The sequence below is a fragment of the Haliotis rufescens genome, unplaced genomic scaffold (genome assembly GCF_023055435.1).
Source record: "Haliotis rufescens isolate VD_foot unplaced genomic scaffold, xgHalRufe1.0.p SCAF_5, whole genome shotgun sequence".
NCBI lineage: Eukaryota > Metazoa > Mollusca > Gastropoda > Lepetellida > Haliotidae > Haliotis > Haliotis rufescens.
The window spans coordinates 40,779,186-40,851,274 of NW_025964223.1; the positions used below are offsets into that span (position 1 = coordinate 40,779,186).

The 72,089-nt window shown below is 40.2% G+C and overlaps 4 protein-coding genes across 4 annotated transcripts; all 4 read right to left on the reverse strand.

Moving 5' to 3' along the window:
* Positions 1 to 5,667: 5,667 nt before the first annotated feature.
* Positions 5,668 to 18,257, reverse strand: LOC124153110 (organic cation transporter protein-like). Its single transcript, XM_048384290.1, has 6 exons — positions 18,133 to 18,257; positions 17,522 to 17,734; positions 16,613 to 16,839; positions 11,926 to 12,107; positions 6,668 to 6,819; positions 5,668 to 6,331 (listed from the first exon to the last, which is right to left on the reverse strand). Exons 1-6 carry the CDS (start codon positions 18,255 to 18,257, stop codon positions 6,211 to 6,213), a joined length of 1,020 nt encoding a protein of 339 aa, XP_048240247.1. The 3' UTR covers positions 5,668 to 6,210.
* Positions 18,258 to 25,753: 7,496 nt separating this feature from the next.
* On the reverse strand, positions 25,754 to 29,114 carry LOC125373291 (organic cation transporter protein-like). The gene is made up of 3 exons (XM_048384291.1): positions 28,967 to 29,114; positions 26,469 to 26,706; positions 25,754 to 25,861 (listed from the first exon to the last, which is right to left on the reverse strand). Exons 1-3 carry the CDS (start codon positions 29,107 to 29,109, stop codon positions 25,754 to 25,756), a joined length of 489 nt encoding a protein of 162 aa, XP_048240248.1. The 5' UTR covers positions 29,110 to 29,114.
* A 25,401-nt stretch (positions 29,115 to 54,515) lies between these two features.
* On the reverse strand, positions 54,516 to 55,922 carry LOC125373292 (extensin-1-like). The gene has a single exon (XM_048384292.1). It carries the CDS (start codon positions 55,920 to 55,922, stop codon positions 54,516 to 54,518), a length of 1,407 nt encoding a protein of 468 aa, XP_048240249.1.
* A 2,897-nt stretch (positions 55,923 to 58,819) lies between these two features.
* On the reverse strand, positions 58,820 to 70,861 carry LOC125373293 (organic cation transporter protein-like). Its single transcript, XM_048384293.1, has 7 exons — positions 70,765 to 70,861; positions 68,757 to 68,907; positions 63,805 to 64,017; positions 62,261 to 62,487; positions 60,380 to 60,561; positions 59,542 to 59,693; positions 58,820 to 58,964 (listed from the first exon to the last, which is right to left on the reverse strand). Exons 1-7 carry the CDS (start codon positions 70,859 to 70,861, stop codon positions 58,820 to 58,822), a joined length of 1,167 nt encoding a protein of 388 aa, XP_048240250.1.
* Positions 70,862 to 72,089: the final 1,228 nt, after the last annotated feature.

The window sequence follows — 72,089 nt, forward strand, 5'->3', positions numbered from 1 at the left end:
GATTTAAAGACTAATAAAATCAATTGTAAGACCGCATAGACCATAAAACCGAATAAAATATGTCTTGGTATCATCTCTTGTGTATTAGATGCTGGCAATGACCGGAAATGTTATAACGTTAGATTAAGAAGGAGAAACATTAAAGTGTTTTACAATACTTGGAAACGTGAGCAATACGATGTAGCAACATAAACATGCATGGAATAGGGAAAAAGGATGAAAACAAATTGAAAAGGATTTTAATACGAAATTATCGAACTAAATAACTTGCCTGAACAGAAGGGGTACCCAAACTTGTTTGACAGTTATTCGTGTGTTGTAGACTGTCGAATGGGACTCATGTGTGTACGTAGGGTACGCATGTCTATTGCAAGTTTTAGTACTCATACACTTTCTCTTTTTGTGTTTTGTTTGTTTGTTAGTTGTATAACGCCACACTTAGCAATATTTCAGCTGTACGACGGCGGTCTGTAAATAATCGAGTCTGGACCAGACAATCCAGTGATTGACATCATGTGCATCGATCCACGCAATTGGGATACGATGACATGCATCAACCAAGTCAGCGAGCCTGACCACCCGATCCCGGTAGTCGCTTCTTACGACAAGCGCTGTCGCCCTTTTACGCCAAGAATGGTTTGTTCAAGATCTTCACGGGTCTATTGAATGCAGGGATTTGTGTAAAGTCATCAGACAGCATACAATGCCAACTAAAAAATTTTACTCAGTGTCTCCGCAAAGTAATATAGTACGGTACTCAGAGTACATGTGAGATTATACTCAGATTAGGGAGATGTTTAATCCATATAACGTGTTATTATTCTACCTAACAATGTATTTAATGAAATGAATGCAAAACAAACTCAACGGCTAAAAGGTTTCATTGAAAAAACTACCCCTAGTCTTGACTACGAAAACAACTGCAAACCGACACAGATTAAACGCAACTTACAAACACAATCATAATCTGGTTAGTCTGTATCACTCAACGAGGCCGCTTACTCTGCCCACAGTATGAAAGTATTGGGCAGTTCAGTAATTAGGAGCCAAAACCAGGCAGGTACGCTGGTCACACTTGACTGGTCTGACCGATGATTAGGTCGTCTGACAATTGGGAGTGAACCATAGCAAGAAGTATCTGCGAAACTATTTGCTCCTTTTATGGGACCAGTTAGTTTTATGACCATGGGCCTCGGCACAGCGTGGTTTTGGAAGACAAGTTATACATGTACATCCGATATGGTGACTGTTTTTCGCTATTCATATTCTAAATACATTCATAATACCACAACATTTTAGTACTCCTTGAAACTTTACAATCACTTCAATATGTACAATAGATTGAACGAGAACACTTGATATATTGCAGATTATTAAATCATTGTCTCTATTATCAGCCGCTACATTTGTATCGTTTGCATTGTACAAAGAAATATTTTATCTGTCCTTTTGCAGATTTAGCCTCAGAATGTGCTCATTCGAATTAGGAACGAAAATAATTGCTTATCATGAGTATATATGATACAGTTAAAAGTTACTTGTACACTGTAGACGTATTCACTTTAAAGTCGCATACGACCTTCGCGAGCGAGTTGAATGATCCAGGTTAATTGGAACGAAGTCTAGAAAGGGTTATAAAGTTTTGTATTTGGTAATTTGTAGGTTTGTTAAATTTAATTTTTTAAATTCCTTTTATTTCAATATGTAAAAACATAACTATGCGCTTAAAAACAGAGCTGACTTGATGGGAGATAGCCACCTCAGATTGTCTGTTGGACACGGTTTAACCTTACTGTGTCCTCACCCTGGTTGTTGTTACAGTTGTTATAAGGGATTAAGAGCTACGGCTCATTGCATTTTTGGTTACAGTCTGTATCACTAAAGTGGACATGTGCAGGGGAACTCTGTTCAATTAGTATATGAAATGCCCCAAAATGTGAACTCCAGACAATAATAACCTGAGGGTAAATCCACGTGCGTCTGCCTTTCCCCTCGTTCACCTTCGAAATCCTTGATTATTATATCATGCCAGAGTTCTGAAATTCAGTGACAATGTTGCTGAACAGTAGAATCTGATGGACGTATTGTGCAGAACCTGTTTGACACTATGGGTTCCAGGACCACTAACACTCTGAGCTGAAAAAGTTTGGTCCTAACCGCACCCAACATCTACAAGTTTGTAAGCTTGTAGACATCATTAAGAAGTAATTAACAGTCCCATGCTGAGACCTTTCTCAAAATTCAGACCGGTGGCAGGCTGCCAACAAAGTGAAGAAAATATCGCAACCCCGACACGAGTGTGCTCAGTCAAACAATGAACTTACGACCGGCAGAAAACAACTCCAGTTGAGTATGCCGATGCTGTATCTCAGCCGTGTTGGCTGTTCTAATTTGTTCTTGCACTGCATCATATCGTGTATTTCATCTGTATATGTGTAATGTGTATATGTATCAATGACTACACTTATACCGCATATTCTGCAACAGACTATAATTAATCACCTTATTATTGTCTATCCATTTACCATGGCTGACTGCACTAATACCCTTTTAACAGTGGACACCGATATCAGTATACATGTAGGCTTTTTGTTCAAAAAGGAATATGCAGGAAATTATATGTAACAATTAACTGTGTACTAATTACATGTTTGAATGTTATCAGTTTTACGTTCTGTGTAAGCATCTTCTAAAATCTTCTAAAAATATAATAAAATACAAAACTCTCTGCCGTAATTTTTTGTGGAAATCATTCGATCAAGTAAAAATGACTGCGTGACAAGACGAATCAACTATTTATACCCGATAAAAGAAACTGCCGTATTTTAGGAACAGTGCTATAACAAGACATTTGAAATTTCTAACAAGCAGATACATTAGAGACAGTGACTAGACTACAGGTACGTAATCCGTATCAATCAAAGGTGTAAAAAAACTGAAAATCATATCTGTCGGAGACCTACCAAATTACCAAGTTTTATCATTACTATATTTATTACAATGTTAATACTTTAGTGATACATTTTTTAGAGGAGAGGGCATACACACAAGTATATTGCTTCCGTGTGTGAATGCAGGTTGTACTTGGTATCTCAGTTCTCAGTTTCATACCGGTTGTATAACTGAATTTGTATATGGAACCATGCGTACAGCGCTAGCATGACAATTACTTGCTATTCGTCAGTTTACAACACACATAACACGGTCAAACAATTTTAGGCACCGCTTTTGCGAGTTATTTAGTACAATAATGTTTTATTAAAATCTATTTCAATTTGTTTTCACCATTTTCCCTATTTACAGTCGGTTGAGACTGACGCCGCATCAAATATGTTTGTGTACCGATTACATAACTCTAATGGACAGGGTGGGGTGGTAGTTCACCGGACGACACTGTGTATATTGGGCGGCTCCTTTGATATCTCCTCCAAACATACGTTTATTGAATGACCCCATTAAACGATGATACACATTTCGATGGTTATATCAAGGCACTAATTCATCTTTCATAAACATTTTTTTGTCTTTGTGCTTAATATATCCACATATCAACGAACATTTGTAAAACATGTATCCTGAAAAAAATAAACATTTTCAGGCTAGGTATTTGCCCACAGCAACACCTGCATAACTGTTTATTCACGCGTGGTGTGGTAGATCGTAATTGACCGAGAGCAGGTATTGTAGAATCACCTGTAAATAAGGCCGACACTGTAATTAGATACAACGTACTAATGAGAATTATCATAAGAAGGCTGTTGTTTTTTCTGAACTGTTACCATTTTCATACCAAAAGTGACAATGCAGTTAAAAGTTGCTTTAGTGTCACAATATTCACTCACGTTTTCCTCAATCGCATTGAAACATAATTCCCACTGGTCAGTTCGAAGCGTGGACAATTTTACTGTATCTTTGTGGAATTCAAAAAAGCATTTGAAACTGTGGATCGAAATAACTTCTTTAAATGTTGCTCGGTAAAGGTATACATCTTAAGATAAGTACACTACTGAGGAGTATATATGGAAACGTGAAGGCAGCTGTGAGATGCAGTAAAAATAACATGACTGACATATTCAATGTGTAAGATTCAATGATGTACACTATCACTGCTCCTTTTAGGTTGTCCATTGATAAACTTGTCGTGAACACCGATTGTGGTGTTATTTTTTAGGCGACGTTGAAAGGCTTTATCGATTTTACTGCTTGCGGATGTTGTTGCAGATAGTGTTCTAAATTTACAGAAAAAGATTGATGTTATATATAAATATTTTGCTAAGTGGGGAGTTTCTGTAAATACTAACAAAACTAAAGTTGTTATTTTCAAGAAAGGTGGAAAGATATCTAAACATGAGAAATGGTTCTTTGGCCCAAGAAAGACTTGAAGTAGTATCATACTACAAATAACTTGGCTTAAGAATTTCATGTCGAAGGGTATTTACAAAAGTATTGGAAGTACTTTCAAGGCATCCAGATAAAGAAATGTATTCAGCTTAGTAACGTATACATTAAATCTCTGTTTAAGATATGTCAGCCAATATGTTAATGCTGATGTTGAAAGAAGTTCAGATACCCTTAATACACAATTATACAGACATTTCAAAGATAATGATTTTTTTACATCGATGTACATGTACCTTTACTGCAAATAAAGCCAAGAAGAAGAATACCATGTTTTATTAATATACTTAAACGCAAGTTGTACATAAAATATATATACTAGCCACATAAAGAAACAGTGCACGGAGAAAATATAGATATAAGGGCACACCGTTCATATATGAAAGATAGGTTTATTATTGGAGACATTCAAACGCTCATGCACGTGCCATGCGATATGACGTCATTGATGTTACTGCACGTGCATCATGTGCAGCTGTACACAGCATGTGCAACTCAAAATTCGCTGTCACTTTGGAAAGCATGATCTGTGGTCATTCAAAAATTCAAAACTTCTCAGGCGCAGACACAAGCATATCACAAGCGAATCATGCCAAGATTGACAGCTGCACAGCGTCATGAAGCCATTGGAATGATCCGAGCGGGAATGAGGCAAAAACAGGTGGCAACACATTTCCAATGCCATCGTAACACGATATCGGCATTGGTGAGGCGTTATCAGAACACAAATGACGTTGCCGACCACCCACGTTCAGGACGTCCCTGAGTAACGACGCCAAGACAGGACAGATGGATTCGAGTTACACATCTCCGACACAGGTTTCAAACGGCAGTAACGACGTCCCAGACAAATCCTGGACTGCGCCGCATCCCAACACTGTCAGGAATCGTTTACGTCAGTACGGGATTCGACCACGACGCCCTGCCATACGTCCCATCCTGACACACCGTCATCGAGTCAACCGTCTAAGATGGTGTCGAAATCATGTTCGCCAACCTCGAATATGGTGGAGAAATGTTGTCTTTACAGATGAATCGAGGTTCAACATTTCCCACAGTGACGGGCGCCAACGTGTCTACCGGCGTTTGGGAGAACGTTATGCACGCAACTGTATTGTGGTGAGGAATCGTTTTGGATGTGGCTCTGTGATGATTTGGGGTGGGATAACAGCACAGCACCGAACCCCTTTGGTGGTTGTTCACGGCAATCTCACCGGTGTTGGCTACAGAGATCAGATTCTGAGGCCTGTGGTCATTCCTTTCCTGCAACGTCATGGCCCGGGATTGACATTTCAACAGGACAACGCTCGTCCTCAGTTCAGTTAATCGAACCATGGTACCTGTCAATATGGTGGCATATAAATTATTGACACGCATTTTAGCATGTGATTTGTTTGCACTGCGCCTAGACGAAACGACTTGTTCCTGGGACGTGCTCAAAAAGAATGATGGAAATAGTGAACAGTGTTTCCTCAGAGCGTCTCTTTACGTGTGTATACATTTCTTTTCACAAACTACCATTTTGTGTATTTCACAAACAAAAACATTCTTTTGCAGTTGAGTATATGTCCAGTATATGTAGATATAAGAATTAAATCCCTGCCTGACTAGTATTATGCGTATCCAACACTAAGAAAATGTGTACAGTTAATGAAAAGACATTTGAAAGAAAGATGATAAATTGATAAATTAATTAAACAAAACGTGTACATCTATTCAGGTCCGATATACAAATGGTGCTCCGCGACGAATTTTTCTACAACAAAATACCATTGTGCCCTTGACCCACATATGAGAGCTGAATCTGTCTGTCTAAATGTTGTCCATGATGATTTGCATTCTTCCTCTCTGTTTGCCATTCAAATGTATTCCTTCCTCGTAATGTCCATGGTTGTTAACATCAACATGGGATGCATCAAACTTGTGGTTGACCCTAAAAGAAAGCTTGTAATGTCATGATCAGTATCTTCAATTACTCAACAAATTCCTTCTCTCAACTCTCAGGCACATTCAAATGATCTGCGGATACATTGGTTTCAACTTCCCTCCTAGACCGTCGTCATACAGCTCGAATATTGCTGAGTGCGGCGTTTGACAACAAACATACAAACAAAAACTAGTTAATTCAAACAATGACATTTTTATATTGTGCAAAGTGAAAAGTATTGTGCACTGCCGTGGGTCATGATCATTTGTATAAGTAATATGATGTGACAGGCCATGATAATTAAAACAAAATAAAACATCAAAATGTATGAGAGAGAGATACCTCCCCATCTTCTTGGCGTCATCTATGGACTCTGGGAGATTTTTGTTGAGTGTCTCCGGTAGAAGTAAGGCCAACACACCAGCCCCAACCATCGAAACCCCGAATATAATCAGTGGAACAGCCCGTCCAAAGTCGCCAGGAATCACGAGTGCCTTGGTTGGAAATGTCAATGCATTAGCAGTTCGTCATATATGTACATTGGGTTTTTCAAATTTTGGGCAATTCTCAGTGAGAATTTTAAATCGTTTAGTTGACGCTGTAGTCAACAATATTAATGCTATATTATTACCTGAGCGACCACTAAGCATATCATTCATATATTACCAGCCGTACTCCACGGAAATGGAAACGCATAATGAATGAAATCAGTTATATATTAAGACACACAGTGATTCAGGAATCACAAATATATATTTTGGTCGTCCAAACATATGACCATTGTTACAGTCGCCAAATCGCAAAATCAGTTGTCGCTAAAGTGCATCTACTAGCTAACCACGTCACCTTTGCATCTTCGCAATCTGCATGTGCAACATGAACGCTTATCTCCAAAAGCCCCTACATGCCAAAAAACCTACAGCCCAATACCCCTAAACCAACAAAGGGATTTCACCTACTTATAATGGAACAGTCCCAAAGACTAATTATTCATGAGTGTAAAGGATGAACCAAGAACAGATAAGCTAGCTGGATTAACATTTGGAAAGATTGACTGAAATTGAGTAAAAGATTATATCAATTAACTTAAGACTGGTTTGTTTAAACATATTATATTTCCAAAGAGACCTAAATTGGTGAACAAGCCAGTTTGCTTATTTAAACACTGTTCCGGGAATTGGTTTAATACCGAGTAAAGGTTGTACATGAATGTACCTAAAGTATTCAAATAAACCAATTTCAACCAATTGTATTAAGCGTACGTTAGCTGTGGAATGTAAGCGTTGTGAAAAAATGACTGCATATCATTAGGCCGGTCTCCAGAATGTTGAGTTTATTGTTTTACAGAAAGGAAGCACACACGTTTTGTTTAATGGATATCATCACACCAAGAATGTAGAGAGACAAACTTGTATTCACTGGAAGCGTGTGAAGACCACCTGTAAAGGGGAAGTGACCACAGTTGGTAATACCCTTAGGAATTCTACAGAACACAACCATAGAACTTTCACCGCCTGCCCTGGTTTGTGGACGGCTCTACAGCATACTCTCTTGTCTATACCTTAGTGCCGGATCGTCAGATAGGTACCTACTCCAGACTTTTCCGATTGCTAAGGAATGAAGTTCAACAGAGACTCAACATGAACGCGTTGCACACGGGTATCACAAGCGTGGCGGACGGGTTTCACACGGGTGACCAACGGGGTGCACACGGGTTGCGTAACGCGTTGCCCATGCGTGTAAGGGGAATGAACTTCTATGCAGTAGTGTAACACTGTCCTCGTTGACACACGATGGCGAGTGGGGAATAGGGGTGCTGAATCATTTTCTTTCATTATGGCTCAACAAAAATCTGGTTTATCTCAAAATGAAAAAGGAGACGTCTGGAGGAAATTGATATTTCAAATGGAAATCTTTCTCAAAATATTGATTCCTGGGCTAAATTCCTGGTGATTGAGGCTGCTGATAATTTACCCATCAAATTAAATCCTTTTGCTATTTCAAAGGCTGTTTCCGGGATTTGCGGTGAGGTCAAGAACGTCACCCGTCTCCGTAGTGGTTCGCTTCTGGTGGAGTGTGCACGGAGACAGCAATCTCTCAATCTTTTATCTATCCCTACATTTGCCAATAATGAGGTTGCTGTGTCTGTGCACAGAAATTAAATTCTTGTCGAGGCATAGCCTATAAACGAACAGGGTTTTGTTATATATGTGGCAGTGTATGTTATTGTTGAACAGTGAATGTAGCTGTGTTGCATTGTTCCTGTTGAGATTCAGTAGACGCACGTTTCATTGTACTTAGACAGTGATTAGTTACTATAATTTAGATGCTAGTGTCACGTGTAAACGTCCGGAACACTGTGGACTGTGATAGTGTGTTATAGAAACATGTGGAACATTCTACCTTGTGAGGGCACTGTGTAGAAAAAATCAGTATCTAGTTAGACTGTATGTAAGGGGATAAGGGCGTGCCTCTCGTATCTCTCACACATTTATTACATCAAGACCAGCTTTCGTGTGAGGATCACTCATCACCCCGGATTCCCAGCTAAGGCCACCTCGGAAACTTGACCACTGTCGCCGCTGCGTTAATATATTACGATCACTCATTTTTGCTATCACCACAGTATTTTAGTATTTGATAATGACCACTGTCATCATATTCAACACTGTCATTGAATATTGTACTACCACTCTTTTGTTTACTGTCATTGTAATTGATGTGCAGTAATTTGTATTGAATTGTAAATTTCGTGAAATTTGCAATATACTTAACAACAAAAGTTCCTGTGACACCAATATTTTAGTGTATTTTTCAAACAAGTAAAGTTTGGTTTTCAATATAGTAGTACACGAATGGAATCAAGTCACAAAAACGCAACTGCTACAGAAAGCATGCATTCCATGCAAAAGTTGACTTTTATGCAAGCCCCATGCATTTCACTACCCAAGAATGGGTATAAAAACATATGCGTTAACGGGATTCCATATGCATTGTTTAGCTTGGTGCTGACAACAACAACTCAGAAAAACAACAAAATTACGCAATTATTCAACATTACGAAATGCCACGCCTGTCCGAAAATGAACGTCTGCGAGCCATTGGTATGCTTGAAGCAGGATCGAGTCAACGTGATGTAACAGTTGCAACACAATTTAACGTCCAAAGAAACACCATTTGGTGTTTATTGCAACGTTGGCAACAGACGAATGCAGTCAGACATAATCCTCGGAGTGGCAGGCCACGCGTAACCAATAATCGACATGACAAGTGGATTCGAACAACACACCTACGTAATCGATTCCAGCCAGCAACAGTGACTGCAAGAAGCATCCCTGGCCTTCGACGAATGTCTTCCCAAACCGTCGCCTCAGATGTGCACGGATTGTCGCCAGAAGACCCACCAGACGTAACATTTTGACAGGAAACCACCGTCAAGCACGTCTGTAGTGGTGCAGACAGCGTCTACGTTGGACGGCCACGCAGTGGGGACAAGTTCTATTCACTGACGAGTCTCGTTTTCACCTCAGCCACAGCGATGGACGGATTCGAGTGTACCGACGTCGAGGTGAACGTTACGTCAATCATTGTGTCATGGAAGATCGGTTCGGGGGCGGCAGCGTTATGGTATGGGGTGGGCTTACAGCAAGACAAAGGACCCGTTTGGTAGTGGTAGAGGGAAATCTCAATGGGCAGCGCTACCGCGACGAGACCATCGGCCGTCTTGTTCTACCGTTTTTGCGTCGTCATTGCCCAGGCATTACCTTTCAACATGACAACGCCCGGCCTCATATTGCTCGACTTGTTCAGGACACTCTTCAACAAAACAACGTGAATGTCATCCCCTGGCCGGCTCGCTCCCCTGATCTCTCACCAATCGAGCACATGTGGGATGAGATGGATCGGCGCCTTCGACATCAACCACGTGTTCCACAGACACTCCTGGAACTTCGAAACATGCTCCAGCAGATATGGACAGATATCCCACACTTTGTGCGACGCCTGGTCAATTCCATGAGACGAAGATGTGTTGCGTCCATCGCAACCAGAGGTGGACACACACGCTATTGATTTGTAAATTGACATTTTGGCATGTTTCTGTTTTTTTATGAAATCACGCATTTTCTGAAGTCAGTATGGCAAATTAAACCATTTGAACACTTACAGGAGTCTTTTATCTGTTGCAAACCGAAATTGTTTCAGATTTTGTAAAAAACTTTGCATTAAATCTTATTCAATGTCACAGGAACTTTTGTTGTTCAGTATACATTGCTTGCTTGTATTCCATTTGTTGGTTGTTTTGTTAATTTCACACGAAGTTATTCTACGTTCAGATTTCTGGGTTAACAGACTGTTTCAGGTCTTTTACCTGACCTCTTCATCCGGAGGGCTGCACAACAGCAAACACACGATGCAGAAACAGAAACTAACAACTCTATTGGTCGCTTGGAAACGTGTGAATCATGGTCGGCCGTAGCCGGGGCGTTTCATGTTTCCACAACTACATGACCAGACAATGGAATCGTTACCAACACCAAGGGACAACACGTGATTTTCCCAGATCTGGCAGATCACCTGTGACCGCCACAGCCGATGGCCGCTATTCGAGGGTTCATCACCTTCGGCAAAAGACCACCAAGACATATCTTCAGCATCCCCAATACCAGGTTTGCCAAGGATATTGGTCAAGACGTGGGGAATGTCTTCAAGAAAGACGGCTTCGAAGTGTTGTTTTGACGGGCCAACATCGTCGACTACACTTAATATGGCTTCACATGCAATTGGGAACTGTGTGGTTCAGTGACGCGTTACGCTTTTTTGTCGTCATGAAGATGGAATATTTCGTGTGTATTGACATCGGCGAGAAGGTTTTGCGCATACAGGAACTCGACACATTCAGTAGAGTTACTGTCATGGTGGACAAATATCTCGCAAAATCGCAGGACTAACTTGGTTCACGTTCATGGCAACTGACTTGACATCGGTACCGAGTGAAATAAGGCATCCATAGGTCACTCTAATTATGCAAAACGCCAACGCCAGATTACATAATGCACAATTCATAACTGCCATACCCAGAAAAGAACAACATTCAGGTCCTAACCTGACACTCTTGATAATCAAGAATGACCCTATTGAACATTCATGTGTTGAGTTTGATAGACGGAGTCAACCACAGTCGCAGTCTCTGGAACAGCTTGCACTGCAACAACACGCCGAGTGGACTACCAATCCCATTGCGTCCACGAAGAGTTCTTAAGTCCCGGGTTGAGCACTCTCGACAACGACTGCTGATGGCCTATACATTTTACTTTAGACATATCATGATCATGTCAACATCCGCGACTGTGGTGGCGTGTGTCATATGTTAACATTCCGCTGCTTTCCGTTGACCCAATAAACAAATTCTTTACATTTCACCCAAAATGTTCTGGAATTTGAAAGGTGATATTGTTCTAATATGCATTCACACACTCATGTTATATTAACAGCATAACAAAATAGTTTAAATTTCTGGGAATAGATACAACCTCTGAGAAATGACAAAAGAGGCTAGGCAGTCAATTATTACTGTAAAATGAAAACCAAAGTTTAGTTACCAAGTTGGCGATATAGGGTGATATGACTCCTCCTATTCTCGAACATATAGATGCAACGGCCATCACTGAGTTCCTGACGACCGTTGGAAACAACTCAGAAGTGTACAGCGTGACAACTGCGAAGCTTGCAGATACGAAAGCTCGACCCACAAGTGCCAGCATTATGGTTATCCAGTTGAGATCTGACGACAAAAATAAGTTTAGAAGTATAAAATGTTTCTTGTTCAGTCACGACTCACTTCCTTTAGCCCTTCACAATCAACCGGTATTCAGCTAACATGTGTATTTGGATATAAAGATTTCTTATGAGTATGGAAACAGTTTTCGACACTTTTGTTTAAGATAAAAAAGTTTGAATAGAGTGAACACCCTTAAAATGGACCACTTCACAGATACAGTTTACATAACACACTCTAAGACGAACACCTGTATAATTAGCACAGCTGCGTTTGTGTACTTATCCAATCAACTTACTCTAGAAAGAACATCGGCAATCATATGTCTTTCTATCCTTGATATGCTTAATTTAAAGATTAAACTTTTGTAAAGACACACTTCACGTCATCAATCTCATTATTTTTCTTCATGTGATTTGTGGACACCTCCCAAATACACCTCAAAATGGTGCAATGATAAAAGCAAAGTTGTGATTTCTTTCTCAATTGTAGAATATATTTTCTGGAGCCTTCAAATTTCTTTCAAAAGTAACAATCAGGGTGATCAATGCTGTTTCTTTCTGTGACACTGCCAGTAGGCATTTCACTTTCAACAAATTCTCAAAAGGAGGTGTTTCAAGACTGGAGAATTCATACGTATGGCTTTTTCTCTTGCATAGTCTTCCCGGCAATGCTATTTTTTCTGTAGTAACCTGCAATACCTAAGTTCCTTTATATTTGTTGGAACTGGGGAATTTGCAATAGCTTCTACTTGTGCTTTAATTGGTTGTACATGACCTAAGACACATGTGCCTGAGCAAATTCACAGTCAATTATGTCTGTGAAAGTCAAATGTTCGCCCCAATCCATTGAACATCAAGTCGTCAATGTAAGACACTGCATCGTGTAGACCTTGAGTGATGTCATTGACGAGGCACTGAAAGGTAGACGGCATACCTTTGTACTGAAAAGTTTATCAATATTCTTTGCACGCTCAGTTAGTGGGATCTTGACCTATTCTGTCAAAACAGTCATCAATTCTTGGTATGGAACGATTCAGTTTCAAGTTGGTAAAACACTGGAAGGTGTTGTCGGGCTTGGGTACCAGGATGCATGATGAACTCCACTTGCTCTCACTGGGTTTTATGTCATTCACTATCATAAACTTGACTTCCTTTTGGTCAAGCTCATGCTTGTGAGGATTCATGCTCTTAGGATGATTTATTCATAGGCAGTGCATAATCTATATATCTGTCATGCCTAACTAAGTTGGTACGACCACATACTTCTAGAAACAAATGGACACACGTGATTTAAATCTGGCATCTGTCACTTTTGTTCTGGAGTAAGAAGAGCTTACTTCAAATCAAGATTGTTTGATACCTCAGAATTTTAAGACTAGCTAGCCTTCTCTTCAACATCATCAAACTGCACATGCTAACTGGTAAACTCCAAAGTTGATCAGGTACCACACTATTGCCAGGACTGGAATTGTTTTCATAACAGACTTTAATTTCGTCCTGCTATTACTTAAAATTGTCCCTGGAATCTTCAGTAGCTGTCAGAAGTCTACTTTGGAAAGAACATCAAGTAAAATCAAATCTAATTGATCATGAGGCCATTGTTCTTTCAAATTGTTAAGTCGTCTTCTGACCATGTGACCAAAGGCTAAACTCTAAGGGACTCCTGAACTGACCCCATAACTGGAAAGGAATGCTTGTATCCAAGGCCTTCCCAGCTTCAAATCAGTTATTCCTAATCATATTTCAAAAAGCCTGAAGTGAATGAAATAAACTAAAATGGTAAAAGACCCAAATGACAAGCCATAGTAGTTTCGCGGACCGAACTCATCACTTGTTCACAATTTGGTAAAAACCTTTACACTCATCTTCAGCAGAAGCTTATGGAGGTTTCCATGTTCTCATCAAAACATCATCTGGGTAGTAGAAACAAACAGGTGCCTTGGAAGTCTCATTGGTAGAAAATGCTCATCTAGTACTTCAGTTTTAGGATCATCACACTGCGCACTGAAATTGATCTGTACTAGTTTGATTTCTAGAAGAGGTATCCTGAAGAGAATGATCTTTGAAAGTACCAGCAAGGTTGCCTGCACCAGCAAGGGGTCTCCATTCTCATTTGAAATCTCCTGGGAGATCGTGTTAGCCATGTACATGGCACGGTACATAAAGGAAATATACTTTGAATTTCTTTCTGAAGTAGTTCAGTGTTCTGTGAAGTGTTTGGCTCAAGGCTAACACATGGATCAGTTCAAAACTTTCCAATGTTTCTTCAATCAGCAACGCCAAAGCTGAATACACCTAAACGTTCCTTCTCAACGTAATATTCGTGCACTCACGAATGTACATAATTTTGTCACTGTCGAAATGTCTTGAAAAGGGACATGCTCCGTTCTTGAATCTGGAATAACGCTGGAAGCTTGCGGGAATTCAGTGTGATCTGCATTTATTTTGAATTTGTGTACATCACATTGACTGATAGACGATAACGTCTTGACCACAGTTTACACTGGTTCATTTACCATTAGGGACAAACATGAACATACTACAACAAACCTGTGCACATTATTTCATTGGTGAGAACCCAGAAAAAATACATAAGGTATGATAATTTCCTTGTCTTTTTCTCCAAAAGATCATAACTGCCAAAATTATCAATAAACATATATGTGCCCTATTCCTTTTTCAAAAGATAACATTCTCTTATAGATATATGGCTACCTCACCAGTTTAAGAGCCAACCTGGTTCTTGTGATTAAACTAAAGAAATATCATGTACTGTTACAAGAAATTAATGTATCATATACCAATTACAGTTATGTTTAAGAAATGTTTTGTTGTGAAACAAACCACTTAATACACAAGAATAATCTCCATATGAGGTTTGTATGCATATGTTAAGGATTATATCTATTTATTTATTATTCATAAAATACTAAATTTAATAATAACATAATTATAAAATAGTTACTTATTCACTTAACTGATTTCCAGGTGAAAGATAATAATTGATGATTGATCACTTTGTGTTGATGTGTAGACCAATATTTAGTGTCATAAACATAATCTCTGTGGAAAAAATAACTACGAAATATATAATACAACTTGTATAAATAAAATGTTAAAAACATGTGAACAGCTGTAAATAACTAAACATTAACAAATCTATCATCAATACGCAATCATGGCGGTATTTATATTTATGGAATAAATTTTAAAATGTTTCGTGAAATTATACTAAATTCATGCCAGCTATCAATGTATTTTAAAAGCAAAAACCCTTTAACTATGCCAAATTTAATGTGACACTAACGTATTTTTTATATATAAATCACGCAGTTGCGTATATGTTATATTCAGCAACACACGAATGTTATTTCGAAACACATTTTGAATCATATCCCTTTACATTCAACGTAACATCGAATGGTGATTGTACACATTGAAATTTCTTATTAGTGGTGATTTCGGCTACATTGCAGTGATACGTGTTTATTCTGTATGTGGCAGGCCAAATATTAAAAAAATACTGTAATTGTTTTGTAATGTAAGATTATTAGTAGACTATCCCTGTCTGTGACATTATAACTGGTGACCTTTGCACTTACTGAAAAATTTCGTTTTTCTCTTGTCATATTAAACGGAAAATTACAAAGGAAACATTCTTCGATTAAGAAGAACGGATATATGTGAAGGCAATGTATATTTTGTGGATATTAAAATGCCAATACGTTAAGTTGAGGTCGGGCGAAGCGCGGCATGGTTGACTTGAGTACGTCTGCTCGCATCACGACACGGGATTTGTATTTTTCGTACAACGTCAACATTCATCAAAAGCACTAGAAATTAGGATTTATTGTTTTCTGCAAATATTATAACATGACACGTAAGATGACGTAACTCGAATGTTCTTTTTTCTGCAACTGACATGATGACCTCGAAAATTTACTGAAATAGTTCATACTTTACCATCGCGCTGTTATTTACCGATACAAAAATCGAATTTATACTCAGTTAAAAATAAGATATCGGAGATGTAATTATTGAAACCAATTAGCCCAAATGTAACGATTTAGACAGGTTCCTAACATGAAACGCATATCACCTTCAATCACGTAATTTAGGTAAGTTTAAGAAAATTTACCATTTTTATGTTCGCTTTGGCCTTAACCTTGGTATGATTGAAAACATCAGGATATTTCTATATAGTTGTGTGTCGTTTTCTATCGAGAATGAATGTGCAAAATATCTCTTCAATTGTCCCTTGTATAATGAAGCACAGACTGTTTGAAATTCCACCCTCACTGCAGCACCTTATGCTGAAACAATTCAGCAGGCTAAGGATTAAGGTCATTTCCAGTGTCCCTTGCTGTGATATGGCTTGAATGTTGCTTAATTGGCGTACAGACCTACTCTCTCATTCATGGCTGAAAATAAAGTTGCTCCTAAATCCCATCTTGAATAGTTGCAAAGACGTTAAACAGTAAGCAGTTTATTCATCTCATAATTACTTACCTCCAGATCCATACAAGACAGGCAGGATTGTGGCGGTGCAGCAGATGCCACCAAGGATCATGGCCGCACAATGTAGGGACTTCCTGCCGATGCGGTCCAGAAGGAGAATGCAGACGATGATGGAGACGAATTCTGTTGCTCCTGCGATGAGGCTGTTGGCGTAGACGCTGCCACCGAGACTTGCCACATTGAGGCCGAGACCGAAATACCCCAGACTACATACCAACCTGAACAATTACCAGAAATATTAAACCTAGCACTTCAATCTTGCACAAACAATTCGGTAAAGTGTTATGCAAAACAATTTGACAGTTAACCAAATCCAAAATCGTGTTCAGATATTCAACGTATGAGATAAATTTCATCCGTAGAACGTAAAATATGCACACAATTCTGAAACAATTTTCGTTTGCTAGCCCCAAGTTGGTCAGTTAACGGTTAGTGTTGTTGAAAACACGACGCCATCTCATTTAGATATACACGTATGCTTCATGCTGAATGAGTGAGCGAAGATTTAAGGGTCTGCGATATTTCAGACAGTAACGTAACTTCTACAAAGAATTATCATGCGTAAACAGCTTATATTTATGAAACCAACAAATAGCTGTGTTCGAACGTTAGCACCAGAATAGACATACACGCTGAACAAGGTTTCAAGACAACCACCGCCCATCAGTGGGTGAAAATATTTTGCAGCGAATAAATTAAACATGCTTTACGGTCGTTAAAAAATGTAAACTTATGCGTACACTTCTTTAAAATCTCAGACAGAATTGAAATCTTATCATTAACTTGCTTGGGGTTTTACAGACAGGAAAATATGTAAATCGACACAAATTGCATTTATTATTGCTATACCATAAAGCTCAGGTCACGTGAATAATTATTAAGAGTGATAAACAAACGTACCAATTTAGAAAGACAATGGTACATCTTGCTACAAGGGTTGGGCTTGTTAATATGGTCCACATAGGTTCTGATCTATCGCTGTCCAGTATATTTCCAAGGGACAGGTCAGACGGCAAGGTTACTTTGTTGACCTTCGCAGCATGGCGTATCACTGCATCCGCCTTTGCATATCTCTTCTTGCTGATCAACCAGCGGGGAGATTCCGGCATAAACCTGTACGAGGTATAAAACCATCATTAAATGTGGCTTAAGGTCATTCATATCAGGCTAATTAGCTTGATATGGAAGCAGTTCCCGAAATGTTGTGGGTCTTAGAAGTTAACCACTTTAGAATACTACTATCAACGAGCACAGGTGTAGTGCTGGTAAACCCAGTTGCATAATCAGGGAGAAGCAGGATTCGAACCTACGATCACGTCTAGGGGACGCAACTCTGCACAGCGAATTACAGCTCCTTAGACCAATGGGCCACCTGCACCCCTAAAAGCCAAGCGTATTGTCATGCAATCTGTAGCTAACTAAGCCGTGTTAAACCCAACTCATTCACATAACAATGTCACTTTCTTGAACTTCACTTAAACGTTAGAATGTATCGTAAACTCTGTGCTTACCAGTAGTACGTTAGAAAGAGAATTGTTGGTGTTGACAGAACCAGTTGTAGATGTTGCCATTTGCGGATAAAGTAGGCGGCAACAACGACAAAGTTCGCCGAGGACCAGAAGAATTCAAGAATCATACCGGTCCATCGACGCTTAGACGGGCCAACTAGCTCCACACCTGGAACGTTATCATTGCTAAGTTCATAATTTACATGAAAAATACCATAATTAACACACACCTGTTATATCCTAGCATGTTTTAATTATCATGTTATCGGCATATGTCTGCATTTCTAGTTATGACGTGTCAGCTTGATGAAGGAGGAAAGCCCCTAAACGTGATGCAGGACTTGGACGTTTACCATTTAAGTGAAACCCCGGAGCTGATAAACCTGGAAACATAAGCAGTGCGAATCTTGGATTAAAACCAGCGAGCATAGGTATCTGCCACGCAAAAGGGGCGCAACTCTGCACAGCTGGTTTAGGTGCCGTGATACAACTGAAATTCGTTTTATTCTAAATGTTTTTCATCATGTACATTTTATATGTAATGTAAATCCATATGTGCATACCTCACAGATCGCATGTTTGTATTGTGTGACCTGACGCTGTTCATGTTATCACCCACTAGATTTGCTGGTCCTGATCCGATTACAAGCACACAGTTCTCATTATCCGACCAAGTATAAGCCTACGGTATCAGTACATACTAGTATTCCATTCTGGATTCTCCAAGAGGCTCGACTCATGCACTAGGCGTATATGATAGAGAAAAACATTACCAACAACAAAACCGCTCATCCATATGGCTGCGCTTCCAATGCCGTTAAGGAAGGTAAGGGAAGCCAAGACGCCAAAACCCGGGGAGAATGAGACGGTGATTGATGCAAGGCAGTGAAGGATTACACCAATCATAAATATCTTCTTCCTCCCTATTCTGGAAATCAATATGAATTCGACAAGTAATTTAACAAAGGTGCAAACCCTCGCACGTTTATACTCTACTCATGCAACCTAATATTCAGTTTAACGTATAAAGGATTTGTGTGACACAAATTTTCGAAAATGGCAATTGAACTGATAGATTGTGTGACAGATTCGCTGTTCAACACACACCTAAATGGTTTAACAACGACTTGAGTAATTGCTTTAAAAACCATGACCACACGTACATGTAGCTTTATATATTATGTTACATTCATTGTTCATCCAAAACACACCATGTTCATAATTAAGTAAGGATAAGATAAAAGGTTGAACATCTTCTTTATGAAGCGATTATGAGCGACGTTTTTGTTGCAGATTCTGTCACCGTTAAAAAGCAAGGATGTACAGAGTATGGTTGACAAGCATATCTATAGGTGTGAGTCAGTGATTATACAGTTGAGTAGAATGAGATGTAGTTACACTGGAATGGTTAAGCCTGTTATGTACACAAAAGGGGTGATATTAGGTGAACATCTAAACAGGTGAAGGCAGTAGTACGAAGAAAAGGATTAGGACTGATTGGGGCCTTCGACGAAGTGATGGTACGCTCGCTTCCTTCTGTGTGGTCAAGTTCGGACTGCTGGCCTTGTCGAAGTTGTCCCGCCCTGCCTCAGTCTTTTGATGTTGATTGCTTTTTGTAGTTTTCTGATTTTGAAGCCTTTGAGGTGGTGAGGGCTTGGATTTTGTCCTACTGGATGCTTAGGATTGTGTTGTCAAGGATATTGTCTGATAGAGCCAACTTAGAGTCGACTTTGGAGACTGAGCTTTGATGTTCTTTAATTCGGGTTTTGATTGGCCTTGCTGTTTCGCCAGTGCAAGCTTGTCCACAATTACACGGAATGTGGTACACTGGTCCTGATTGGTCTTGCTTTTGGATGGATGGTGGTTTTCCTGCGGCTTTAATTATGTTCTGATTGCTGTTACTTCTCTTGAAAACTACATCAATGTTGACCTGTTTCTTTAAGAGTCTCTGGATTTTATGGCTTATGGTTCCAAAGCAGGGGAGGCCTATCACAAAGGGTGGAGATTGTTGACGACGAGATCTTTTGGTTTTCTTGGTGCTGCTCTGTGATGTCTGTGGCACTAGCTTGCTCGCGGTAGTGGTTGTACTGTGTGCAAACTTGTTTTGGGTGGCTTAGTTCAATGGTAAGGTGTTGCTTGGTAGAACAAAATGACCTCGTCTTACTAGGGCTGAGATGATTCCTTTCTTGATATGAAGATGATGGTTGGAGGAATCAGGCAACATGGCGGACTGGGTAGTCGACTCACTCATGTGTCTGAAGTAAAAGTGTATTTCAAAGAGAATTTGAGGTCAGTGATATATAAACTACTGAAATACAACGATGGGAATGTGTCTGGAACAATATCGGGTGGCTGTAGGAGGATTTGCTACAGTGATCATCAAGATATTGACGAGAAAAGCAAATAAGGCCAGACGTGGACGCATCCCTCGTTTATACGCGCTGGTTGGTATACATACCCGCTTGGTTGTGCTGAACCTCATTCTCATGCTGTTACTGATGGGAGGTGTCGAACCCAACCCAGGTCCGGATTCTAATGATGGCGTACAAACTAGATCTACTGCTGGAGGTAAAGGTGGAGAGAAGCAACTTACATTATCCTCAAAGGCAAGTGAAAAAACTTTACAAACTGTGTTGGATGAACTGAGAGAAGTGTCATGTAAGATAGACAAAATTCAGCGTTCTAATGATGATATGAATCTGAAACTTCAGACTGTTGAGAGTACACTGAAGGTGGTTTTAGAGCAGATTTCTGAGACTAATAACCGATGTCAAGCCCTAGAAGAGGAAAATTTTCGTTTGAAAGATCAGATGAAAGCAATGGATGACAAACTTGATTACCTTGAGAATATGAGCAGGCGTAACAATCTGATATTTCACGGTGTACCGAGAGGTAATGAAACAGAGTCATGGACTGATTGTGAACTGATTGTAAAAGATGTCCTCAGGAACGATCTGCAGTTATTAGATGATGTGAACATTCAAAGGGCACATCGCATTATGAAGGGGAAGGCTATTATTGTTAAGCTAGCAGACGACAAGGACAAACACGCTATTCTGAGGGCATCTAAAGCTTTGAAGGACACTGGTATGTTTATTACTGAGGACTTCTCCCCATTGGTGCGACAGAAGAGAAAGAAACTTCTCCCGAAGATGTTTCAGGCGCGTGAATCAGGTTTGAAGGCATTTTTGCGGTATGATAAGCTGTATACTGAGGATAATATTTATTCCTATGACCTGGGTTTAGACTGTGTCACAACTGTCAAATCAGGTCACAAGCCAGGACTTTCACGTGCAGTGAGTGCGTCTGATGATGTCATCAGTTCGCCCGCCCTAAGCTAGGAAGATGGCCCGGTCCACCAGTTGCCGCCAGAGATTGATGCGCGTACTTGGTTTGAAATAGTAACATGGAATGTTCATGGTTTGAAACAGAAACTAGCTGACTCTGATTTTATACAGTATTGTCTGAAGTTTGATGTCATTGGATTTGTTGAAATATGGAACAATGTAAATAAAGATGACATTTCTTCTATATTTACAAACCATACTGTTTATATTAACCAACGGGACTTTAATAACAGAGGCGGTGTTGCCGTTTGCGTTAGCCATTTTGCAAGTCAATACATCAAGAAGATCTGGTCTGACTTTACTGATTGTATTTTCGTGCTTTTGGATAAGAAACTTTTTGGTTACACATACGATATTTTATATGGGTGTGTGTATATTCACCCTGTATATTCATCCGTCCGGAGCGATCCAAGACTGCAGAAAGGGATTGACTACTTAGAAAACTGTTTGCTCTCGTGCATCACAGATGCTGATATTGAAGACTTTGTTTTTGTGATTATGGGTGATATGAATGCTAGAACAGGCAACTTAAAGGATTATATTTTACAGGATGGCAACAAATACATTCCTTCACTGGAAGATTTGAATTATAAAACTGACAGTTTTAGCATATCTAGAAAGTGGACAGATGATCGTGTAAACTCCTATGGTTGTGATTTAGTAGATTTATGCTGTTCTCTTGATATACATATGATGAATGGGAGAACAAAATCAGATCCCCGCGGGGATTTTACATGCTTTGCTGGTGGGGGTGCCAGCATGGTTGATTATTGCTTATGTTCATCTGAATTATTTAGTACTAATTATGATTTCAGTGTAGCCACAAGATGTGAGTCAGATCATTTTCCCATTGTGTTTAAGTTTGCTGTTACAGATTCAGAGAATGTTATCAGTAACATGAATGCTGATAATGCAGAATCTATTTGTAGATACCGATGGTGTGCTGGTAAGGCTGAAGCGTTTTCTGAGTTACTTCGGGACTCGCTATCATCATATAGCTTTGATGATTTCATGGGTGAAATTTCTAGCGGTGTTAATTGTGCAGTAACAAAATTGACATCATTGATCATTACTTGTGCTTCTGTCAGTGATATGAAGGTAATTACAAGCTCAAACATATGTACATTTTCAGGAGCAAGATGGCATGATAGCGAATGTAAAGAGTTGAAACATGAGAAATATCGTATTCTTAATATGTTTAGAATAACTGGTGATCTGAACTATTTACAACAGTTTAGACAGTTAAGAAATGCGTATCGAAATATGTGTAGACAAAAGAAATTGATTTTTGAAGAGCGATTACTTGAGGATTTAATGTCTCATACTTGTAGTCCTAAGATCTTCTGGAACCAAGTGAAGGGACTTGTATCAAAAAACAGTAATGCAACTCAGTTTATAGCTCCATCAGAATGGGTCTCCTACTTTAAAAATATTTTGAATATAACTGATTATGATGTTGATCATGATAATCTTGCTTCCGCTGAGAGTTTTGTTTATGAACACGAGGAATCTAACTGTTTTGTCTGTAATGATGAAGAATTAAATGATATTTTGAATTGTGAAATCACTGAACCAGAAATTTTACATGCTATTAATCATTTGAAAGATGGTAAGGCGGCTGGTCCCGATGGAGTTCTACCAGAAATGATAAAGTGTTGCAAGGGTGATCTTCTTCCTTATCTAGTTATATTATATAACGCTATTTTGCATAGTGGTAATTTTCCTGAGGATTGGGCTCGAGGTTTACTTACTCCCCTTCATAAGAAAGGCAGCAAATTTGATGTTAACAATTATAGGGGTATTACACTTAGTGATGTATTGGGTAAAATATTTACTTTTATTCTTAATAAACGGCTTACTATGTTTTGTGACATTTACGATAAGATACCAGAGTCTCAGGCAGGTTTTAGGGCTGGATACAGCACCGTTGATAATATATTTGTGTTGCAAAGTCTAATACAGAAATACTTATCTAAAGCTAATGGCAGATTTTACTGTTTATTTGTTGATTTTAGAAAAGCCTTTGATTGTGTAAATAGAAAATTGTTGTGGTATGTCATGTTAAATAAGGGTATACATGGAAAGTTATTTTATGTCATTAAAGATATGTATTTAAAAGTGAAATCGGCTGTAAAGTTATCAAATAGCACAGCAACTTGCTACTTTGAAACGCTAAGTGGTGTACGCCAAGGCTGCACCCTTAGCCCTATATTGTTCTCTTTGCTTATTGTTGAATTAGAATCAATGTTGCACTCCTCCGGAGAGAGGGGAATATTTGTGAGTCAAGAATCTCTAGACATTTTGTTGTTACTATATGCCGATGATTTAGGCATAATTGATGATACTGTAGTTGGTCTCCAACGAAAACTTAATATCCTTAAATCTTTCTGTACTAAATGGGGTTTAGAAGTTAACCATAGTAAGACTGAAATTTTAGTTTTCAGAAATGGTGGAAAACTTAGGAGTACTGAGAAATGGAGGTTTGGAGATGTTAATGTTAAAGTATCTACCTATTATAATTATCTAGGTTTGTTATTTTCAAATCGGCTGTGTTGGACGACTGGTATCAACTCTCTTGTTCAGAAGGCAAATAAGGCTCTGTTCGTCGTTAAGAAATTACAGCATTGTTTGAAGAACATACCCGTACATATACTTTTTAAAATATTTGACATTCAAATTAAGCCTGTATTATTATACACTTCAGAAATATGGGGCTATTCAAAAATTGCAGCTATTGAAAAATTTCAGATTAAATTCTGTAAATTTACTATTGGAATTGGAAGTCATGTTACAAATGTTGCTGCCCTTGGCGAATGTGGTAGGTATGGCTTATTTATTGATTATCACAAGAGATGTATTAAATATTGGTTGAAATTGTTATCTTTACCCAGTTATAGATACCCTAAGCAATGTTATTTAATGCTGAAATCTTTAGATGAAGTTAATCGCACTACATGGGTAACTTGTGTCAAAAGACTATTATTCAGTTATGGATTTGGCCACGTGTGGATTTCGCAGGAAGTTGGTAATGAGAACCTCTTTATTAATGCATTTATTCAAAGGTTAAAAGACTGTAACCAACAGGACTGGTATTGTAAAGTTTGTGAAATACGTAAATTATCAATGTATAAGGAATATAAGTCATTGCTAACAGTTGAAAAGTATCTCTGTGAAATCACAAGCCGTCATTATAGACGTATGTTTTGTTTGTTAAGAATTGGCGAGTTGCCATTGATGGTAAATTTAGGTAGAAGATGCGGTATAGAGTACTGTAATAGGCAGTGCAGATATTGTAATTTACAGGAAATTGAAGATGAGTTTCATTTTATGCTTGTCTGCCCATGTTACAGATATTTAAGAAATAAGTATTTACCTATTTATTACTCTTCCAATCCTACCTTATTTAAATATAATACTCTATTATCTTGTAACCGCACTAGTATTGTAACTAATTGTGTTAAGTATATACTGGAAGCACTTGCAATCCGAAATACTGTCACTTAATACCCTCTGTCATCTGCCTCATACTGTATTTTTCAATGAGTATTTGTACGTGGGCCTATGGCCTTTACACTGAAATAAAGAATTGAAATTGATGGTTGGAGGCATAGTGAATATTCTGATCTGTGTGGGTTGGTTTGCGGTAAACAGTGGTCTGGAGTTTGTAGTTATTATCTTTCTGTACAAGTACATCAGGGAAGGGTAGTTGACGATTAGAGTTGTCCTCCATGGTGAACCATACGTCGGTTTTGTGAGTTCAGGTAGTCCAGTAGGGTTCTTGGGGGTCTTTGTTAAATGCCTCTCAAAGAAGTTACTTTACACAAAAACCTGTTTGCCTTGACATCATGTTGAACAAAGTAATGAAGTCCACATTATTGCGACAAACACCCTCTTCGCAAGCATCAAACTCATACATGAATACTCCGCATACTGTATCGCAATACTGCAGCAGCAGTATTACAATCGCGTTTTTCAATCTTCGAAAAACTATTGCCCTAGCTGCAAAACCAAACAGTCACCACATCTTACATCATGTAATCAGATCTCATCGGCTGTTCCTCGTGTTTGTAATTTGAAACAGTCTGAGACAATTTTGACTCCATACAAAACATTTTCATAATAAATACATTGCAGGATAATTGATAGTAATTGCTAATATTACGAGACATATGGCTCACATTGAGATGTTTTTTTCTTGTCAAGTATAATGTTTAAGTAATCTGATAAAAAAAAGTTAGTTCTTGATGAATTAAAGAAATTTTGAGCTGAGGTTATTCTTACACGTCTGAGAGAGGCACCAGTAAGGCACAGGAGACTAGGGACCCCAGCATAAACAACATCTGTATGTGGGACTTGTACAACTTCCGATCGCACACCCAGTCAAACTAAAAAATAGCATCATAGTCAAAGGAACAATTTACAATTGAAGAGCCATATTGGGAATTAATGAAAGTTCAGACAGTCGCAAATGTATGATGGTCAAACATTGATCATTTATGGGTACATAGACTCATATGCAATTGTAATATGTTTTCCTGCAGACTGGAACTTAAACAACAATGCTGTGGATATGTTCATATATGTATCTCCAAGATACGAAAATGCAAATTTATAAAATTATAAATTAGATTGTTGTTCAGCTACATGTATGTATTCAGATGTGTGCAAAACAAACATAAATGTTTGAAGAGACAAATTCACATTTAAGTCTTATGGTACTCATCTATGTGTGTCCCTGTGACATTGGCACATTAGCCGAAATACGTATGCACACTCGTATATCATTCTAAGCTTACGTATATGCATTTGTTTCTGAGTTTTCAGTATAATAATTTGGCATAAGTTATGAATCTTGCGCACATTTATTTAACTAAATCCAGTTATCAACCTCATGAGCTCCACAGAAAGTATTCATTGTCTTTGGGATCGCAAATTATGCTTATCTAAAAATACCATAATGCATTAAATCAAATGAAAACCCGGATGTCATACCGTTGTCACGATGTTCGAGCCAAACGTTGCTTCGTCATACACCCATCGATTGCACAAGTGGGTAGCGTTGGTATATTGTACACCACCCGACCTTGTGGAATTGATGACGTTATATACGAGACAGGACGAATAAAGTTGTCTTCCTTCACTGGCTATGGGTATAGCGGCGTTGACTGCACGGGCATGTTGTTCCCCTTGTATGGCGTAGGTGTCGTTATCTAAACTAGGTACTGCACACCTACAAATACAACATATTACAAAATAATACCGTTATTGGTCCAATACCTCAATTGACTATCATAAGCCAATTGACTATCATAAGCTTTGCTGTCAATATACATGTCTCCAAGTTGTCATTGATTCCTACATGGTCGTACGTAAACATTCCATAACAAGCTTCCATCACTCGTATGTAACTTCATTTGCTGATAATAAGTCATTGCTGAGCAAGGTAAACATACAAACATAAGGAAAAGAGTTGAAAACAGATGTGTGAAAGTTTAACAATCAAGAGACTCGTATGGTCCAACAAAGCCTTCTGAAAACCCTATTTTAATCTCACAATCCATATACCTTCACCTTTTACAAACAAGTGCTCAGAGCGATCCATGGAGAATAAATGTGATCTGCTGTTATCCTTCATCTGAATCACCCCCGATGCGTATGACGTTGTTTACAGTCTTCGGAGCGAGAGCATGTTTGATTGTACGAAAACCTAATGGTGCCACTTGTCCATAGCAGACAGTTAATTCAAAATTAACATCGTTTTATTAGTTTCAACAAAATTAGTAATTGTACTATCGTGTCACTGGATTGTCGGGTTTGTTTACGTCGCATGGCTTTGGGCATATTCTCGACATTTCTCGTTATTTCTCGTTACTTCGATAATTTTCTCGTCATTTCAATTATTTTCTCGAAATAACGAGTTTTTTCTTGTTACTTCAAATATTTTCTCAGTTATTTCAAGTTTATCTAAAAAACTCAAAATTTCGATTTATTTCTCGTTGCCTCGATTATTTCCTCAATTATTTCGATTGTTTTCTTGTTATTTCGAATATTTTCTCGTTGCTTCGAATATTTTCTCGTTGCTTCGAGTTGGGTTTTTTCTGTTACTTCGATTGTTTTCTCGTAATTTCGATTATTTTCTCGTTGCTTCGATTATTTTCTCGTAATTTCGATTATTTTCTTGTTATTTCGAGTTTATGAAATAAACTTTATATAATGTGAAAATAATCAAAATAACGAGAAAATAATCAAAGCAACAAGAAAATAATCGAGTAACGATCGAGAAACGAAAACTCGAAGCATAGAGGAAATAATTGAAATATACAGAAAAAAATCGTAAAGTTCGAGTTTTTTAAAAGACATGAAATTATAAGAAAATAATCGAAACTACGAGAAGATAATCGACATAACGTGAACAAATCCTCGGAATTTCGAGAGAAAAAAACAAAAACTGAAAATAACGTGAACTTCCGATTTGAAAACGATATATATGTTACCAAAGTGCACCCTTAGGCTTTCATACGATTGTACCTTAAAAGTTTCGAAATGCAGACGCCAAAGGCCGGATTGGTACAATGTGTGAAGCCCATTTCTGGTGTCCCCCGCCGTGAGATTGCTGGAATAGTGCTAAAAGCGGCTTAAAACCATACTCACTCACTCACCCCAAAGGCCGGGGCTGCAGGGATATTGCTCGACATAAAGGGACAGTTTACTATTAAAAAAACTATTAGAAAGTTGAAGTCATCCGTCTTAAAAAAGCTTGTCATAAAATCTTGTGGAGATTTTTTTTTGTCGCTCTGAATATTTGTACATGAAATTAAGTATGAAACAGACGAGGCGGTCTCACTGGTCTTTTTTTATTTCTTGTGTAAATCATGATCAGTGCCTATGCCTATTTTGGAAAGTTGAAGTCATCCCTGTTGTCACATAGTCATCTGGATAGAAGCTTTTGTCGCTCCAAATATTATGCATATATCTATATTCGAAAGAGATTGGGCGGTTTCAGTGGTCTCTTTTCTTTTTAGTTCCGGTAATTAAATTCATGGAAGGAAATTGTCTATTTGGCCACTTTTGAATGGAATGGATTAAGTTACACTTTCGAGGTCAAATTCCACTGTTTGGTTGTGACAGAAATTGCGATCTACACTGAAATGGATCAACAAGAAAGGGAGCACAATTGGTGCCCATGGGGATACCTAGTTCTTGCCTTAATGTCTTATCCCCAAATTTCTCAAAGATGTTATCAATGATGAAGTCCAGCGTTTCACGTATTGTTTTCACAGGTGGCATTTGCTTTCAGTTTTGACAAATTATGGTCTCGACGTTTATAACAAATTCCCTGTGGATCAAGGAATTCAATTTCCCTAAAGACTAGTGTCGTGTGGAATGGACAAGTGGCACACAGTTAAAAAATCAAATGATTTGACATCATTACACTGGGATTGCAAACAAATCCTTTGGTATTAATTCCACTCACAACTGAACATATATACCTGTGATCTGGGACGCCGAGTGTGAAGACGGTTATCAAGATCTGTATTCCCAAGGACACCATCGGGATACAGAGGAGGACATACAGCCTCTTCTGGTAGGTTCCAAACTCCCCAAGGTCTTTAAGTATGTCATCATACTTCATAGTGGCTCTGTTCAATTAAGAAATAGAGATGTGCAATATTATTCCACCAGATATCTGACCAGTTTAGGGGCGGTCGGGTAGCTTCGTGGTTAAAGCGTTTACTCGTCACGCCGAAGATGCGGGTTCGATTCCCGACATGGGTACAATGTGTGGAGCCCATTTCTGGTGTCCACCGCCGTGATATTGCTGGAATATTGCTAAACGCGGCGTAAAACCATACTCACTCACTTACTCACTCGTACAAGTTTATCGTCATACTCAGCTGCCTACGTCATCTACTTTACACATGGCGGCAAATGAGCCTCAGAGGATAGACACCACAGCCCCATCCTACAGCTATAAGCATCTATTCAGCTATTTCCAAGTCAAGCTCGGGAACAATTCATGCTGGTTCATATGTGAAGGATAAAGTACGAGGCCGAGGTCATGATTGGAAAAGTAAGGACCTCAGTGCGAAGGAAGTGTAAAAGTAAGACCGACCTGAGCACTGATGTCCTTACTTTTCCAATCATGACCTCGGCCTCGTACTTTATCTAACATATGAACCGTCAAATGAAATGATTACATTTTAATGATCAAATAAAACAGTATCCTTTATCCAAGTGATGCCGGTCCTAACACTGCATTGTTTATACCGCGCTGGGTGGTACCCAGCTGGTATATCGAGGAACATGGTCTAATTTTAAAACAGCGCGCACGGCCGCACGTGCTGCACGGAATTTTCGTTACGCGGCATCACGTGTCCTGTTAGAACATTCATTTGACGGAGACACGATGGATGAGGCAGACAGTGACAGAGAACTGTTCATAACCCAGTCCAAAACCGTTGAAAAGAGTGATGAAGCAGAGAGTGACGATGACTTTTTGTTTCGTTTCAAGGAACCTGGAGAGATGTTATTTCTTTTGAAAAATGGTAAACAATGAATCGTTTGTAAAATGGTTTATATATATGTACTAACCAGCGACGGTCGAAAAAAGGAATGAATGCAGCCATATGTTATCCTAGTACTTATGTTGTATATCAAGTCATGTTGTAACTGTCGATGGAAATTCGAAAATATTCCAAGATGTTTATTTCTTTTACTGCAGTAAGGCAGCAGGCGAGGAAACTAATGCATTCTACTTCACAGCACTGAAGAAACCGAAACCAGGAGAATGGTTTTCCAGGGTTCCCATTGGCCACAACACGCTGAAAACTACTGTCAAGAGGTCGGAAAACAAACCACTCACTAAGAGCTACGTCAGCAACTCGCCTCTACCGTTCAGGTGTTTCGGAACAACTTATTTGTGAACAAACTGGTAATTTTCTCATCTCTTGATTTGCACATTACGATGTTGTAACACTGAGTAAAAGTAACAAGTATTCTAAACTTTCAACGATTGCAAGTTTATTAATTAACTATAATATTAAAATTGCCTGTCTATATTACCACTCTAAATACTGAACTGTACAGTTTGGAGAATGTATTTATGCAGCATGTATGTATAACTACTATTTAAATGCATTCTCACTTTGGAGGATTGGAATCTGTTGTAATAGATTGAATTTGGTTCTTCAGTTTAATACTTTATTTAATTGAATTTCAGGTCACCACAGTGAAGCCGTTCGGGTGTACAAGAAGTCTTCATGATCAGATGACCAAAAGGCATCAGTTTCCGACCTGTTGTGCGTTGTCCCCGACAGAAAGAGAAAAGTTGATTCTGAACCAACTGCTCAAACTTCTGAACCAGAATCAAAAGTTTCTCTTAACTGTGGAAAATGCAAAGACAAGCAGTATTCGTTAACTATTAATTTCAACTGAAATAAAGAATTGTTGAAAAATTGGTTTATGTTTTGTTGTTGAAGGATTAAGAACATCAGGTATCTGAAACGGGCTCCGATTTCTCGAAACAAACTTGAGAATTCTTACTCAAAATTTTTCTGACTAAATTTCTCTACATGTTTCCAACACTAAAGTCTGATTTCAACCTATACTGTAACTTTGTACAAAATATCACACTGAAGCGTTCATGTGGGCTAAATTTGCTAATGTCGTAAATCCGGTTTTGACTGAAAAACTTGGTTTGTTTCGAAATCAGGGCAAGGTTTTACTTTAAACAGTAAGACCCGATAAGAGGTCTTACTTTCAAAAGTAAGACCCGGTAATAAGTTTTACTTTCAAAAGTAAGACCTGCTACTGGGTCTTACTTTTAAGAAGTAAAACCTCCGATTCAGCAAGAGGTCATTACATGAAATTCGAGTACCTCCAGCATAATGGGACATATCAGTGATAGGTTTATATTTGATGATGTTGGATTGAGCATACAGGTGATGAATCTGTGTTCCAAGACAAGTAATGTTAAAACATGATGAAACATGTTACCAGATTTTCAAAACGTATCCCAACTTTGGCAACATTCACAAATTCGATTTATTTTGGCTTCAGCACTCTAAATGCACAGTTTCAAATGATCCGTTCTTGTGGATCATCTACATAAATCTACAATTTTACCAATATTAGCTTCTGTACCTCTCTACACCAATAATGCTAATAAAAGGAACGCATTCCCTCATTGGCGAACGGTCATTTACGTTTCTAGTTGTACGGCTTACCGCCTGTTAACTCGTAAAGAGGTATGTATATATGTGATGCCACTGTTGACCATTTTGCCATCTTTTCGTGAATATTTGTTTGGGCTAATGTTTAGTTTTAGGGGATGCGGGCATGCAATGCGATTCGGGTTCTTTTTAATGTACTCAGTTAAATCACACACAACCTTTGTTTGGCTTGAAACTTACACACAATCCAAAAACAGGTTTACAGCTCGCGTGGGTTTTTATACCTAAACACAAGTTAACAGTGTATGCATCATTGTAAGAATCATTATACAGTTAATATGTATCTGAAGATATAATGTTCACATGTTCATACATATAGAACGCAATACCAGAGATTATAGCATATATCACCATGAAGAAAGAAAATAGCAAACCATTACGAACATAGTCGTAAAAAAAGATGTATGCATCTTGGTGTTAAACGACCTTGTTGATAGCAACATTTTGATTTATGGGAATGTTCTATTCATGCCACTCGTGTAAACACTAGAACACAAAATATATCCAATGATAACTCGTTAATGCGTTTGAAGTATTCATACTTGCATTTCTGTAACCGATCCGTCCACGAAAGTCAGCTGTTATAGCCACTCTCACAGCTGCTGGTCCAACTAAACCGTTTAATATGTTATTACGTAATTTGAATATTCATTCTAAAATATCAGCAACCCATGCTTGCCGTAAAAGGTGACTATTCTTGTCGTAAAAGGCGACTAACGGCATGGGGTAGTCAGGCTTGCTGACTTGGTTGATGCATGTCATCGATCCCAATTGCGTGGATCGATGCTCATGATATTAATCACTAGATTGTCTGGTCCAGACTCGATTATTTACAGATCGCCGTCATATAGCTGGAATATTGCTGAGTGCAGCGTTAAACAACAAACAAACAAACAAACAAACAACATTCTAAAATATTTCTGGGTTTTAATTGTCACTTATATGCCAGTGTCTAGATAACTTTTCATCATGTATATTTATCTATTCATATATCATTGTTGCTACTTCCTAATATTCAACCGACAAGAATCGTACCGAACTGGGTGTGGTTTGAAGTTCTACATAGGAACAGTATTTTAATCAGTAACCCATACTCGAAACAGTATGTAATTTATTTAATACAATTTCTGCTTATTTCTATCTCATGAAAATGAAACCTATGTCATATGATACTGAAATGGCAAAAAAACCCATCTGTCATACATGATTGTAGAGTTACAGTGACGACACCAGCTGTTTGTGGAGCTCGGGATAATCAGACTCGAGACTCAAATTCATCTCAAGCAATTTCACAAGCAATTTATGCGACTAGTGCATTACTGTGCATACGTAAATGGGAGAATGATTTGAACAAAACTTAGGATAAGCTTCAGTTGTATTTTCAGATGCATGTAGGCTGACTCCTATAAGTACATACCCATCTGGAATATATAGACCAGTATCATCCTGTATAGTAACTCGTACTTTAAGACCCGTGAAGATCCGGGAAGGGAATAGGTCTTCAGCAATCCATGCTTGCCGTGAGAGGCGACTATGCTTGTCGTAAGAGGCGACAAACGGGATCGGATGGTCAGGTTCGCTTGGTTGATGCATGTCACCGTATCCAAACAAAATTCGTCCTTTGATGTTTTAGAAAACGGAAAGGACAAGACACCAAATGCATTCGAAAGGGCAGTAGGTGTGCCGTGTGCATATATAGTTGTAAGATAGCTACGCCATAAATCGCAAAGAACAATGAAGAACGAAGATTGGTTTATTTCACGATACAAATTGTTCTATCATAACGTCATGTCTGGAGATTCGAACATTCTCTCGTAACTTGATGATGTCATAAAGATGCTTTGAGGGAAGTGTCTAGTGAGTTGTCACCCATAGATGTTTATGGGCAACGTACAGAAACTCAATGGCCAAATGAGCATACCCAAAAGTAGGAGAGATATGACCATCGGTTTTGGGAGAAAGGTACATAATATCGACTTGAAATTGTGAGGATATCCGGGAAATTCCAAACTAACCTCGTGTTCATAAAACGGGCTTCTCAGACATTGCCAAGGTCGGAAAAAATCCAGGGAGTCATCATTATTTACTTACGGGTACTTTGTTTTAACGCTTGTACATTTTGCTAACGTCCTTGAAGTTGCTGTACATAATGTTGATATCTCACATAAGTAATACATAAAACACTGCAGGGAGAATAAACCATTTCTCTGGCTGTCGAATTGCTCGAATGCGGCCTATAAACGCAACATGTTAATCAGAAATGTTGTAGCTAATGATTCCATTCAGAATCACTCTTATTTCCATTGTCACCTGCCATCGTTATTGAACGAATATTCTAATATTGTTACAACTACAGTTTCTTTACTGATTTAACAAACTCTTTATAATAAAGTAGCGATGTGTATTGTTTCAATAAGTTCGACTTTTGTCTATACTATATCAGGGCATTTGACCATGTCATTATGACACAGAATAGTTAGATTTCTGGGCAAGATCGAGGTGTCAATTGTAATATTTTCTATATCTTATGAAACAAGGAATAATCAAGTCTTGCCCGCTCCCTAGGTCTTTTCCTCGACCATCTGAATGTTCTAACACCCTGGTTGCTGTTCCTCTATATATACTGTCTACCTTGGTTCTCAACATGTTCTGTAACAATACGTTGTCAGATACATAGAGTACAAGTATTATCTTTACCACTAATAGCCCATCAAGGTTTTTCTATATACTATTCTATTCTATTCTATGTTCTCTACCACAGAAGTATCTCCTGGATAGTCCCTGCTTTACATTTGCTACTAGTTATATGCCTAGTGGCTGGAATTCTGGTACAGTAAACTACGTTTATAACGAACACGCTTATAACGAAATGACCTATATAACGAACTTTGTTTTTAGTCCCGACCATTTGTTGTTTATATGTTGTATGTTTGCTTATAACGAACTACGGTTATTACGAACAGAAAATAGTGGTCCCCTCGAGTTCGTTATAACCGTTTACAGTTTACTGTATTTCATGAATATATTAAATTAAATATATGTCAACTTAACCCTTACCGGGAAGTTTCGCTCGCCACAATGGCAAAAGCAAAAACAGGATGATTAATATGCATAGCTTTATAATTTGTAGCTTTCAGATAAAATCGCTATATCGAATTCTCGAAGTGACGGATGTGTTTAGTTTGTAATATCCGTTGTTCGTTATTTTTCAAGATCATAGCCGTTGTCTTGGGGATTAGGTTCACTGTATCTTGTGCACAAACACCCACCAAATAACGCAAAGCCTCGTTCAGTATCTAATAGTGCATTTATAGAAAACCACTTGCCTTTAAATTAACAAACGATTCAAATAATCTGTTGTTTGTTGTTAAACGCCGCACTCAATTCCGTTAGTTGCCTCGTACGACAAGCATAGGATGCAAAAAAACAATTTCTCCTGATCTCCACGGGAAAAAAATATAAACTGGTAACGTTCTGCAAGAAACATTGAACTGTCTGACGCAGTGCATGTTAAGTTCATGTTGGTACACTGTACGTCCATGTGCAGTCGGTAGGCAGCAACCGACTGGTGCACGAGGTCACCTTTAATCTGCTGTTGTTATCCACTGCAGGTGGGGTGGCGAAGCAGTAAAGTATGTGATTGGTCGTCGTTCATATAGCTGTTTTTAAAACTTATAGTTGTGATCATGATGTGCTTCTGATTGGACTGAGCGAAGATTGTGACACAAACTGACATTCTCTAACGTGTACGAAAATACACGCAAGTGCCACGTACATGCTGAGATGGTGACTTGCACAACATAGGTCTTGCTAGTTTGTTACACATCTAACTGAATACTACTTCTATATCGCACGATAGATCAAACTGGTACATGTAACGTGTATCCGTTAATTCATTAGACATTTGTTAACCGCATGAATACTCTTTCAAGATAAATAATGATGCTATTTGTTATTGCATCCATGCCGCCGTAACCATGTTCTATTGTAATAACTTCGTACTGAAGCCGTATTTACATTCAGAAAACAAATAAACCTTATATTCCCATACCAATTTCATATCTGTCTCATTCAGCGCGCTTTTTCCAGCAGAGTAATAAAATGCAAAGTTTGTTTGTTTGTTTGTTGTTTAATGCCGCGCTCAGAAATGTTCCAGCTACATGACGGCGGTCTGTAAACAATCGAGTCTGGACCAGACAATCCAGTGATTGACAACATGAGCATCGATCCACGCAATTGGTTGGTTGGTTGGTTGGTTGGTTGGTTTGTTGTTTAACGCCGCACTCAGCAATATTCCAGCTAAATGACGGCGGTCTGTAAACAATCGAGTCTGGACCAGACAATCCAGTGATTAATATCATGAGCATCGATCCACGCAACTGGGATCGATGACATGCATAAACCAAGTCAGCGTGCCTGACCATCCGATCCCGTTAGTCGCCTTTTACTACAAGCATAGTCACCTTTTTCGGCAAGCATGGGTTGCTGAAGACCTATTCTACCCCGGAATCTTCACGGGTCTCCAAGCAATTGGGATCGATGACATGCATCAACCAAGTCAGCGAGCCTGACCACCCGATCCCGTCAGTCGCCTCTTACGACAAGCATAGTCGCCTTTTACGGCAAGCATGGGTTGCTGAAGACCTATTCTACCCCAGATCTTCACGGGCCTAAAATGCAAAGTAATGAAAAGTGCCTTCTGTGAACTGTGTAGCGTTGTAATGTGTTGAACGGTGTAGTGTTGACGAATTACTTCACTGACTAATAATGGGCAGGCGTTTTCTATGCAGGAAATGTACATCAAAGCTGTAATATGTAAAATTTAGTGCACCTTGATTCGAGTTTACATTTTAGGATGGAACAGGCCAAACGAGTATGTCCCATATTAAGTTCAACATATTTTAGGCAACAACGAGTAAGCACTTACTTGTACAGTCTGTGGATCAGTGGCTTCAGTAATATAGTTTCATATGAATGTACATATATGTGAACGCATCCTTGCGTTGAATTACAGACTCGTATGCAACTGTAAATTCACAAACAGTACAGCTGGTGCCACGTAACACACACCAAGTGACATGTTGCAGATATACCCCGGGCGACATCATGCATATTGTACTTCAGCTTACCATATAGAGGACTAACATGGTGCTACTAATTTCATGTTGAAGGCACAGCGTACAGGCAAGTACAGAAGGTTGACAGACTGGAGCATCATTTGTTAATGTGAAAATATGATCATATGTAATGCACAAAGACACAAACCCTTCTCAAACCGAGCCTTTACTCTCTCTCTCTCTCTCTCTCTCTCTCTCTCTCTCTCTCTCTCTCTCTCTCTCTCTCTCTCTCTCTCTCTCTCTCTCGTGAAGAGCAACCTCCTCGTGGTGAGTGCTGGGTAACGCTAATCGCTCTTCCCCCGTGTGGAACCGGGGTAGAATATTTCCACAGCCTCCCATTGCTGGTCGTATAAGGCGACTAAAATGGGCAACCTGTTTGCCGTGGGTTGCACCCCTGTGTCGGTGGAGGACGGGATTCTGGTAGTTGAGGGCACTGGAGCCAGGAACAGTGTTCCTTTGCCCAACACACCACTTCGACCCTTACTTCACCTAGACGGGTGGTAGAATGGGCCCGATTCTATCAATCGGCTGGTCACGCCATGCCCTGTGCATGGAAGCTGTGTATTATTCTATTTCACCAATTGTTTCTTAAACGTGAACATGTTTACAACATCATTTTATGTGTACTTTTGCCTAGAGTCCTGTGCCAGAAGGCGGTGGCTCATGGGCCAATCTGGTGATATGGACCTCTGTATTCTGAGTTTCTCAAGAAAAATGTCAAAGGTCGAACCAGCCTGGCGTTTCTTCTTTCAGATCTCTTAGCTATACAAGTCTGTGTTTCTGGAGTATACCACCCCTGTAACCCTGATGTTGCAGCCTGGTTTCCCTGCAACATCGTCTTTGTTGACACTCGGTGGCGGGTGGGGAGCATCCAAGGTGTCTGCGGAGACGTAAAAAATGTCACTCGACTCAGAGGTGGTTCTCTTTTAGTGGAATGTGTAAGGAGACAGCAATCTGTCAATCTGCTGGGACTACAGCAGTTTGTAAACACCCAGGTTGTTGTATCGGAGCACAAGACACTTAACTCTTGTAGAGGCATCGTCAGGGACTGGTCACGCTGTCTTTCTGACATGTCAGAGGAAGAAATTGCTGCCGAGTTGAAAGCTCAAGGTGTCACTGTTGTGAAACGGTTTACTCGGAAACAAGGTTCAGACATTATAAACACAAACACTTACCTGTTTACTTTTGGAATGACAGCCCTTCCAAAATCTATTAAAGCCGGATACTGCAACATCGGAGTGGAGGTATATGTACCAAATCCACTCCGTTGTTTTAAATGCCAAAAGTTTGGACATGGTGCAAAATCTTGCCATGGCAAAACTAAATGTTCCCGTTGCGGTGACGCTCATGAGAGCAACGATTGCACAAATGACATCAAGTGTGCTAACTGCAATGGTGAACACTTAGCATCATCGAAATCCTGTCCAACATTTGACTATGAAACAAAAATTATGAAAATCAAATGCACACAAAATATTTCATATTTTGAAGCCAAAAAATTAGTTCCGGTTCAATCAAACCCAAATCCTTCTGTTTCATATTCGGCTGCAGTTTCTTCTCCTGCTCCAGTTTCTGTCATGAGAACTCAAACAGCTTCTATATCCTGTCAAACAGACATATCTTGGATCAATAACATGCAAAGATTACTGGAGGAAGTACCTCCATCTGTTCAAACTTCTTCCGCTTGTCAAACTGATGACTCAACACCTGAACCATCACAGGATATAGCCCAGGGTGATGCACACCTTACAAAAACCGAGAAAAAAAAGTTGAAGAAAATCCAGTGATTATTATCATGAGCATCGATCCACGCAACTGGGATCGATGACATGCATAAACCAAGTCAGCGTGCCTGACCATCCGATCCCGTTAGTCGCCTTTTACTACAAGCATAGTCACCTTTTACGGCAAGCATGGGTTGCTGAAGACCTATTCTACCCCGGAATCTTCACGGGTCTCCAAGCAATTGGGATCGATGACATGCATCAACCAAGTCAGCGAGCCTGACCACCCGATCCCGTCAGTCGCCTCTTACGACAAGCATAGTCGCCTTTTACGGCAAGCATGGGTTGCTGAAGACCTATTCTACCCCAGATCTTCACGGGCCTAAAATGCAAAGTAATGAAAAGTGCCTTCTGTGAACTGTGTAGCGTTGTAATGTGTTGAACGGTGTAGTGTTGACGAATTACTTCACTGACTAATAATAGGCAGGCGTTTTCTATGCAGGAAATGTACATCAAAGCTGTAATATGTAAAATTTAGTGCACCTTGATTCGAGTTTACATTTTAGGATGGAACAGGCCAAACGAGTATGTCCCATATTAAGTTCAACATATTTTAGGCAACAACGAGTAAGCACTTACTTGTACAGTCTGTGGATCAGTGGCTTCAGTAATATAGTTTCATATGAATGTACATATATGTGAACGCATCCTTGCGTTGAATTACAGACTCGTATGCAACTGTAAATTCACAAACAGTACAGCTGGTGCCACGTAACACACACCAAGTGACATGTTGCAGATATACCCCGGGCGACATCATGCATATTGTACTTCAGCTTACCATATAGAGGACTAACATGGTGCTACTAATTTCATGTTGAAGGCACAGCGTACAGGCAAGTACAGAAGGTTGACAGACTGGAGCATCATTTGTTAATGTGAAAATATGATCATATGTAATGCACAAAGACACAAACCCTTCTCAAACCGAGCCTTTACTCTCTCTCTCTCTCTCTCTCTCTCTCTCTCTCTCTCTCTCTCTCTCTCTCTCTCTCTCTCTCTCTCTCTCTCTCTCTCTCTCTCTCTCTCTCTCTCTCTCTCTCTCTCTCTCTCTCTGTGGCACTCGTGAAGAGCAACCACCTCGTGGTGAGTGCTGGGTAACGCTAATCGCTCTTCCCCCGTGTGGAACCGGGGTAGAATATTTCCACAGCCTCCCATTGCTGGTCGTATAAGGCGACTAAAATGGGCAACCTGTTTGCCGTGGGTTGCACCCCTGTGTCGGTGGAGGACGGGATTCTGGTAGTTGAGGGCACTGGAGCCAGGAACAGTGTTCCTTTGCCCAACACACCACTTCGACCCTTACTTCACCTAGACGGGTGGTAGAATGGGCCCGATTCTATCAATCGGCTGGTCACGCCATGCCCTGTGCATGGAAGCTGTGTATTATTCTATTTCACCAATTGTTTCTTAAACGTGAACATGTTTACAACATCATTTTATGTGTACTTTTGCCTTGAGTCCTGTGCCAGAAGGCGGTGGCTCATGGGCCAATCTGGTGATATGGACCTCTGTATTCTGAGTTTCTCAAGAAAAATGTCAAAGGTCGAACCAGCCTGGCGTTTCTTCTTTCAGATCTCTTAGCTATACAAGTCTGTGTTTCTGGAGTATACCAACCCTGTAACCCTGATGTTGCAGCCTGGTTTCCACTGCAACATCGTCTTTGTTGACACTCGGTGGCGGGTGGGGAGCAGGGTTGCTGAAACGCATCACTATACCATGGCTCATACATTACACTCTGGTTCTGTTAAAGCAAATAAAAGAAGGCATCTCTCTTCGTCGTCAGATGAAGAAGTTTCTCCATTATTATCTGATTCCTGGCCAAAATTCTTGGTTATTGAAGCTGCGGACGGAAGTCCATTGAAACTCAATCCTTTTGCTGTCTCCAAGGGCATCCAAGGTGTCTGCGGAGACGTAAAAAATGTCACTCGACTCAGAGGTGGTTCTCTTTTAGTGGAATGTGTAAGGAGACAGCAATCTGTCAATCTGCTGGGACTACAGCAGTTTGTAAACACCCAGGTTGTTGTATCGGAGCACAAGACACTTAACTCTTGTAGAGGCATCGTCAGGGACTGGTCACGCTGTCTTTCTGACATGTCAGAGGAAGAAATTGCTGCCGAGTTGAAAGCTCAAGGTGTCACTGTTGTGAAACGGTTTACTCGGAAACAAGGTTCAGACATTATAAACACAAACACTTACCTGTTTACTTTTGGAATGACAGCCCTTCCAAAATCTATTAAAGCCGGATACTGCAACATCGGAGTGGAGGTATATGTACCAAATCCACTCCGTTGTTTTAAATGCCAAAAGTTTGGACATGGTGCAAAATCTTGCCATGGCAAAACTAAATGTTCCCGTTGCGGTGACGCTCATGAGAGCAACGATTGCACAAATGACATCAAGTGTGCTAACTGCAATGGTGAACATTTAGCATCATCGAAATCCTGTCCAACATTTGACTATGAAACAAAAATTATGAAAATCAAATGCACACAAAATATTTCATATTTTGAAGCCAAAAAATTAGTTCCGGTTCAATCAAACCCAAATCCTTCTGTTTCATATTCGGCTGCAGTTTCTTCTCCTGCTCCAGTTTCTGTCATGAGAACTCAAACAGCTTCTATATCCTGTCAAACAGACATATCTTGGATCAATAACATGCAAAGATTACTGGAGGAAGTACCTCCATCTGTTCAAACTTCTTCCGCTTGTCAAACTGATGACTCAACACCTGAACCATCACAGGATATAGCCCAGGGTGATGCACACCTTACAAAAACCGAGAAAAAAAAGTTGAAGAAGAAGGCGAGGGCACTTCAGCATCTGGCTATGCCCTCCTCTTCTGAAACCCCTGTGACGGTTCAAAATCATTTTGAACCATTAACCATGGAGGTCTCTCCTTCCCTCCCAGATCATGGGAATGCCCCCTCCACACGCTCACGTTCCCCGGTTGAACCTCCATGAACAGAGCTCTTAATCTTATACAATGGAATTGCAGAGGACTTAGTGAGTGAGTGAGTGAGTGAGGTAATGCTTTACGTCACATCGGCAATATTTCAGCCATATCGTGACGAGAAATTAGACATGAAATATACATATATTTAAACTTTAAAAAAATCTGTCATCGAAGGACAGTATGAGAACTAGAATATCACAGATAAGATTTTAAAACTAGTTGCGGAACATTTAAAAGAATTAAGTATTAAGGAACAAAACAATATGAAAATGGGCTAGAGATCGTCAGTAACTAAAGGGAGATCACCACACCAGGGACCATGGGGACTTACAGTACCTTTGCTTCCTGCATGGACCCCGGCAGGATTTACACCATCCCTTCAGTCACTGGCGATTATATGCAAGTTTAGCCATTGAATAAAACTAACAAATATACTACGATTTAAAAGTCTGGTATGCATAAAAATACTACGAATGGTTTGGGACTTACATACCCTCTTAGGGGGACAATAATTTTATGCTACTTCAACCCCCCTCGAGGGTACAGCCACTCACAATCTAGGTTATTTATTAGCACTACCAATTTAAAAAATAATACATGAAGCACATCAAAATTTATGGACAAGTTCTATTTCTATTAAAAAACTTAATATTAAATGAGAATTAACATCATTAAAAAGGTCCTTAACTGTTTTGACACTGAAATATTTATCCCTTGTGATGGAAAAATCAATACAGTCAAGCAGGACATGCTTGACTGTGATTCTTTCATCACAAGGGATGCAAAACGGAGGATCCTCACCATTTAAAAGATACTCATGTGTATATCTTGAATGGCCAATACGACATCGTCGCATAATGACCTCTTTAAATCCGGACTGACAGCCCAAGTAGGTGTAACCGATATTTGGTTTAATTTCATGTAATTTATTGATACCTACTTGGGCGTCCCACTTCTGTTGCATAAGATCTCGGATGTAAGATCGAATCATGGGTTTAAAATCAGTGTATGGGATCAGAAGTGGTGTCACAGATTTGGTGAGGGCTGCTTTTGCAGCAGCATCGGCCATTGTGTTACCAATGATACCAACATGGCTTGGTAACCAACAAAAGACGATGTCATATTGGCCAGTAGCAAGATCATTAAATAATTCGAGAATTTCGATTAAAAGTGGATGTTTTGATGACATATTTTTAATCGCCTGAAGGCATGAAAGAGAATCTGAAAATAGTATGAATTGTTTATGTTTAGCTTGATTACTGATATATTTAAGTGCTGTAAAAATGGCGTTTGCTTCTGCAGTGAATATTGCACTGTTATCAGGTAAACGTGAAGATATTGTTCTGGATCCAATGACAGTGGCACTAGCAACTGCGCCACCATCCTTGGATCCATCTGTAAAGATAGATTTATATGTGTCATTATTGTTTCTTAATTGACTGTATTCTTGTTGGTAAATTAATTCGTTAGTGTCTGATTTCTTTAGTTTTGTTAATGTAAGGTCAACCTCTGGCCGTACCATTTGCCAAGGAGGTGTTGAAAACAGTTGAGTTGGAGCTATATCTTGCAGTTTAAGATTGGAGGCAAACAAGGCAGACTGGATTCTGATTCCGAGTGGTGGAACAAGAGATGACTTTTTATTGTAAATATCTTGGTAAAGAGGATTGAAGACGCAATTAAAAGCTGGATTGGACTGATTAGAATATAATTTAGTGACATATTGTAAAGATAATTTTAGACGGCGTTGTTTAAGAGAAGGTTCATCTGCTTCTATATAGAGACTGTGAATGGGAGACGTTCGAAAAGCTCCAAGGCAAAGCCTCAGGCCTTGATGATGGATGGTATCGAGTTTTTGTAAATTACTTTTACAGGCTCCACCATAGACGATGGAGCCATAATCAAGTTTTGAACGAATGAGTGACCTGTATAAGTGTAAGAGGGTTGTTTGATCCCCTCCCCACTTTGAATTAGAAACAACTTTCAATAGATCGAGTGCCTTCAGGCATTTAGCTTTTAGGTATTTAATATGCGGGAGGAAAGTTAAGTGATGATCAAAAATAAGTCCCAAGAACTTGGCTTCCTTAACAACTTTGATAGGGGTGCCATTCAGAAATAGTTCAGGGTCCTTATGCGGTTTATATTTTCGGCAGAAATGTATGCAATTAGTTTTGGATTTGGAAAATTTAAACCCGTTTTCTAGACACCACTTGTTAATTTTATTAAGACATAATTGTAATTGCCTTTCAATTGTGTGCATATTTTTACCCCGACAAGATAGATTAAAATCATCCACAAAAAGTGATCCATCAACTGAATCATTTAAAACTTTTGACAAACTGTTAATTTTTATACTGAATAAAGTGACAGACAAAATACTGCCTTGTGGGACACCCTGATCCTGATTATAATGATCAGACAGGGTTGTACCCACTCGGACTTGAAATTGCCTGTCTGTTAAAAACTGGGATATAAAATGAGGCAGACGGCCTCTTAATCCAAAATCATGAAGATCTTTTAAAATACCATGTTTCCATGTTGTATCGTAAGCTTTTTCTAAATCGAAAAAGATCGATACAGCATGTTGTCTATTTACAATGGAATTTTTAATGAACGATTCTAAACGCACTAAATGATCGATAGTACTTCTCTTTTTCCGGAAACCACATTGTATATTGGAAAGAAGATTATTTGTTTCCAAGTACCACACTAATCGATTATTTACCATGCGTTCCATCGTTTTACAAACACAGCTAGTTAAAGAGATAGGTCGGTAATTTGATGGATCAGAATGATCCCGCCCAGGTTTGGGAATGGGGATAACAATGGCTTTATGCCATGAAGCTGGAAACATCCCAGATGTCCAAATATCATCGAATATATTTAACATAGTTTCAAGGCATGATTCGGGCAAGTGTTTCAGCAGCTGATAATGAATATTATCAGCGCCTGCTGCTGTATCATGAGCTTGCCCTAAGGCAGTATATAGCTCATGTAGTGAAAATACCTCATTGTAATCTTCACCATTATCAGATGTAAAATTTACTTTTTTCTTTTCCTGTTGAAGCTGATATTTTTGAAATTCAGGAGCGTAATTAGATGAAGAAGAATGATGAGATAAAGTTTCACCAATGCTATTGGCAATGGCAGATTTATCGGTTAACAAAGTATCGCCATCCTTCAGATGGTTAACTGTAGAATTTGATCCCTTGCCTTTGATCTTTTTAATCATGTTCCATACCTTGGACATAGGGGTACGAGAGTTAATTTTTGAGACATAAGTCCGCCAGGATTGACGTTTATTTTGTTTGAATAGACGTCTCGCCTTGGCATTTGAAATTTTTACAATATTTAAATTATGGACAGTGGGATGTTTACGGAAGTACTTCTCCGCCTTCTTACGACATTTCCTAGCTTGTTTGCAAGTGTCATCAAACCACGGTTTACGAACACGTGGGTTGATCGAGGACTTAGGTATTGATTCATTAGCAATTTCATTCAGTAGATCTGAAAACAACTGAATTGGGTCAGTAACATTCTGAAAAGACGTAGGTTGTAATTTATCTTTGCATAAAGATTGAAATAAAAGCCAATCAGCCTTCACAAAATTCCATCGAGGTGAAGGTGGATCATCAGCGGGATTAATGGGCTTAAGCACCGTGGGGAAATGGTCACTCCCACATAGGTCATCATGGACGGACCATGAGAGTTCATTTAACAAAACTGAATCCGTCAAAGACAGATCTAAAGATGAATACGTACCAGTAGCAGGGTGTAAGTAAGTGTCAGAGTCATCATTAAAAATGCAAAGATCATTATCTGAAACAAAATCCTCGATCACTTTTCCCTTTTGATTAATGGTTGAACCTCCCCATAAAGGATTATGCCCATTTAGATCACCCATGATGACACAGGGCTTTGGGAGCTGGTCGTATAGTTTTTGTAGATCAGTACGCTGAAGATGTGAAGATGGAGGAATGTATAAGGAGCAAAGTGTGAAGGCAATATGCAGTGTAAGTCTAACTGCAACTGCTTGCAAATTCGTGTCAAGCGGAACAGGACTGTGAACAACGCCCCGCCGCACCAAGATAGAAGCACCTCCAGTAGCTTTATCTCCTGGAGGAGAAAAAGAATGATAGGAACTATACTGCCTTAATTCAAATCTATCTGTATTTTTTAAGTACGTCTCTTGTAAAGAAATTGCTGATGGAATATAATCTGTTGTTAATAACTGTAGTTCATTAAAGTTGTGCCTAAGCCCTCTGCAATTCCATTGAATTAGACTAGAATGATTCATGGTGGTTCTATAGGAGAACGCTCACGTGAATGTGAAGATGAGTCACCACTATTGTTGTGGTGTGAAGATGGGGTAACATCCATCTCAAGAGGCTCGAAAAAGTTATGAACATCTACAGATGTTTCAGTGACAGTGGGGATCTTTGTTGTAATTTTTTTACTTTGTTTTTTCTTTTGTTTTTTTTCCATATCCGTAGAAGGTTTGTTTGGAGCTGACATTACAGAAGATGGTATTTTCGGAGTTGGTGGTGATGGGGCCACAGCCTGAGTCACAACCGGAGATGCTGAAGATATATCGTATGGACTGACGGAATGATTTGTCTGACTCTCGGATGTTGTAGTTTGAATGTCAGATATATTTGCGATTGACGCAGTTTCAACTGGCTGAAAAGAAGTGACCCATGTCAAATTGGTTTGACACTGAACAGATGAAGTGGTTTTAACAGGCTTTGCCACAGCAGCAGAGTAGTTTATAGTTGAAGGAGAACTTGACTGATGGACAAGCTTCCTAGCATCTGTAAAAGATATGTTTTGTTCACATTTTAGTTTCAGAATTTGTGTTTCCGTTTGATACACAGGGCAGGATTTGGAAGAGGCCATGTGTTGGCCTTCACAGTTGATGCACTTTAAATCTAGACTGCAGTCCGTACTGTCATGGTTTCCACCACAACGATTACAAACGATAGATCGTGTACAAGTTTTCGAACCATGTCCAAACTTTTGACACTTATAGCATCGGAGTGGATTGGGGACATACACCTCCACTCTGATGTTGACATAACCAGCTTTAATAGAGTTCGGAATAGTTGGACGGTCAAAGGTGAACAGATAGGTATTTGTGTTAACAAAATTTGATTTTTCATCCTTTCGGGTGAAACGCTTGACTGACTGAACTCCTTGATGTCGAAGTTCTGAAACAATTTCAGCTTCTGACATATCTGACAGTGAACGTGTCCTGTCACGGACAATGCCACGGCAGGAGTTCAGCGTCCGGTGTGCAGAAACAGTAACATTCACATTAGCAAACTGAGTTATTGAAAACAAATTGATAGATTGCTGCTTTCTCACACATTCTACCAAAAGAGATCCACTGCGTAAACGTGTAACGTTTTTAACCTCCCCACAATAGCCATGTACAGCTTTGGATATAGCAAAGGGGTTTAACTTGATTGGTTCATGATCTGCAGCTTCGATCACAAGGAATCGAGCCCAGGAATCAACATGTGTATCAGCTTCATCAGATGTACTTGAATCTACATGTCTTCGTTTAGAACCAGGGTGATTGTGAGCCATATTGAAAAGGAATTTTTTCAGCAACCCTGCTCCCCACCCACCATGGAGCGTCAACAAGGACAGTGTTAAATTGCATCGGATCTCCAGCATGCAAACACCAGGGATACAGGGTTGTTATACGCCAGCGAATATGACACAAATAGCAATATTTGTATACCAAATTAAATGCCAGGCTGGTTCCGCCCATGACAAGAAAATGGATGCATATTGAATTTGGAGGTCAACAACACCAGATTGGCCCATGAGCCACCGCCTTCTGGCATTGGACTCTAGGCAAAAATTTATATCATAACATTTTGGTTAGCAACATATTGGTTAACAACATTCAAGAACAGCAATAAAATAATGTACAAGAATTTCAACATGAATGTTTTCCATGCACAGGGCATGGCGTGACCAGCCGATTGATAGAATCGGGCCAATTCTACCACCCGTCTAGGCGAAGTAGGGGTCAAAGTGGTGTGTTGGGCAAAGGGAACACCGGTTCCTGGCTCCAATGCCCTCAACCACCAGAATCCCGTCCTCCGCCGACACAGGGGCGCAACCCACGGCAAACAGGTTGCCCAATTTTGTCGCCTCATACGACAAGCAATGGGGTGCTGTGGAAACATTCTGCCCCGGTTCCACACGGGGGAAGAGCTATTAGCGCTACCCAGCACTCACCACGAGGAGGTTGCTCTTCACGAGTGCCGCAGAGGACTTAGGACCAATTTTAATGAATTACAGTTATTAGTACAGGACTTTCAGCCGTCAGCATTCTGTCTTCAGGAGACATATCTCAAGCCTACAGATAAGTTTGACTTGCGAAAATACATTTCGCATCATTCATTTTCTCCTCCCACTGTTAAGGCTTCTGGAGGATGTTCTATTTTGGTGAGGCAGGATGTGATCCACAATCCTGTTCCTCTGAATGTCAATCTACAGGCTGTTGCAGTTCGACTCACACTGACGTTGTTTTTACTTTGTGCTCATTGTATATTCCACCCTCTTCAGCTCTTCAGCGGTCTGACCTACAATCGTCATATGACCAGCTCCCGAAACCCTGTATCATCATGGGCGACCTGAATGGTCATAATCCTCTATGGGGAAGTGTTAGCACAAATTCAAAGGGAAAAGTCATTGAAGATTTTATCACTGATAATAATCTTTGTATATTTAATGATGGCACAAAAACTTACTTACATCCTGCTAGTGGTACTTATTCTGTTTTGGATCTTTCCATCTCAGATTCAAATTTGTTATCCGAATTTACATGGTCAGTCCACGATGACATGTGTGGGAGTGACCATTTTCCTTCTCTTCTTACTGCCAACAACCCAGCTGGTGAGCCACCTTCAACGAGATGGAATTTTTCAAAGGCAAATTGGCCTTTATATAAATCATTATGTGAGGAAATGTTGACAACTGACATTTTAATAAATGTCCCCGATCCCATTCAGGTGTTCTCTGATAAACTGAATGAAATTGCTGACGAAGCTATTCCTAAGTCCTCTGTAATACCACACATTCGTAAACCATGGTTTGATACAGATTGTAAAAAGGCCAGAAAGATTAGGAAGAAGGCGGAAAAGTATTTCCGTCGACATCCTACGGTACATAATCTTAATAATGTTAAAATAACAAACGCCAAGGCACGGCGTACATTTAAACGAACAAAACGCCAATCGTGGAGAAGATATGTATCAAAAATCAATTCCCGAACTCCGATTTCAAAGGTGTGGAACATGATACAAAAAATCAAAGGTAAAGGTTCAAAGTCTGCTGTTCATCATCTTGAAGATGGAGATCGATTACTGACTGATAAGACTGACATTGCAAATAAACTGGGCGAAACTTTGGCCAAACACTCTTCATCATCTAATTACGTACCTAAATTTCAAAAATACAAACAACAACAAGAAAAGAAAAGTATTAATTTTAGTTCCGACAATGGTGAAGATTATAACGAAATATTTTCAATTCATGAGCTAAATACTGCACTTGGACAGGCCCATGATACTGCAACGGGTGCTGATAACATCCATTATCAACTTCTCAAACACTTGCCTGAATCATGTTTAGAAGTTCTGCTTTGTATCTTTGATGAAATATGGACTTCAGGGAATTTTCCATCTTCTTGGCATAATGCCATTGTCATACCTATACCAAAGCCTGGCCGGGATCATTCAGATCCTTCAAATTATCGACCTATCTCATTAACAAGCTGTGTCTGTAAAACCATGGAACGTATGGTAAACAATAGATTGGTTTGGTACTTGGAAACCAACAATTTAATCACTAACATTCAATGTGGTTTCCGAAAGAACCGAAGTACCATAGATCATTTAGTCCGTTTGGATTCATTTATCAAAAATGCCATTGCAAATAAGCAGCATGCTGTATCAATCTTTTTTTACCTAGAAAAAGCATATGATACCACATGGAAACATGGTATTTTGAATGATTTACATGACTTTGGTTTGAGAGGCCGTTTGCCTCAATTTGTATCAAAGTTTTTAACTGACAGGCAATTTCAAGTCCGCGTGGGCTCAACCCTGTCTGATCATTATAATCAGGATCAGGGTGTCCCACAGGGCAGTATATTGTCTGTCACTTTGTTTAGTATTAAGATTAACAGTTTAGCAACTGTATTAAATGACTCGATTGATGGGTCATTATTTGTTGACGATTTTAACATTTCGTGTCGTGGCAAAAATATGCGCACTATTGAAAGACAATTGCAGCTTTGCTTAAATAAAATTCAGAATTGGTGTGAAAAAAAATGGTTTCAAATTTTCAAAATCCAAGACAAATTGTATTCATTTTTGTCGAAGTTATAAACCTCATAAAGATCCTGAATTGTTTCTTGACTATACTCCAATCAAGGTTGTTGAGGAGGCCAAATTTTTAGGAATTGTTTTTGACCATCATTTGACCTATTTGCCTCATATTAAGTATCTGAAGAATAAATGCCTGAAGGCCTTAGATCTACTGAAAGTCGTATCAAATTCTAAGTGGGGAGGGGATCAGACAACCCTCCTCCACTTATATAGATCTCCTATTCGCTCCAAATTAGATTATGGCTCGATTGTATATGGTGGAGCCTGTAAGAGTAATCTCGAAAAATTAGATACAGTCCACCATCAAGGCCTGAGACTCTGTCTTGGCGCCTTCAGGACGTCTCCTATTGATAGCCTTTATGTCGAAGCTGATGAGCCTTCTCTTCACCAGCGACGTATTAAATTGTCTCTTCAGTATATTGCAAAACTACGTTCAAATCTATCAAATCCTGCTTATGATACAGTTTTTCATCCACAATATGAAGAACTTTTTCAGAAGAAACCCAAACATATTCCACCTCTTGGGATTCGGATGAAATCCCAAATTACTGCTGCCAGGATAGAACTTGATACCGTATCTCCACACAGACTTTTATCATCTCCTCCATGGCAATTGGTTCGACCGACAGTGGATCTAACGCTTGCTAATAACAAAAAATCAGTAACTAATGACTTACACTATCAACAGGATTACATACAGTTGAGGAGCAATTATGATTCTCACCGTTCTATTTTCACCGACGGATCCAAGGACGGTGGCAATGTTTCTAGTGCCACTGTCATTGGATCTAAAACTATCTCTTCCCGATTACCCGACAATAGCTCTATATTCACAGCCGAATCTAAGGCAATACTCACAGCTTTGGAATACATTCAACAGCAGTCCATCCACAAACAATTTATAATATTTTCTGATTCACTGTCCTGTCTTTAGGCGATTAAAAACATGTCTTCGGGTCATCCATTCATCTTGGATATATTAGAAATGTACAATGATCTTGCCACTGGCCAATACGACATTGTCTTCTGTTGGTTGCCCAGCCATGTCGGCATTGTGGGTAACACAATGGCTGATGCTGCTGCAAAGGCAGCACTCTGTGACCCCACTTCTTATTCCATACAGTGATATTAAACCTGTTATAAGATGTTACATCAGGGACCTTATGCAAAAGAAGTGGGACACCCAAGTAGGTGTAAATAAGCTACATGCCATAAAACAAACTATCGGTTACACTTACTTGGGTTGTCAGTCCAGATTTGAAGAGGTCATTCTGCGACGATGTCGTATTGGCCATTCTCGTTATACGCACGAATATTTGTTAAAAGCTGAAGATCCTCCATTCTGTATCCCTTGTGATGAGAGAATCACCGTCAAGCATGTTTTGCTTGATTGTGTCGATTTCTCTCTCACAAGGGATAAATATTATCATTCATCTTCATTGAAGGATCTTTTTAATAATGTCAGTACTCATTTAATTCTTGAATTGAACTAATAGATAAATTTTGATAGATGATATATAAATATGTTAACTATTAACATCAACTGAGATTGTTGATGGTGGTGCCACTCGGGTGGTTAAAGTAGTGTAAAAATATTGTCCTTCTGCTTGTGCCACGTAAATCCATTCTCGATCAAGGTAAGTAATATTGTCTTGCGTTTTAGAACTTTGATTGTATTGTCAATTTGTTTTGTGTTTTTTAATATTGGCTAGCATACGGTACACCCACTGGTAACCAAAGTGATGGCATAAATCCTGCTGGGGAGTCATGCAGGAAGCATAGGTACTGTAAGTCCCCATGATCTCCAGTAAGGTGGTCTAACTTTGGTTATTGGTGGTCTATATCCTTGTTTTAATTGATAGGACTTAATCTATTATCCTTATTACTATATGTTTTTAAAGGAAATTATGATCTAGTTTGTTTTATTAAAAAAACCAACTGTGATATAACTTACTATTTTACTGTCCTTTGTTGACAGATATTTTAGATTAAATACCTAGTTCACATCGCTATATGGCTGGAATATTGCCGATGCGATGTAAAATTTAACTCACTCTCTCTCTCTCTCTCTCTCTCTCTCTCTCTCTCTCTCTCTCTCTGTTGGAGGAGGGGAGGGGCATTGGTTGGTTTGTTGGCTAACGCCGCACTCAGCAATATTCCAGCCTAATGACGTATATATCTGTAAATAATCGATTCTGGACCAGACAATCTAGTGATTGACATCATGAGCATCGATCCCCGCAATTGGGATCGATGACATGCATCAACCAAGTCAGCGAGCCTGACCGCCCGATCCCGTTAGTCGACTCTTACGACAAGCATAGTCGCCTTTTACGGCAAGCATGGGTTGCTGAAGACCTATTCTGCAACCCATGCTTGTCGTAAGAGGTGCCTAACGGGATCGGGCGGTCAGGAGGGGCATAGGAACCACTCATAACAATAATTATGTCACTATTGTGACTACCACTGTAGTAGCGAAAGGAATGTATTAACGCACTAATATGTGTAAATCACAACTAGTGCCACACATAAAACTAATTTTCATAGTTTCTGAATATTATTTTAACGATTGTTCATACTATCTGTAAATGCTGTTGAGGTATGATATACATGTAGGTGTGTTTACGTGAATCATTTGTGCTTGGTTCTCCTGATACAGATTAACTATCTGCTTGAGTCAAAAAGCTCTCTGGCGCACCTGACGCTCTAGAATATTATATCAGAACCGAATGTGTCATACTGGGGTACAGAAGGATAAGCACAAAATATATCAGAATTCTCTACCAAACACACGTACGTACTCACAGCATACGTACTTACAAAATGATGCATTGATAACTGGCTATACAGAGGTCATATTTCAACGGTTTTTAAACAATATGAAAATATATAGCAAAAGGATGTCACCATTGATACGGGGGCATTCATATAAATGCCATTTAAGTATTCCAAAGGGTTGAGTGAGTACGTGAGTGAGTTGGGTTTAACGCCGCTTTTAACAGTATTCCAGTTATATCGCGGCGTGTCAGCTTAATGTGGGAGGAAAGCCCGAAATGATGCAGGTCTCAGACGTTTACCACTTCGGTGAAACGCACGATCACGGGTATGGTGCTGACAAACCTAGAAACATAATCGGGTCGAACCGGGATTTCTGGCGTGCCCAAGGGAAGCAACACTGCACAGCGAATCGCGGCGCCTTAGACGACTGGGCCATCCGTGCCCCCTACAGAGGTCAAGAGAAGATTCTCTGTGCAGGTTGTGACGACACCATAGAAACATCTTCATACTATTATACCTTATAATTTTAGAGGCTATTATGAAAGAGCTGTTAAACGTATTACTCATGGCAATGTGAAGGTTAAGCATCTTAGCTCGGTCAAGAATACAAATATGCAAAACAACATGTTATGCGTTAATTTGCATAAGTTTCATTATGATGCATGCAGAGTAATTGGAAAAATCGGATCGTTGGGCGATAACTGTCGAATGATCTCATCACAATACAAGCTCTCGCAATTAGGTGAGCTTAAAACCAACGATACTAATAACAGATGATACACAACGAACGCCACATACAAAATACCACATTACGTGTCTCTTGTTCTGTTTCAGTTGTATCAAGGTTAGCATAGTGGTGTACTTCATTGTGTGCATGTGTTGCCATCTCGTGCTTGAAGATGACAAAAACTCCGGTCATAGGATTCATCAAAATGGCGCTATAAGCGATTGTCATCTGTTTCGAAGTTTGCTTCACATGAAATAATCGCCGACATTTAGTTCATATATACTGAATCGCTTAAGAAACGTCAGATGTAAACGCTTCGACATAAGAATGTAATCTGTTGCTTCATTCGGGAATATGTAATGTGACATCATGTTCATCCATATGCCCGGACGATTACGTCTTTGACATATGTTCAACAGCGCCGTATTATGAGGGTCGTTGGCCCTGGCTGCAATCAATTTACGGCAAAATTGAATTGCAGGTGCAACTCAAGCTAGCCCAGGGTATACAAGGCACCCATCAGTGACAGACTACCAGTTGTTATGACACAAAAGTTTTGACACGACTTAGCACTAACGAATGTGAGCCCCATGGGAACCCGGGGTAGAATGGGTCCTCAGCACCCCTATGGTGGTCGTAAAAGTCGATCCGAATTGGGCAACCCGTTTGCCGTGGGTTGCACCCCTGTGTCGCTGGATGAAGGGATGGAACTGTTATTGAGGCTATGTCATAGCAACATTGTTTTTGTTCTAGTTCTTAAAAGCAAGACTAAATAAATCAAACGTGTGTGTGTGTGTGTGTGTGTGTGTGTGTGTGTGTGTGTGTGTGTGTGTGTGTGTGTGTGTGTGAGAGAGAGAGAGAGAGTGCGATTCAGTGAGTGAGTGTTACATGCCTATGCATGATATAAGATGACATACCTATGTATGTATGAGTGAACATGCCTTTGTATGGTTGTTTGCATGGCTGTGTGATTGCAGGTATTCACGTATGACGGAGGAGAGGTGGACGGTGGCTGCATAGTTGGGTGGGCGCATGGTTGGATGTCAGAGTGAATGGCTGTATGGCGCATAGGTGGGTGCATGGCTGTGATGATACTTGATTGAGGGATAGGTGTGATGGTAGATGGGTCCAAAGATGTGAGGGTGGGTAGATGGGCGTGAGTGTGGATCAGATGAGTGTATGGGTGGCTGATTCGACTTGGGGAAAGATGGCAAGGTGTTGGGGGAGTGGTGAGAGGGAGCGGATGGATGGACGGGTTGCTGAGCGGAGGTATGGGTAAAAGGGTATGGTGTGGGGGTGATGACTGCAGACACGGGTGATGGGGGTGATGTCTGTAGACACGGGTGATGGGGGTGATGACTGTAGACACGGGTGATGGGGGTGATAACTGTAGACACGGGTGATGACTGTAGACTCGGGTGATGGGTGTGATGACTGTAGACACGGGTGATGGGGGGTGATGACTGTAGACACGGGTGATGGGGGTGATGACTGTAGACACGGGAGATGGGGCTGATGACTGTAGACACGGGTGATGGGTGTGATGACTGTAGACACGGGTGATGGGGGTGATGACTGTAGACAGGGGTGATGGGTGTGATTACCGTAGACACGGGTGATGGGGGTGATGACTGTAGACACGGGTGATGGGTCTGATGACCGTAGACACGGGTGATGGGGGTGATGACTGTAGACACGGGTGATGGGTCTGATGACCGTAGACACGGGTGATGGGTGTGATGACTGTAGACACGGGTGATGGGGGTGATGACTGTAGACACGGGTGATGGGTCTGATGACCGTAGACACGGGTGATGGGTGTGATGACTGTAGACACGGGTGATGGGGGTGATGACTGTAGACACGGATGATGGGGGTGATGACTTTAGACACGGGTGGTGGGGGTGATGACTGTAGACACGGGTGATGGGGATGATGACTACACGGGAGATGGGGGTGATGACTGTAGACACGGGTGGTGGGGGTGATGACTGTAGACACGGGTGATGGGGGTGATGACTGTAGACACGGGTGATATGAGTGATGACTGTAGACACGGGTGATGGGTTTGATGACTGTAGACACGGGTGATGACTGTAGACACGGGTGATGGGGGTGATGACTGTAGACACGGGTGATGGGGTTGATGACTGTAGACACGGGTGATGGGGGTGATGACTGTAGACACGGGTGATGGGTGTGATGACTGTAGACAAGGGTAATGGGGGTGATGACTGTAGACACGGGTGATAGGTGTGATGACTGTAGACACGGGTGATGGGGGTGATGACTGTAGACACGGGTGATGGGGGTGATGACTGTAGACACGGGTGATAGGTGTGATGACTGTAGACACGGGTGATGGGGGTGATGACTGTAGACACGGGTGATGGGGGTGATGACTGTAGACACGGGTGAGCCTGCCAGGATTTATAGCAATGTAGTGTCATGTTTTGTGTTGAAATGCAATTTCTAATGACCATGTACTTCTAATGTATATGTCCCATGTTGGCCGGACAGTTAAAAGTATAGTATTCACTACTGCATCTTCGTCATTGTACACTGTGTGACACATAAATAAACTAATTTTCTTCTTCTTCTGTAAAACATAATTCAACTTCTTGTGTTTAATCTTCCTATTTATTATTTATGTACATCACATGCTTGATAACGGTGTTGGTATCTTCACCGAAACGTCGCATTCATTGTAATGAAGACTTTATATGCCTATAGAACTATATCTCCCGTGTTCACCGTGTACCAACACCTAAATGTCACTCAAAGAAGTTAAGATTTGTAATCTGTAATAAATTTGTAATTTATAATGAAGTGTAATCCAGATCTTTTTTGATATGAAAATAACGACCTGTTTTTATGCCATATAAACATACTGAACCACAAAAGAAACGTCACAATGGATAGATATCTGAGAAACCTTATTTGTCCAAACACTGTAAACATACTTTGAGACATAATAAAAAGATGAAACTTGGCAAAACTGATCATCAAAGATGAAATTAAAGTGTCAAATGTTCTTAAAGTGACACACAACACTATTCTCTGAGAAAATGGCATCTTCTGTGTCCGCCATGTGCATTGATGACTGCCGTGCAACGTCTATGCATGGAATGGATGAGTCGGTTGATGAAGGCCAAAGGTACTTGATTCCACACTCTGAGGAACGCTGGCGCAGTTCAGCTGCTGTTGTCGTCCTCGGTCGTCATTCATTCAGCCGTCTTTGAATCGCGCCCCACTGGTGCTCAATGGAATTTAAATCGGGACTGAGGGCAGGCCACTGCATGATTTTGATGCCATTCTGCTCGAGGAAGTCTCTTGTTGCTCTCACAGTGTGGGCACGAGCGTTATGGTGCTGAAACCCGTGGTTGCAGCGACATGCCAAATGAGGTATGACGTGTGGTCCCAGGACTTGATCAATGTACCGAGCTGTCGTGACACCATTGCCTCTCCCTGGACTGATGTTCTGGAAGATCACAGGGCCGACACCCCACACCATGATGCTCGGACCACCCCACGAGGCTCTCTCAACAACACAAGCATCCGAATCACGTTTCCCACGTCGTCGACAGACTATCTCTCTGCCATCGGCTGTTGAGATACAGTAACGCCTCTCGTCTGAGAAGAGGACTCTTCTCCACTGTTGGTGGCGCCAAATGTGGTGCTGTGTTGCCCAATGACGACGGTCCCGGCGATGACTTGGTGTCAGAATGGGTCCTTGGTGTGGCCTGTGACAGTGGAGGTGTCTGCTCGTCAATCGTCGATGAACAGTGTCCGCGCTAATGTGTCGCTGGTGTGTCCCCATGGTCTGTCGAGCACTTTCCGCAGTAGTAGCAAAGCGATCTTGAAGATGTTGTCCCAAATCTGACGATCTTGACGTCGGGTGGTGACCCTTGGTCTTCCACTACTTGGTCGGTCATCTGTGGTGTTGGTGGTCTGGTACCGCTGGAGCCTGTATATGGTCATTACGTGGACTTGAAATGCATTGGCTACTTGCCGGGCGGTTTGTCCAGCTTTCAGTCATCCAAGGGCTTGGTGTTGCTGATTTCTTGTCAATCTTGGCATGTGGTAGCAATTCAATAACGAATGAATGTTATCCGATCTTGGTGGATTTTTATAGGGCAAGAAATGGGGGAACGCATGTGCATTTCAATTTGCACGGAACTCACGTGCAGTGTGTTACCATGGTCGTTGCCTTGATGCGTTTGGGTGATCGGTTTTAATGTCATCTGCTTTGTTTTTTTATCATCAAATTTCACTTTTCCGGACAAGGTAATGATAAGTTATATTTTTTCATGCTATGCCAGTTAGAAATTAGTTTATGATTTACACAACCTTCCTAAATGTTGCATGGGCCTGTGACCTCACAGTTTTGTATCAATAAATGATCTATCTACTACAGCTGACTAGTACACTGTGGTGCCGTCTGTGTGAGGTCAGGGGCAGCAGATGACTGTCATTTGTAAGCAATTCTTCGCTCGAGCCACCAGTGTCCGATCTACCAAGGAGATGTCGTCATGGCCTAAGCATTGTGCTCAAGATTTCCATGCTGATAATGTTCGGACACAAGACCATCCACATGTAGATATTACATTATCACGACTGAAAATGCACGAAAGACACTATTCATTGCCAATGCTTCAATGAATGTCATATGATCAATAGTGAAACATATTAGTTTTTCATGCGCATCGTACTAATATAGCTATAGGCAGTCAGAATACCAGTGAGGAACCAGGGAAGCAATTCCGACAAGTCGGTTGTACATGTGAGACGCCTCCTACAATTCAACATACGTTATGAGAGAGAGAGAGAGAGAGAGAGAGAGAGAGAGAGAGAGAGAGAGAGAGAGAGAGAGAGAGAGAGAGAGAGAGAGAGAGAGAGAGAGAGAGAGAGAGAGAGAGAGAGAGAGAGAGAGAGAGAGAGAGAGAGATGTGCATATTTAAGATAGCTACGCGATAAGTCATAAAGAACAATGAAGAACGAGATGTGCATATTTAAGATAGCTACGCGATAAGTAATAAAGAACAATGAAGAACGAAGAGTTGTTTAGTACACGAATATGGAGATTCGAACATGCGCTCGCAACTTGATGCATCATATACCGGACGACGTTATCAGTAAGAGGGAAGTGTCCTTGTGTGGACTACGCAGATAAACCCGGTGGCCAAACGATCGCATCTAAAAGCGGGAGAGATATGACAATCGGTAATCCGGAGAAAAGGTACAGATAATCGACGTGAGAATATGCAGCAAATATCCACCTGTGCACCGAGCTACCTGTTTTGTGGCTGTGTTTATTGTGATTTCTGATGATGGTTATTAGTGGCGTTCATAAAACCTCAAGTGTTCTGTTGGCCGATGTTGATACTCCGTTATTCCTCACAGCTTGTTGAGTCTCTACTGGTCGTAGAATCACAATCTCGTCACCATGTGAGTCGATAAAATCAGCCCCTGTGTCGTCAGAATGGCGCCTCCTGATGAAAGAAAAGGAATGGAGTCAGGAACACTAAATCAAGCTGCATATAGGCGTCTGTTGAGCAATGATTATACCACTGGCGTGAGTGTAACTCGACGGGGTTCAGTTGGTATATTTTCATCGTAAAATATTTATGTATGAGGAGGAATTACTCATTTGTTACATAGTTTTGTGAGAGAAGGTGCATTGTAGCTATCGCTGGTCAGGCTGATATCTTCACAGTCACATAGTTCTGTGTCATATCGCCGGTGGTAGACACACAGCCCTGTCAATGTATGTAGTTGTGGATTCTGACGCTGGTGGGAGTGATGTATGTGTGGGTAGGCACGCTATTGTAGGTAGCAGTGACAGTCTTAGGTATAGAGTCTCAAGCTGCCGAGCATAGCAGTGTAGGTTTCCAGCCAAAAAGGTTTCTCCGGGAAAGGGCGCTACACATTGTACACATTTGAGGATCTAACCCGGGCCATCAGCACGACATGCCGACGTTTTAACCATCTAGCTAGCATACGGCTCTGCCTCTAATTACGTAGTAGGCTGTGTGTATAGTTTTGACTAGGTATTAATGCCGTTATTACCTTTGCATCCGCCATGCATCATCTATATTATCGGGGAGTGGGTTGTTTACAGTTTCAGGCAACAGCAAAGCTGCCAGACCCGCCACAATCATTGATGTTCCGATAATAATGAGAGGAACAATTCGACCAAAGTCTCCAGAAATCACGAGAGCCTGTGACAAAAATAATTAGGTTTTGAATCGATCACAAATATATTTTCAAAAATAGATCATAACATGAGATATGCAGTATTTGTTCCATGATCAGACAGTTGCAAATGAACGTTGTCAGAATATCAGACCTGATTTGACCATATCATTCGCAAATCGAATTTTGCTTGACGATGCTGCAATGCTGCCAACTGATATCACACACGCACAGAAGAGATGATAGATAGATAGATAGATAGATAGATAGATAGATAGATAGATAGATAGATAGATAGATAGATCCTTTTGTGTCCATTTTCAGAGGGGAATTCAAGTAAATAAATAAATAAACATAGTCTCAAACCTTTGGCCTACCGGCCTTCACCAGACATACTCTGATGGTTCAGCACCACCTTAGTCGAACATTATGCTTTCATTGCTGTAACTGAATTAAACTATGACTCAAACTTTTATATTGCATGTCTAGTGCTGGAAATGGATCTCAACTAATAACAGTTTTTCATTGATCTTGTTCTATAAAAATTATGTTTAGACCAGCCCGTCTCTGTTATATGTGCCATGATCGTGTGGTTCCATAAAGATGTCTTTGCGGACAAGTCCAAACCTATTACCAAACATGTACTATCAGCTTATGAGAAAACATTGCCACAAAAGACAACTAAACAGATAGAAATGATTTAAAAACATACCAGGCCAGCAATGTATGGGGATATAATTCCTCCAACCCTGGCGAATATGTTTGCCACTGCGAGAGCCGAGCTTCTGATGACCGTTGGGAAGAGCTCCGAAGAATAAAGCCAGATGATGTCGAAACTGGCCACTACAAAACCCTGACCAGTCAAAGCTAAGGCAATGGTCAGCCAGTTGAGAGCTGGGGAGTAGGTATATATATTTTAGGTAAATGATTTGCGGTGAAAATACGAGTAACTAACCATCCATTATAGTTATGAGTAATGCTGAATGAATACATGATATTGACACATACATTGAGTTCGCCAAGGTGAAATATTTTTTAAATTGTTAGTTATTCCTTGGTCTTGTGTGGTCTTTTATTGATTTCGCAATTTAGTTCTGTACGAACAGATTTCTGAGTTAACTTTTGAGTTTCAGTTTGGAAATCACCTTATAACAGAGAGTATGGCAAATGCTATTCACTGAGATTAGGTCACCATGACATTCTACTGATATATAACGATTATAATCACCTGACATACATAAGAATGGCCACTATGTGCAAAAGGCTTGGTCTATCTCAATCAATCTCTCGCGTTCATGGTTCTAAATTCTCGTAATGAATGAGCGAAACATTCAGACCAGCATATTTCGAAGACGTAAATCGTCCTGTCCCGATCGTAAATGATAGACGACGCACCATTATATTGTTGTGGAAACCTGGCTTTTCTTTGTATCTTGGTGTCTACAGCCAACGTACTATTTGCTCTGCGTGTGATTTTTGTTTCTAAAACTCGATGTTTTTTTCTAATTTAGGGGGTAAAGCAATGAAACAGGATTGTTGACATGGGATCAAGACCCCACACAGCCTTCATGTTGATTAGGCGGTCAGGGTTCTTTGGAACCTTCGTTGGATGTGTCGTCAAATAATCACGAAGAGAGGTATAGTACCGGAATAACTGATCTTTAGTTAATGATCTTGCATTTTGAAGAAAATGGTAAAATATTTTACAAATCATCTTCAACCTCTTGAGATCTCTACCCTGCCCAAAAGCTGAACTGTTTTTTTTTACCTCCGGTAAATTCTTCCTGAATTAGCGTTGAAACGAACTGTTTTTCAGGTAGTGGCCTTGAAGGTGACCTTGACCTTTGACTTGACTTACCAATTTTTGAAAAAAAGATTCCATGGTTTCCAGTAGGGTTGGGAGGGGTAACTCAGGTACTCGGGTCGGGTGAGTCCTGAGTAAGACCCGGGTACCCACAGGGCTACCCGGACCCGTGGTTAGCCACGTGATATATTGTTTGATGACAAAAACTCACTATAGCTCAATGGTTACACTACATGTCGCTAATGTTCGAATTTCTTTCTGACGATGCACACATTCCTTTTGAAATGTATATGTTTGAGTAAAGATAAAGCTTCTGTCAACTTCAGTGAACGCATGATCTGATTGTTTGATACATGTATCTAAATAGTTTTAGCCAGGGCTACGGTAAAACAATTACAAATCAGACATTTTGTTCCCAACTCTTGAGACTTGCAGTGGGTACCCGGGTAGGTTCGGGTAATAGGGGGGTCTGGTACCCGGGGAGTAAATTTGGACTCGTCCCAGCCCTAGTTTCCAGACAACATAATGACATATCCTGCAGATGTCTAAGCACAGCAGGGTTTTCAAATACTTGTAGATATTCTAAACAAACAATTGTATTAAATTTTTACTTTCCGTGATGGCTAGTCACTTCTTTAATATTACTTCCTAAATGGTTTGCTTGAATCCGAGTATTTGGCATCTGACATTTCACTTGAAGTGGAGATGATTGCATTATATTATTGTGTTCGTTTTTATGACTCATTAGCTTGTTGGCCAGGAAAAAATCAATTGGGAATGATTCCTTACATCCATTTCCATAGAGCTCAGGTAGGATTGTAGCTGTGCAGCACAACCCGCCGAGGATCATTACGAAGCAATGAAAAGACTTCCTCCCAACGCGATTGAGGAGTACAAGGCATGAGGCATGGCCAGCTAGTTCAGTCAAAGCAGCAATGAATAAATTAGTGTAGACACTCCCGCCCAGGTTGGCTACGTTGAGGCCGAGTCCATAGAAGCCAATACTGGCAACGAACCTGGAACATGACGCAATGATTTGATTCCTGATACCGCGGCATTACGGGTCTGTACCTCGGTAAATGAAGGAAAGATTGTGACTTCTTGTGACTACTTAGTTATTCATCTGAAGGTCATGTTTAACAAAATCCGAAATATTGCCCGATTCTGATCTTTGTTTGTTTGAACACATTATATTCTCATGAAAAGGATTGGGCACAAGTTATAACAACCTAGAACGCCCTATCCCATAGATTTACATGTGTGCTTTTTTACAATTAATAACTTAATGACAGAAAGGGAAGAACAGAAATAACGAAACGTATGTACATTAACATTGCTCACTCAAACAGTGTTTGTTTTCTTTAAATATGTATGTACATTCCTAAAAAAATGTGTTCGTTCACATCAGTAGGTACAACTGCATTGCACACTAGCATCAGGTCAATATTTACAAGAAATTTGATGGAACTTTAGACTTACCCGTTCTAAAAACTGGATTTACATTGAGAGAAGGTTTCAATATTCCTTTGTTGAATGGGTAATGTATTCAACAATTTAATAGAGGATGGTATAAACGACGATTCAGAAATCTTTGTACATAAGAAACGCATAGTTATATTATGAGCAGTTCTAAGGCTGTTTGTTATTTTTGTCCCGAAAGAGTGAGGTACTACATCTTTAAGGTATGACAGTGTCATATTTTAATTTATTTTATGAAATAAACACAATTTCCGTTTACTCATACGCTCTGATAAGGGCTCACGGGAAGTATCCAAATCTAATTTTTTGACAGAAGTACAGCTTGGTAAACATGTTACAATTCCTGCAGCTTCAAGTTGGGAGTTTTTCTAATCTGTCACTCTCCTCTAAGGTACAACCGCCCCAAACTTCCCATGCATATACAAAATGTGGTTTAACAAATAATACATATATCTTGTTCAGTACACCACGACTGAGCATAAACTTTAGCTTTCTCATTGTATAAATCATCTTTTAATACCTTCATCAATTTTACATGGCCACTTGCCGAATGACGACAATATAACACCAAGGTGTTTGTGTGAATTTACATTTTCTTCATTATCCATTATGATCTTTGAGAGAATGTAGCTTAACACCATATTATTCCAGCGACATGGTGCTATACACGAAATCTCGTCTGGGCTGAGTCAACCAATATTTGAGAGCGACTCTAACGCTAAAATCTGTGATGGGAGGGTTATGGCATGTAGAATGTATCACGTCTGTGGCAGTGAAACTGTTCGCTCGGTACTAACGCTTATGAAACAACTAATATTAAACAGGTAATACAACTATTTAAGTATAAGTCCTACCAATTGAGAAACAACACGAGGCTGCGGATAACCAAAGCGGGACGTTTGAACATCTGCCATAGCGGTTCCTCCGTCTTCTGCTCTTGCATGTTTTCGCTGAACATATCAGAGGGCAAGGTCGCCTTGTTGACTTTGGCAGCATGACGTAATATCTGGTCGGCTTCCTCATACTTCTGTTTACTGAGCAACCAGCGCGCAGACTCCGGCATCAACCTAAAATGGTGTGTTGCAGTTTGTAAGAAACATTCACCTGTGGGAATATTAGGAAGACACGAGCCCATTTAAATGATTGCTAAAGCATGATATCTAACACCACTTTTCTTGCTTAAATGAAAAATATAGACATACCACATTTAGTTATTAACCATTTAGAAATCACTATCAAAATGCAGCAAATTGTCACTTTATATTGAGCTATTCAAACAAAACTTGTGTCTTGTTCGCTTAATATTCATGAGTCCTCAGATCCTTAAAATGATTATACAAGATGGTCCCAGCAAGCCCTGTAGGTGTACCGAGGGACTTACCAATAATATGACAGGAACAGAACTGTTGGCACTGAACCTATCAGCTGCGCGTGTTGCCAATTACGTACAAAATATGCGATAGTGGTTACAATTAAAGATCCACCTGTCCAGAATGTTTCAACTATGATTCCCGTCCAAACACGATTTGAAGGCCCCACTAACTCCACACCTGAAACCAAAGACACCATGAGACGAGTTAACTACATGGAAAGAAGTGAAAGTTGTTTCACGCCGCAGTCAAATTATTACAGCTGTGCCACGGTGACCTGTAAAACATATAACTATATGCCTGGTAAATCAGGGCTTACATATATCAAGAGTAATGTCAATAAGCAATGTCGCATACTGGTTACCTATTCAGTCCCTGCATGCCATAGTGGGCACGTAATACGGGTGATTTATGTTAACTGCATAGTGCACATTGCTTTTTTATTAGCAGGAAAGTGTCTTTAAACTGTTTTATATTCCACACAAATCACATACTATTCATGCAGGGGTTGGTATCGGTACACAGGCACAAGACGTTAGTCTGTCATGTCAGTGGAGTTGCTTCAATTATTGATTATTGCGCTACGTGAAAATCAACGATATGTTAATTAATATCAATCAGCATGTTTAGCATTCGAATGGTCATTGATAAAATCATGAAACATCTCAAATACTTATTTCCCCAGTACATGATCATGGGCTTGATGTATCCTGCCGGGGTCCGTGCAGGAAGCTAAGGTACTGTAAGTCCCCATGGTCCCCAGTATGGTGATCTCCTTTCAGTGGCTGACGATTTCTAGCCCATTTTTATATTGTGATGTTCATTACTGCTTACTGTTTTTATTATTCACAACTAGTTTTAAATCAAGTCTGTGATATTCTAGTTATTCTACTGTCCTTCGTCGACAGGTTTTTATTTCGTATAATTATGTGTATTATTAATGTACTTCTCGTCACGATATGGCTGAAATACTGCCGATGTGACGTTAAATCTTACCTCACTCACTCATGGGCTTGATGTAAGTATATATATAAACATGTGCGTTAACGGGATTACATATGCATTGTTAAGCATCGTGCTGACAACCACTCAGAAAAACAACAAAATTACGCAATTATTCAACATTACGAAATGCCACGCCTGTCCGAAAATGAGCGTCTACGAGCCATTGGTAAGCTTGAAGCAGGATCGAGTCAACGTGATGTTGCAAGACAATTTAACGTCCACAGAAAGACCATTTGGTGTTTATGGCAACGTTGGCAACAGACGAATGCAGTCAGAGACCATCCTCGGAGTGGCAGGCCACGCGTAACCAATAATCGACAAGACAACTGGATTCGAACAACACACCTACGAAATCGATTCCAGCCAGCAACAGTGACTGCAAGAAGCATCCCTGGCCTTCGACGAATGTCTTCACAAACCGTCGCCTCAGATGTGCACGGATTGCCGCCAGAAGACCCACCAGACGTAACATTTTGACAGGAAACCACCGTCAAGCACGTCTATAGTGGTGCAGACAGCGTCTACGTTGGACGGCCATGCAGTGGGGACAAGTTCTATTTACTGACGAGTCTCGTTTTCACCTCAGCCACAGCGATGGACGGATTCGAGTGTACCGACGTCGAGGTGAACGTTACGGCAATCATTGTGTCATGGAAGATCGGTTCGGGGGCGGCAGCGTTATGGTACGGGGTGGGCTTACAGCAAGACAAAGGACCCGTTTGGTAGTTGTAGAGGGAAATCTCAATGGGCAGCGCTACCGCGACGAGACCATCGGCCGTGTGGTTCTACCGTTTTTGCGTCGTCATGACCCAGGCATTACCTTTCAACATGACAACGCCCGGCCTCATATTGCTCGACTTGTTCAGGACCCTCTTCAACAAAACAGCGTGAATGTCATCCCCTGATCTCTCACCAATCGAGCACACGTGGGATGAGATGGATCAACCACGTGTTCCACAGACACTCCAGGAACTTCGAAACATGCTCCAGCAGATATGGACAGATATCCCACAGGACTTTGTGCGACGCCTGGTGTTTATATATATATGCGCGTGTATATATGGCACTGAAATAGATTTACGCTGTTCCCTCAATTACAAACATGGAAAATAGAAGTACACAATTTACACTTTCCCTTGCTTCACACCGTTTCAAAACCGCCCGTTTGTGTAACATTCAATTGTCTGCTGTAGATTAGTATCATTGACAAGACATATCGTCAGCATATAGTTAAGACATATTTCAAAATATTTATACTATTGTCCTATGAACATCGAAAACTGTTCTTTGTCCCTTGAGATTGATCATGCTGACGAAAATAAAGTGTTAAGGACCATCTCAAATTTGAACTTAATACATATTATAAAACGTTTCCTATGAATACAATTGGCCCATTATGAGAATACTGTGTTGAAAGAGATATCTCATTATATCTCGTTTCAAGAAATAGTTCTTACCAAACCTATTTCAATATGCTGATACATGTAGTAAGATTGGTTGGTTAGTTTGTTGTTTAACGCCGCACTCAGCAATATTTCAGCTATATGACGGCGATCTGTAAATATTCGAGTCATGACCAGACAATCCAGTGATTAATATCATGCGCATCCATCCACAATTGGAATCGATGACATGCATCAACCAAGTCAGCGAGGCTGACCACCCGATCCCGTTAATCGCCTTTTACTACAAGCATAGTCGCTTTTTACAGCAAGCATGGGTTTCAGAAGACCAATTTCTACCCCGGATCTTCACGGGTTACATGTAGTAAAAAAGTTAAAGCACATTGGATCCATAATATGTTAACTCTTTCTGTAACAATCCATCACCTTGATTAGGATAACAAAGTAGTTCCTACCTACAACAAAGCTGTTGCTCCAGACGCCAATGCATGACATCCCGATAATGCAGTAGAGGAGACCGAGGGTGGCAAAGTTGGAGACAAAGGCTATCGAGATGGTGGATACTATGTGCAAGACAACTGACACCATGAACATCTTCTTACGCCCGATGCTGCACACAGACAATTCGGAGACATCAGCATCAGCATTGCACTTTCAATATTACTTTTCCTTTATCATTTCTCTTTTACAGGTATAGCGCATTCATGTTTATTTGTTAATTTGCCCAAAATGCCAAGGAAAGATGTTTACACCCAAAGTATATGCATTGAACAATTATTTTCACCATTAAACTTCTATTCCACAAAGAGAAAAAAGCGGATATTGTTTTACACAACAGTTAACGGTTAGTAAACGTGTCAATCACAATTGTGACCAATAAAATACATGAACTACTCGATAGGAACTATTAGGAACTTACTAATCTGCAGGTGCAACCAAAAGCAGACTGCCCAGCAGGAAACCCAGCATAAAAAACATCTGAGCATGAAATTTCGCCAGCTTCAAGTCGCACACCAAACCAAACTGAACAAAACAACACAATATTGGGTCAATGGCGCTATGCAATGAACACTTAATGGAACGTCTAATAACAAAAGCTTTTGAAAGTTAAAGTTTATACAATTGCAAGACATATCAGCAACGTGAACATCTTTCCTTTATAAGACGCACTGTCTTACTCGATGTGAAATGTCAGGTCTTATGCACTCATTCTCCTACAATCTCATACATGTAATTGTATGCCTTACTTCATTCGTATGTATCTTATTGTTTTAACGTTTTATCGATATCCTTTTTCAAATTAGCAAACGTTTCAACCTTCGTAACAATAGTTGAACCGAACTGCTCGTTGTCGTAGACCCAATTGTCACATTTGCGAGTAGTATTAATATACAATGTTTCGCCATCTGTCCCATTGGTGTTGTCGTTAATGAGACAGGAAAAGTCAAGTTGTGTCCCTTTTATGGGGAGAGGAAAGGCTGCGTTGACGGCACGTGCATGTTGGTCCCCTTGTATGGCGTATGTGTCATTATCCCAGTCAGGAAGCGAACACCTCGACAAAAGCAAAGAAAAGGCTCTCAAAATTGGTTTTGACATCACACAATATATAAATAAGAAGTCAATACCACTGCCCCGTATTTTTAATACGACGTTTTTCTGAAACAGTACCTTTTAAAACCGTCGGTTCTCCATAGACATGTTTAAGTAACACTAGTCTGATACGTATAAACAAAAAGAACCGTCAATTAAATCCCCTAATACGTCAGTTCAAAGTACAAAAGGCATGAAGCGGTAAGCATAGATAGTGGTGATAAATATGAGTGATCATTGGATGTACTCCTGATAAATTCCGATGTCAAATAACGACGTTATTTGGACGGAAAAACCATGGTTTGAAAGCGTCCAAATAGCGTTGTTTTCCCGTCCAATGACCATATACGGAAAACCGACGTTATTTGTGTATGCAGTGTATAGCCGTGTTTGAGAGGTAGCATGATGACCACATCAATGGCGCCTACTAATATGTACCTGTGATGTGGCACACCAAGTGAGAAGACAGTCATTATTGTCTGCATCCCGATTGATATCGTGGGGATACACAACAGGAAGTAAAGCTTCTTCTGATAAGAGCCAAAGTCACCCAGGATCTTCACAATGTCTTCAAATTTCATCTTGGAATCTGAAAAGAATGCTAACGTGTGTTGTCATATATCTGCACGATCAAATGGAACATAAACAACAAAAACAATCACAATTCCTTAGGGCCTTCCAAACCCATTAGACTATATTGAGCTTGTACAAATAACATTGTTCACTCATTTGCTTATTTTTATTATTGCGATATATATATTGTTGTTATTATAATTATAAATGCCCCCTCTCTGTACTGGCGCCATCTGAACAAATCAAGGATTGACTACCAGCTCTAAAATGGAGACATGTAATGTCGACAGTACAAGTGGTAGATTTCGTAGTGCCCTTCAAACATATAAAGGTGTCCACACACGGATAAACGAAACAGTTCATCAAGAAACTATGTGTACTCACAAATAGGATATTTCGTTTGCTGTAACACGATCTTCAAGGAAACGTCTGTTCATTCCACACGTATCCCCCTTCTATGCCAAGCTTTTATTCATTCCAAATAGTCATTCGACAGTGACATATTTTTGCTTGCAAGCTTATCATGGCAGATGTTACAGCCATCATTACATTAAACGAGTTTTTTTAATACAATATGAATAGATGTTGAGTACATGTTGAATATATGAATAATGCTAAATATGAGTAGTAGATAACAGAACAATTAGGATAAAGCAAGTCATGATCAGTCGTGACATCATGAGAAACGATCCAAGTCATACGGGTTCATTTAAACATTATCGGCCAGGTAGTGTCGAATTGTGTTTGAATCATAAAATTCATACACTGTCAAAAGGATTGTTGTATAGGCGCCGAATCTATATAACATAAACGTTATCAGCTAATGCGGGTAACTATTCTACTGGGCACCCCTTTTAGAGCCGGGAGTCAGACCTTGATTTACACAAGGCTTACCAGTAATATGCCACAAACAGAACCGTTGGCACAGACAGTATCAGCTGCAGGCGTTGCCAATCTCGCACAAAGTATGCAAGTGTTGCTGTTATGAATGAACCGCATGTCCAAAATAGTTCACATACGATGCCCGTCAATACTCGCTTTGAAGGACCGACTAACTCCACACCTGAAATAAAGCACCAATCATTCGCTAGATACATTTAATTGAGCGGGTAAATAAATGTTGTTTTACATCGTATTCAACCACATTCTAGATATACAATAGCAATTAGTGCAACAAGCCACGTCGTCGGAATCAGATGGCATGCTTTGAGCGAGGCCACACAGAACGATTATATCCACCAGATATCCATATATATCTGTTTTAGTTAATGCATAATTGAAAGTGCATTTTTTAGCCGGTTCAGGCACTCGTGAAGAGCAACCTCCTCGTGGTGAGTGCTGGGTAACGCTAATCGCTCTTCCCCCGTGTGGAACCGGGGCAGAATATTTCCACAGCCTCCCATTGCTTGTCGTATGAGGCGACTGAAATGGGCAACCTGTTTGCCGTGGGTTGCGTCCCTGTGTCGGCGGAGGACGGGAGTCTGGTAGTTGAGGGCTCTGGTTCCTGGAACTGTGTTCCTTTGCCCAACACACTACTTCGACCCTTACTTCGCCTAGACGGGTGGTAAGATGGGCCCGGTCTTATCAATCGGCTGGTCATGCCAGGCCCTGTGCATAATATTGTGTTTGCACAAATGTGATTGATATTAATGTATTATTTGGTCTTGGTCATGTGTTACGTGTTTGACATCCCAAATTATTACGTAAACGTTTGCCTAGAGTCTTATGCCAGAAGGCAGTGGCTCATGGGCCAATCTGGTGATATGGACCTCTGTATTCTGAGTTTCTCAAGAAAAATGTCAAAGGTCGAACCAGCCTGGCGTTTCTTCTTTCAGATCTCCTTGCTATACAAGTCTGTGTTTCTGGAGTATACCACCCCTGTAGCCCTGATGTTTCAGTCTGGTTTCCACTGCAACATCGTCTTTGTTGACACTCGGTGGCGGGTGGGGAGCAGGGTTGCTGAACCACATCACCCTACCATGGCTAACACATTACACTCTGGTTCTGTAAAAGCAAATAAAAAAAGACATCTTTCTTCTTCATCAGATGAAGAAGTTTCTCAATTTGTGTCTGATTCCTGGCCAAAATTCTTGGTTATTGAAGCTGCGGATGGAAGTCCATTGAAACTGAATCCATTTGCAGTCTCCAAGGGCATCCAAGGTGTCTGCGGAGACGTTAAAAATGTTACTCGACTGAGAGGTGGTTCTCTATTAGTGGAATGTGTAAGAAGACAGCAATCTGTCAATCTGCTGGGTATACAGCAGTTTGTAAACACCCAGGTTGTTGTCTCAGTGCACAAGACACTGAACTCGTGTAGAGGCATCGTCAGAGACTGGTCACGCTGTCTTTCTGACATGTCAGAAGAAGAAATTGCAGACGAGCTGAAATCTCAAGGTGTCACCGTTGTAAAACGGTTCACTAGGAAACAAGGATCCGAAATCATAAACACTAATACTTACCTGTCTACCTTCGGACTGACAACTCTTCCCAAGTCTGTTAAAGCCGGATATTGCAACATCGGAGTGGAGGTATATGTACCAAATCCACTCCGTTGTTTTAAATGCCAAAAATTTGGACACGGTGCAAAATCTTGCCATGGAAAAACAAAATGTTCCCGTTGCGGTGAAGCTCATGAGAGCAATAATTGCACAAATGACATCAAGTGTGCTAACTGCAACGGTGAACATCTAACATCATCAAAATCTTGTCCAACATTTGAATATGAAGCAAAGATTATGAAACTCAAATGCACTCAAAATATTTCCTATTTTGAAGCCAAAAAATTAGTTTCTGTTCAATCAAACCCAAATCCATCTCTTACATATTCAGCTGCAATTTCTTCTCCTGCTCCAGTTTCTGTTCTGAGACCAACAACAGCTTCTATATCCTGTCAAACTGACATATCATGGATAACTGACACACAAAGATTATTGGAGGAAGTATCTCCAACTTTCCAAATTTCTTCCGCTTGCCAAACTGATGACTCAACACCTGAACCATCACAAGATATAGCCCAAGGTGATGTACATCTCACAAAAACAGAGAAAAAAAAGTTGAAAAAAAGACGAAGGCACTTCAGCATCTGGCTGTGCCCTCCTCTTCTGTAACGACTGTTCCGGTTCAAAATCATTTTGAACCATTGACCATGGAGGTCTCTCCTTCCCTCCCAGACCATGGGAATGGCCCCTCCACAAGTCC

What these genes read in the sequence shown, in the direction of transcription:
- LOC125373293 (XM_048384293.1), bottom strand. Translation starts at nt 70,861, where the DNA reads ATGTGGTTCAGCAACCCTGCTCCCCACCCGCCACCGAGTGTCAACAAA. An exon ending in CTTGGTGTGCCACATCACAG is followed by an intron (nt 64,018 to 68,756) that starts GTACATATTAGT and finishes ACACCATTTTAG; the next exon opens with GTTGATGCCGGAGTCTGCGC. An exon ending in TGAGCTCTATGGAAATGGAT is followed by an intron (nt 60,562 to 62,260) that starts GTAAGGAATCAT and finishes CCTACTCCCCAG; the next exon opens with CTCTCAACTGGCTGACCATT.
- LOC125373291 (XM_048384291.1), bottom strand. Translation starts at nt 29,109, where the DNA reads ATGAAGTATGATGACATACTTAAAGACCTTGGGGAGTTTGGAACCTAC. An exon ending in CTCGGCGTCCCAGATCACAG is followed by an intron (nt 26,707 to 28,966) that starts GTATATATGTTC and finishes TTGTATTTGTAG; the next exon opens with GTGTGCAGTACCTAGTTTAG. An exon ending in GCTCGAACATCGTGACAACG is followed by an intron (nt 25,862 to 26,468) that starts GTATGACATCCG and finishes GCTATTTTTTAG; the next exon opens with TTTGACTGGGTGTGCGATCG.
- LOC124153110 (XM_048384290.1), bottom strand. Translation starts at nt 18,257, where the DNA reads ATGATTCTTGAATTCTTCTGGTCCTCGGCGAACTTTGTCGTTGTTGCC. An exon ending in ACCATTGTCTTTCTAAATTG is followed by an intron (nt 16,840 to 17,521) that starts GTACGTTTGTTT and finishes GTAATTGTTCAG; the next exon opens with GTTGGTATGTAGTCTGGGGT. An exon ending in CACCCTATATCGCCAACTTG is followed by an intron (nt 6,820 to 11,925) that starts GTAACTAAACTT and finishes TTTCCAACCAAG; the next exon opens with GCACTCGTGATTCCTGGCGA.
- LOC125373292 (XM_048384292.1), bottom strand. Translation starts at nt 55,922, where the DNA reads ATGACACTACATTGCTATAAATCCTGGCAGGCTCACCCGTGTCTACAG.